At 35.8% G+C, this 60948-nt stretch overlaps 1 protein-coding gene and 1 pseudogene across 1 annotated transcript; one reads left to right on the top strand and one right to left on the bottom strand.

Annotated features, from left to right (window-relative positions):
• The first annotated feature begins 2142 nt into the window (after positions 1 to 2142).
• Positions 2143 to 24186, top strand: LOC149261804 (kinesin-like protein NACK1; annotated as a pseudogene).
• A 3846-nt stretch (positions 24187 to 28032) lies between these two features.
• Positions 28033 to 29601, bottom strand: LOC149261803 (E3 ubiquitin-protein ligase KEG-like). Its single transcript, XM_089371208.1, has 4 exons — positions 29459 to 29601; positions 29013 to 29349; positions 28696 to 28853; positions 28033 to 28324 (listed from the first exon to the last, which is right to left on the bottom strand). The coding sequence occupies exons 1-4, from the start codon at positions 29599 to 29601 to the stop codon at positions 28033 to 28035; spliced, it is 930 nt and encodes a 309-aa protein (XP_089227334.1).
• Positions 29602 to 60948: the final 31347 nt, after the last annotated feature.

Here is a 60948-nt window from a genome sequence, read left to right as displayed (position 1 = left end):
GGAAACATGGAGTATGGCAGTCTTATGCAGGGACATTATGCAGGAGCACTTGTAGAGGTGTCACTTATGGGCATCCAATGGGGAGTGCCAAGGCAGGGATGTTTTGCAGGTGGATTTGCTGATATGACATGGATATGTTTTATTTACGAGCCGATGGGGAGGTTGTGCACTCTTGTACAACAAGGCCATGAACTTGGATGGAGTTGTGAGTAGATTATGGAGCATTCCTACTGCATGGAGAGCTGAGGCATCTTTCAGAGACCTTTGGGCTGAGACTTGTATGCTTGTTGAATGTTGGTTGGGGATGACTCATGGAACTCATGATGACATGAGATTGTTGTGACTTCATATATGGTGGACTTGGAGGATCTGATGCATTGAGGAGTTGAGGTCAAAGACTTTGATGCAGAATGGGATGCATACTTTCGAGTACATGTATGGGTGTGGCTTCGAAGAGTAACTTGATGTGGGGGATCGATATGAGACACTTTGGAGTGATGGAGTTACAACAATGATGATGCCTTGGTGGCAACACTTGGGCATGGGTTGAGTCGAGACTTAACCACTTTTGACACATGGGCGCTAATTGATCTATGATCATGGGCAGCACATGGATAGATGATATAGGTGTATACTTGTTTCTATAGCAGACTTGAGGAATGGTACATTACAGATGTGAAGGAGGTTGCTTCATGGACCAGGATGTGGCACAAAGAGAGTCGGTATTTTGATGAGATGATCTCTTCTCTTTGAGGAGATGGAGATTTTGCAGATGAATGATGATGTTGGGATAGATGAGGATGATTTCATACAACACATTGACACCAAACATCATGGATAGCATGTTGCAGATGAGATGAGGGTTATTTCATGGACCTAAGCATGGCTTACACTTATATGAAGATGGATTCTTGATTGAGTTGAGGATGTGACAGAATGTTTGGAGAAACGACTGATGATGGCATAAGGATGTGCATTCTTATGGTTTGAGTGTGACAGTTGGACTGATCACCCGACTAGTTCGAGTCTGGGGGTTGACATTATACAGAGATGTGTTAGCATTATGTTGGAGTATCATAGCAGCGATTCACACGATGACGATACATGATGAGGTCGAAACGATGTTGCAGGAAGCATGTAGCTTGAGATGGAGGGGCTAGCCTTCCACGATGGAGAGAAACATGGGGAGATTGCGACGAGATGGTTGATGATCATGGATTGAGATGATTTTCCAATATATGACATACCGATGGGGTGTATGCCTTGGTATGGATATCTTGGCGACAGATGGTTGCTGAGATGAGATATTGTTGAGGACGACAATGGCTTCAAGTGGGGGAGGATGTAAGGACTTGCAGTCTGGGTCACCTTCATCATGCGAAGTGTGTGCGAGGAGCATGTGAAAAATGCAAAGTGAACGAACTAAGGACGAGTTTATAAAGCATTGGGCGAGTTGAGGGGGATGTCCCATGAGTTGGGCGGGCCGACCCTCCTCCGAGGCGAGACAACACATTGTGAACGAGTTGGTTTGGGCGTTGGGCGTAGGTCGGCCGGGTGACATAACCCGCCACCTGCCCATATATATTGGTGGTGCGTTTGTGGAGGCAAAGGCATCGATCATCATTCGATCAACACAAGTTCGATCAAGGAGTTCTGCGGTGTGCGGATGAGCCCGCACGATAGGTAGAAACTCGGGTGAGAAACTCGTGCAAAAAACTTGGGTGAGAAACTCGTGCAAAGAACTCGGGTGAGGTCATCGGGCAGGAAACTCGGGTAAGGTCGTCGAGCAGAAAACTCGGGTGACGTCGTTTGGGCAGAAAACTCGGGTGAGGTCGTTCGGGCGAACCGGGTGAGGTCATTAGGGCAGACTAGGGTGAAGTCGTTTGGCGACCTAGGTGAATTCGTTCGGGCAAGTTTGGGTGAAGTCGTTGGGCGACTCAGGTGAAGTCGTGTGGTGACTCGGTGAAGTTGTTTGGGTGAAGGCGTTTGGGTGGAATCGGGGGAGTCGTGTGAAGGTGACTTGGGTGAGTCGTGCGAAGGCGACTCGGGTGAGTCGTGCGAAGGTGACTCGGGTGAGTTGTGTGAACACGCAGGTGGATGTGTGGACGGGCGACCGGGTGAGGGCGCGCCATGCATGCCGAAATGAAGGTTGAAACCGAAGGTTGTGAACGAGAGTCGGGCAGGAGGGACTGCGTGTGGTCCACCGAACGAAGGTTGGGCAGGATAACACAATTTGGGCGTTTGCTGCACAAACGGAGAGTGAGTCGGGTGAAGACGTGCGAGGAGGTGAACGAAGGGTTGGTGAGTCGTGCAGTGACCGTGCAGAGGTGCCGACGAGATGGGCAACTGAGTTTGCTGAAAGTTGGAAATTTGGCTAAGTGTAAATTTGGGGTTTCCCAAGATTTAGCTTATACTTTGTAAAAGTGGAAAATTATATATATTGATTCGGGCAGACTCATATTGCAGGGAGTTGCCCCTCCCTTTATACTGTTATGCATTTCTATTGTATAATGTTGTTGGTGATGAATATGTATGGGTTTTCATCTATATAAAAGACAAATATAATACTTGGTAACGAAAAATAAACTAAGTACAAATGTTAGACGTAGTCCATGAACATAAGTATTGGTGAAAAAAAAGTGTTCGATGGTGCCGCACCTCACTATAGTGCAGTTGAAAGATTACCGCCAGTGTAGAGGCGTGACATTGATAGTGTTTAAATTATGCAAATTTTTTATTGTGAAGTTTATTTTCATGACAATGTGCAATTCGTCATTTCTAACAAAACCTTGAACAAGTGTGTTGTTATGCCTTGAACAAGTGCCTTTGTTATGCGTTAAACAAGATATTTTTTCTTGTGAAATATTAATCATATATTTTTTTCTTTTCTTTGCAAGATAATATGTAAATACTAGTGATATATTTTTTGCTTTAACAATGGTTGCCCAAACGGATTTATTGGAATAAGAATTAATTTTTTTTGGGTAATGTTTTATATAATATCTTTATATATTTGGTCAATAGATTATCTAAAACTTACGAGCGATTAATTACAAATCTTATTAAAAGTTTATCATAAGTTATGTAGTTTATCATAAGTTGTATAATAAATTTATATAATTGTGTAAATAACTTAAATTTATAATATATATATATATGAATTTATTTTATATATATATATATATTTATTTCTGTCTGAATTTATTAGAGAGTTATTTTTAGTGTGATTTTTAAAATTTTTTAATGTTTAATTTAATTGAAAATTTTGATTTATATTATTTAAACTGGTTTTTTGATTGTATATATAAATTTAACACTCTCAAAAAAATTCATTAAAAAAACTCATTTTTATTATCAATATTCTATGTATTGACTGGGGAGATCTCCTAATTTAGCACTCATTAGAAATTTTTGAATGAAGTTATCTATAGTGTGTCTTTTTGGAGTTTCCGGAATCCAGTGAAAATTTTGATGTGAAATCTTGATTTGTGTTAATCTGGTGAAAATTTTGATGTGAAATCTTGATTTGTGTTATTTAAACTAGTTGTTTGAGTGTATATATGGATTAAGTACCATGAAAAACCTTTAATGCATTTTTATTGTGCAACCTTTACCAATCAATATTGTTATTTCAATGAATTCCTCGCAGATTTTAGAGAAATTAAGTTGGAAAAATCCACCGAAAAATTTCCAAAAAATCACACTAAAAACAACTCTTCTTAAATTTGAACCCACCCTGCAATAAGTTTCAGTTTCAGTGAATAACTTACCTAATCCATTCAATTAATATGGCCAACAATCAAATGTGAGAAAGAGTTTTTTTCATTGATGAGTGTTGATTCCTCTCATTTTGCACAGATCTTATTCAGCACGCTACGATTATTTCCATAGTCTTTCACAGTTATTTCTAATACGCCGATTGTTTCTGCTGCAGGCTCTTGTTTCAGTGTACTCACAGCATTCAAAGGTTCAACCATGGGCCAAAAAGCAAAGAAACTTAAGCAAGGGCAGCCAAGGAATGGCTCGGATGTCGAGAATCCCAATTTAAATATATTCTCTGACGCTACGTCCAAGCTCAATAAATGGAGCAATTCATTGAACGAGATTAAAATAACAGAATATAAAACGAAATATATTCTATAAATCAAAATATTCAAAATATAATATATCTATAAATCAAAATATTGAAAATGTAAAATTTCACAAACTGCATCTCAACGGAGACGTGCATTCGAAGCACTTAAAATGAACAACCACAAAATGACACGAGGGTTTTCGTTAGGTTAAAAGTAGTTTTGGGTAACACAACCCAAGATTAATATTTTCTAATTTTCGAATAAAATAATGGTATGAAAGTTACAGGAAGTACGAACATTATTTCCACTTCACGATCTCTTCTTTTAAGGTTTTAATGCTTTAGTTTTAAAATATCATTAATGGTTTTTGAAAGTTACGATGAGCCATGAGTATAAATGCGTTTCAAAAGTAGTCTACATTCATCGAGAGGATTTTTACCTAATACTTTATGTCATCATTTACCATTAAAATAAAAATAGGATGATTATAATTCAATATAAAAATATTTATTAATGTTTTTAAAAATATTGGTATTGTAAAAATATAAATACGCAAATTAATAAAATAATTTTAGTTTCTTTAAATCATAATTTTATCATAAAATATTTTAAAAATATATATTTAGTAACATTTCATATATTTATAAAAAAATATTATTAATATTTAAAAATAAATAAATAAAATTATATTTCAAAGTATTTTTACATTAAGAGGTGCTTAGCCTAGTATGAAAGAGATATAAGAAATGTTATAATTTTTTGTCATATTATATAAAATTAAAAAATAAAATAAAATAAAAAATGAGTTAAAATAGTTAATTTACAATTTCTCTTTATTTGAGCCTAGTTTCATCTTAATTTTGGATCTATTGATCAACAACATGGATTAAATTTGTAGAGGTGTAAAGCTCTTTTACAGTGATAATTGAGCCCTCTAGGCGTTTGGTAAATCCACAATTAAAATAGATCTAAATAGATCTAAACTAATTTTAAAATAGTTTTAGGAAACAAGTCATATGTGAATTTAAATATCAACCAATCTTATCAACATTCATCATTGTTACAATACAAGATTGAAAAATGAAAATAAAAATGAATATCTAAAAGGCCCTGTGACCATTCATCTTCATCCAATTAAATCTACATGCATCCATAGTAATCCCTACTTCCAAAAGGCTAAACTTATGTGTATTCATAAAAATACCTACCCATGAAAGGTTAAATTTAAGTAGATAGAAATACCTACTTTAAGGCCATCAACTATATTTTTCCTTCTTTGAAGCATACCTCTTAAAAAATAAGCTTGAAAGTAAAATTTAATGTTGGATAGACTCTCTACATCTATTTCAAAGTAACCTAGAATCACCAAAAGTTCGAATTTTATTAGTTTATTTATCAAAATCTATAAAAAAAATACAAGATTTAAGGTCATAGACTTAATCAATTCATTAACCCACTCCCAAGATCAACATTGAATCAGAGAACATGTGTTTTTGATAAAAAAATAGTAACTCACTAGCCTCAGAAGCCTTCTATTCCTTAAGTTGCACCATCAAAATATGACATCCTCTTATTTTATTAATGGTTTTCTTTGCAGTTTTTGGAATGGTTCTCATTACTATATTGATTAGTGGTTTCAAAAATAGATAAAGTTTAATGAATAGATTAAAGAGAATTACATATATTTAATTAAAATTGATCATATTCATAGATAACCAAATGCCTTAAATAATAAGGTGAGGGAAAGTTTTAATATAACTTTAAAGACAAATTTCCACACCATACTTTAAGACCCTCTTCCATTTTTTTATTAATACGATGTAATTTTAATATTAGTTGCAACTTCCTACCACATTTGTATGGAAAATTAATTAGAAACAAATAAATGAATAATAATTTTATTCTAAATCTCAGATAAACAATACTTATTGGCCCTTGTTCACCTTTTTGCTGCAAATTTTTTGATGTCAATACTATATCACTAATTACAAATCACATAAATAATCAAATCAAAAAGAAAACTTCAAACCCACCACTAACACTGTAAGACTATTCAACTCCCTTACCTCCCATAATTGAGATTTGCAAAATCGCAATGCTCTATGGAATTCTTTCACTACATCAACTTCATTGCTTTAACCTAATATGAATTATGAATTGTTCTAATATTATTTAGGTGAAGGTTTGACCTCAATGTATTTTACTTAGTAATGTTAATCACATAAATAAATTCAATATTTTAATGCTCTATGGAATTCTTTCACTACATCAACTTCATTGCTTTAACCTAATATGAATTATAAATTGTTCTAATATTATTTAGGTGAAGGTTTGACCTCAATGTATTTTACTTAGTAATGTTAATCACATAAATAAATTCAATCTTTTATACTAATAAATTAGGCAAGTTGGATTTACCAATTAAATTTTTGTTTAAATATATTTATATATTTTGTCACTAGCTTATCCAAAACTTCCAATTAAGTAACTGCAAATCCAATTAAAAATAAAATATTATAATCAGTCCCATAATACATTTATATAATTTTGTAAACAACTCAAATTTATAATAATCTTATTATTATCATCAATATTCCATGCATCACCTACATGGATCTCCTATGGTCACCATCTCCACATCATATTGGATCGGCTGGTTAGGTTTTACACCAAAACAAAACACATGCACACCTCGATGATGCGGTTGTTAATACGAATTAGGTTTACGATAGCTTAAAGCTCCCGAAACACATGCACACCTTGATGATGCGGTTGTTAATACTAATTAGGTTTATGATAGATTAAAGCTCCCGATAATGAGACATTAGCCATTTTGGAATTTGAATCCGCCATGCAATAAGTTGCAGTAAATAGCTTACTTCGATGCAAATAATATGGCCAACTATCAAACGTGAAAGAGTTTTTTTCATTGATGAGTGTTGATTACTCCCATTTCGTACAAGGCTGGTTCAGCACGATAAGATTATTTCCATAGTCCTTCACAGTTATTTCTAATTCTCGGATTGTTTTCGCTGCAGGCCCTTATTTTTTATACTCACGACATTCTCAGGTTCAACCATGGGCTAAAAAAACATTGAAACTGAAACAAGGCCAGCCAAGGGACGGTCCGGATGTCGAGAATCCCACTTCCAATCTATTCTCTAACACTACGTCGAAGCTTAATAAATTGAGCCGTTCCTGGAACAAGATTAAAAAAACAGACCATAAAACGGATTATATTCTATAAATCAAAATTTAAAATATCCCAAAGTGCATCTCAAATTCTAAGTATTTAAAACGAACATCTACAATATCATAAGAGGGTTGTTGTTAGCTTAAAAGTATTTTTTGGCAACACAAAACTAGATTAATATTTTATAATTTTCCAATAAAGTAATGGTTTGAAAGTTACAGGGGGTACGAACCATATTTCCATTTTGACGGTCTCTTCTTTTAAGGTTTTAATGCTTTACTTTTAAAATATCACTAATGGTTTTTGGAAGTTGCGTGAGCCATGAGAATAAATGCCTTTCAAAAGTAGTCTATATTAGGATTTTTATCTCGAAGCGCAATATCTTATGTCATCGTTTACAGTTAAAATAAAAATCGGATAATCATAGATTATATATAAAAATATTTATTAATGTTTTTAAAAGTATTGGTATATAAACTCAAATTAATAATATTATTTTAATTTTTTAAATCATAATTTATGATATAATATTTTAAAAATATATATTTAATAACATTTTATATATTTAAAAGAATTTATTATTAACTTTTAAAATAAAAATAATTTTATGTATCAAAGTATTTTTACATTAACAAGTGCTCCTAATCCAATATGGAAGAGATATAAATATGTTGTAATTCCTTGTCCTAAAATGTAAACATTATGACTCAGCCAAATTATATAAAAATAAAAATAAAATTAAAAAAAAAGTAAAATAGTCTATTTACAATTTATCTTTTTTTGGACTCTAGGTTATGACAACCCATAGTATTGCTTATATATATATATATATATATATATATATATATATATATATATATAGATACACACACACACACACCAATGTAGATTCATCTTAACATTGTATCTTGTGGGCAACAACATGGATCAAACCTCTTGAGGTGTAAACTTATTTTAGAGTGAAAAGAGATTTGATGCCTCTTGGAATTGGGTAAATCCAAAATTAAAATAGATCTAGACTGATTTAAAAATAATTTCAAGAAGCAAATCAACCTATCTTATCAACTTTGTTAACAACCTGTGACTTTTGACAATTTCAAGATGATATATATATATATATATATATATATATATATATCATTGAGTCGAGAGACTCATTCTACAGGCAGTATGATGTGTACTTTCTCTTAGTCATCACACTTGAAATGTTTCTCATGTCGACCAAAATAAAATGAAAAAAAAAAATTAAATAACTATACAAAAGATTTAAATAATGTAATGTCTACTCATAAAAAAAAATTGCAAATGAAGAAATTGGATCCCTCTCGGCTCATGTTAGATTCGTATTTAAGATGGATCTATGCTAGTGTAAAAGATCTCCAATTGGTACAACACATGCTTGAAAAATAAAAAGAAGAAAGAGCATGTGAAAGGCCTTGTGACCATCCAATTAAATCTACTTACATACATAAGAATCCCTATTTTTAAAAAGTTAAATGTATGTGTATCTATAGAAATACCTACCTACCTTTGAAAGTCTAAATTTAAGTGTATGGAAATGCATACTTTAATGTCATCAACTATATTTTCCCATGCATAAGTTTTCAAAAATAAGATTGAGTAAAATTTACTATTAATAGACCCTTTACATCTATTTCAAACTGAGTTGGAATCACCACAAATTTGAATTTTATTTATTTATTTCTCAAAAATTAACAAAAAAATAACATTTAGAGCCATACACTTGATAAATTCATTATTCCAATCTCAAGATAAACATTACATTAAGTCATTGAACATGCGTTTTTTTATAAAAAATAGTAACCCATTAGCCTCACAAACCTTTCACTCTCTTTGAGTTGCAACATCAAAGTATGTCATGTTCTTATTAGTCCTTGTCGTCCTGGCATGGACTATAGTAATCGGAAACGAAGAATCTAGTATTATTTGAGTTGTTTTTAGTTCTGGCTCATTAGCTATAAACAAAGTTTTTAGAGACGTATTAATTTATCTTGTTATTTGGCCTCTTCTCGAGGACCGAAGCTGGATCGAAGCTAAAACAATTGGTTATATTTTTGTTTGTTTGATATTTTCAAACTTGTAAATACTACAACCTAAACTAATGTTAGCATTATTAGAGGACATTAAATGTTAGCTAAGCTCTCAGGAACATGCTGGTATATACCAACATATAATCATATAAGCATCCGTAGATTCCTGGCTACACCACATGGCGATTTCATCGCGCATCTATATTGCATGTGAGTGCATGATTGTGTCGTGGCCCAGGTAGGTTACCATGTGACGATGGGTTGGACATGCTTCCATTACTACGTTACTGCGGCAGGTTCACATGATCTGCGTTTCAAAAAATCTCTGCCTCTGGACAGTTGTTTCTGTAAAACCCATGGTGCAGTTCGGCTTTCCGCCACCTTCAAATCCAGATACGAGGGCCTTAAGAATACAAACAACATAGGCAAAGTAGCAACAGTTTGATCATTTGGCTTGCAAATACAGCCATGATTTTAACAACAACAGTAAGCACCACCAGCACAAGTAGCAGAGGAAGCACCACCACCTGAGTAAGCACTACCAGCACAAGTGTATGTGGTAGGGTGAGACAAACCACTGAACCCATTATGCAAAAACCATTTTCAAACAGGCGAGGATGCTACCTTGGTTGCGTGGGGAAGGAACGCTTGTGCGTACGTGCAGAATACACAAAGGAACCCATGCTGGTTTGCTGCATTTCAAAAAACCTCTGCCTCTGGACAACTGTTTCTGTAAAGCCCACGGTGCAGTTTGGCTTCTGCTGCCTTCAAATCTAGATATGAGGGCCTCAAGAATACAAATGACATAGGTAGCAGAATCAGTTTGATCATTTGGCTTGTAAATACAACCATGATTTTAACACCAACAGTAAGCACCACTAACACAAGTAGCAAAGGAAGCACCACCACCTGAGTAAGCACCACTAGCACAAGTGTATGTGGTAGGGTGATATATATGTGATAGGGTGAGACAAAGAGCTGAACCCATTATGCAAAAACCATTTTCAAACAGGCGAGGATGCTACCTTAGATGTGTGGGGAAGGAATGTTTGTGCCTGCAGAATACACGAAAGCGCCCATGCTGGTTCGGACAAACACCTTAATGCAGGGCTATTGTAACATCACACCCAACTTACCTCTCAGAGGAACAATCACCGCCTCAGGGGATCTCGTTCCCCTCTCCTACGTTGTCGGAATGGTCATCACTCGCCCCAACTCAAAAGCCCTCTCACCCGACTACGACCTGTTGGATGTTAGGAAAGCTCTCTGAAAAGTAGGCTTCAAAATTAGCTAGGATGGCTCGAATAAACTCGGGCTGGGAGATGAAATGAAATGGACCTAGACCTTCTTGCTGCTTCGACATTGCGACCTGAAGAGAGGCGAAGCCACGAAAAGATATGGCTATGGCACGAATGATAGGAAAGAAAACGTGTAACCTTACTCAGTGACATCTGTGAAAAATGCACGTGGAAATATTGCCGTAGATTGAATGCACTTTATTTAGCACTTGTCTTCTTTTATAAAATTATAGGTTATCCATAGATTATAGATCTAAATATAGATTATTAATCTGATTAGATATACATAATGCAACCACAGGATTACTACCTCCTGTATGTGCTGTAAACTTCATTTTCAACATTTTTATCTTTTCAACTACATGCTCGACATGCTCTTGATGGGATTCAGAGGGAATCATGGATGCGAATCTTTCCAAATCGTGCAATCGCTTAACTCAAGTCCAGAAGATCCTGGCTATTGAATTCAGTTCTAACCAGCCCAATAAGAACTAAGGGCTCTTAGTTTGGTAAAGTAATCCCTCATAGCAAGTAGGCCTTGAGTTGCTTGACTGGTTGTAAGGATACGTTGCATCTACTGCAGAGCTTGTCGATGGAGATTTTATGACTCACGTGGAAAGGTCTCAAGGATCCCAAGCTTTCCAATTGCCATTTCTTCACAAGGGTGAGGTGGAGCAGGAGTAGCCACAAAATGCAGATGAAATGAGAATAAGTGGAGTAGGTGAGGTGGGAGACAATGGAAGGGGAGGAGGGGTGGTGGGAGAAATAGGTGGGTGAGGAAGAGGAGAAGATATTTGTGAGTATTCGAGTGAGACCATTGAGTGAGAAGGAGATTGCCAGAAGGGATGTTTCAGACTAGGAATGCATTAATGATAAAACACTGGCCTATAAATACACCATTCCAGAACGATCTCTGTTTCCAACTGCATATTCATTTAGTAAAATTTATTTTCTTATTCTATTTCTGTTTCTAATTCTGGTTGATTTTAGTAATTGACAAGAATGTGTTTGTATGTATAAATGAAATTGCTAGGAATGCACATTGCAAATAGAGTATTTAGGATTGAAGCCTCAACAGATGAGGTGTATGAGGATGGGGGTGGCTCTTTCTACTCTCAACAGTCTCAATGGTGAGTTAATCTAAACTCTCACTTCTTTGCTCATTCTCCCTATCTGAACCCAAATCGCAAAATCTGGTAATGGTGGCATTGATATATGTGGTTGTTGCAACAACAATATTTTCATATGGGCAAACCAGTAGTGGAAAGACATATACGATGAGGGGCCTCGTAGATCGTGCCGTGATGGATATTTACAAGTATATTGACAAGGTATTGTTGGGCATGGAATCCCCCCAAGGCATGTTTGGGGCTCAAAGCCCAAGTTTTGACCCAATATTGTTGTAAAGACTCCGCAAATTGCGGGTGTGGAGCGTGAAATGTATGATAGAGTCATAGGGTTGTCTACCCTAGTTTTGTAATATAATGTCGGCCTACCCATGGTCTGTGGACCATGGGATTGTATAAATTCAACAAGGCTCTAAGTGTAAAAGAGAACGAAAGAAGAAGGAAGAATGAAGCAAGAAGATAGAGTCTAAGTGGCTAAGTGTGTCATGGGTCATAGAGTAGGAGAAGGCTCTACAGCTGAGTGTGCAGAGGCCTTGTTGTCTGCAGCTGAGTGTGTGGACCCCTGCAGTTGAGTGCGCAGGGCGGAGTCGAGTTTGCAACCAAAGAAGAAAATAATAAAGAGAAGTTTTATCATAATTTTGTACATCTATTCTTGGATTAATGCATGCTTGTTATAAATTGCAAATACATTGTTTATTTACTACGTGCACCTATATGAATGATTTATATTGCTAGGTATAACTTAACGCATACAAATATTCTAAGATAATCAAGTAACAATGGAATACTAGTAAGGACTTTGGTAATAACAGTGTTCAGGCCCTAAGTAGGGCTCCGCAAAGGCAACATCGCAGGCTGCGAGGTAAGTTAAAGCACGCATAGTGATGTGCGCACAGGGTCGAACTGCAGACCTCTTAAACTCATTAGACATCTCCAGGGTGTAGAAAATTGGTTCTAGCATCCTCCCATACTACTTCAAGTGAGACCTCAGCCCACGCTTCTTGGACTGTTTCCGAAAGGGCCAGTAGTACTGGGATTTGTTTGGTTAAATCACCTTGAAGTTGGGTCAGGCCCCTATAAGCCAACAAATGGTTCTGTTTACGGGACTGGGATCTGCATAATAGATGTTTGATGTCGTGTCTTTGGAATTCGACAAAGAAAGAAATTGAAGGGTAGTTGGACAGAAAGATTCACAAGTTCACGGTGCAGGAAAATAGGAATCCGCGAGTATTAAGGGAACAGTGGTTAGAGCGCTCCTTATATACGAAAATCCATGAAATTTTCTTTACATCCTTCCCCTCTGAGTTGTACGAGTGGATCGCGAAGCTATCAGATATTCAAGGAAGGTTTAGGTTCAACAAACCTATTGTGTGGACCCCAAAGTTGGTGTGCAGACTAGAAGCATCAGGAGATAAGATTGTGCGTGCTATAGACCATTGGCTTGATTGAATTATAGGAGGGTTTATCATCGAATTCGCGGTAGACACGTCAGTCCGCTACAACGAGGCAGAACGATGCTTCCTCAAAGGACCGCGACGTAAGTACATTAAATCTTTGAACACTTGGATTAAAATGCTACTTTGTGAAAAACGGGTTATGTGAATAAATTGATGTTTGGGACTACGCGAAGTGGGAGGATCGACAAGAAAAAAAGTAGAGAAGAATTAGAGACTAGTCCCTTCATTTTACTTCCACGAGAAAGCGAGGAAGAGCTCATGAAAGTTTCACCAAGAACTGCAATTAGTTTGACAAGGCAGTGAATTCCGCGCATACCACCCCCACCTACACCACAACCAGTTTCACCATCTTCACCTCCATCTTCACCCACACCACCTCTGCCACCACCATAGTTCAATATGGTGAGTGCAACAAAGTTGTTGGTATTCAAAGGAGTAGGGAATGAAGATTCAGACCAATTTTGGTTCGTAGTAAAAGCTGTATGGGAAGTGCAAGGAGTCACGGATGATAATATCAAGAAAGCAACACTGGTTAGTGCCTTGTAAGATTGCACATTGACATGGTACATTAAGCATTCCATTGACAATCGAAATGCGGGGATCGTGGATATCCAAGCTGCGCTAAACATGGAATTTAGCAGACCAAAATTAGAGACACAGTTGATTATCGGGTTTAAAGAAATCGTGATGCTTCCAGGTGAGACCCCCTGGGGGCTGGATCAAAGATTGAAGTGTATAATTCATGAAGCAAACATGACCTTGACGGATGGGAAACACCACACATGGTTTGTAGCATCGCTAACCCCACATCTAAGGAACGCGCTATCACAACAGAAGTTGTCAACTCAGGCCGAGGCCTTGGAGATCACAATGAGACTACACAAGACCCCGATACAAGATGCTAATTTACGAGTCCAACAGATCCACGCGTAGTTGAAAAACTTGTGCCTTGAGATGCAGATCTTGAAACAAGATAAGACATTTCACCCAGAAGCGCATGTGGAGGTATGGTGCATAAGTGCAAAGGCCAGGGGCATGGCAAGGACCATTGTCTAGTCCTCATGAACTACCTAGCAAGATGAGGGCCAATGCCATTGAGATCGGAGGCACAAGCTGGGCGAAGCGCAATGACTACATTAAGGTACGCGATGTGTCAGATAGGAGGGAAACATGCTACAGAAAACCGTCATCTATTACAAAAGTATACAAAGACGTCCCAACCATTATTTTGTAATTTATACAAGTCAGTAGGCCATGATGAGTGTACCTGTAGAAGTTATGAACTGATGATGGATCAGACTCCTAACTATAGGGTTCAGACCGAAACATGAGCCCTCAAACAAAATGCAGGGATGGCACGCACTGGGTTTCAGGGGCGTGGATGATGTCGAGGTGGAATGGGACTAGGAAGGGGTCGCGGACATCTAATCTATTACAACTGCAGAGGATCGGGCACTATGCCCGTGTTTGTACACATTCGACGAGAGCTTCATGTTTATATTGTATCCAGTTTGATCATGAGATAGAGGACTGCCCCACACTGATAGTGAGGTTGCACAATAAAGGAACACTCTAGCCTTCCCCAACTCAGAACTTACAAATGATGAGGTCTGAGCCTCGCGAGGAGGACCCGAATGTAAACATCGTGCTCCGAAGTGGTATCACAATAGGAGAAGACAAAGGCAAGCAACTCGAAGAGAGTTCCTGGGTTCACAAGGCACCAACAAAGGAACCATAGTTTGATTTGGAGCATGCAAAGGAGACATTTATGGAAGCTAAGAAGAGCTTCATGGAGGCCTCCACTTCAGCTAGTAAAGATGAACTAGAACTAGAGATGGACCCTTCAATGCTCACTACCTTTCTAGAGACATGCATGAAGCTACTGCGCAACAACCAAGTGGTGAAGGGGCTACAAGAACTCATCACTAGATGTGTGGGATCTGGAGAACCATGCGTAGTTCGGAAGCTATGAAAGCACGCAACGCGAATAGGAAGGGAGATGAGATTGACTGCACAAATCGGGGAATATGAAATGGATCAAGTTATTTTGGATCTGGGATCGGACACGAACGTTCTGCCAAAGCATACATGGGAGTGCATGGGCAGGCCTGCGTGACAATGGTCTCCTATTCAATTGAGAATGGCAAATGAGTGAAAGATCCTACTGATGGGAAGATTGCAGGGAATAATGGTAGATACCGAAGGTGCGAGCGCGCATGTAGATTTCAAAGTGATAGAGATTGTTGATGAAAACAATCATTATCTCACACTACTAGGAATAGATTAGGCCACTGATATGAATGGAGTGATAAACCTAAAGAAGCGCAATATGATTTTTGAGAAAAATTCACTGCGCATAGTGGTACCTTTAGACCCCATGGAAGGATCGCGCTACACAAAACTGGTGTGCGACTGTGAAAACAACGATGATCTAGAATGTAACTACAAGATAACCGGTCGGGAGCAGGATTGGGTGAATTCTACAGTAGATGGCAAGTTTTCATGGGAGCGCAAAAGCTCCTGCACATTAGAATCAGACGAGGAAATAGAACGATGGTAGAATCAGTTACACAAGGTAACCACACTCAATTGCAACATGATGATAAAGTCACTACACTGTGTAGCAACAGAGGTAAGATGTCTGCCTAAATATGAAAGACTAATCGTAGTAAATTATTTCCTGAACAAATTTGAAAGAGAAGTACTGGAATAACAACATTTTGATGCTCTTAAATGGGCACTACACACTACGCCTGCAAGATGGTGGGGTATGCATCAAAGAAGTTTTGAGAACTGGCGCGATTGCAGAAGAATGATGCTCATATGGATTGGAAATCCTCAGATGCGGATGAAATCCGTATATGATGGAAAAAACAGCCTTTGTGCCCACCTCTCCACATGGGTACAGGCGTATGGTATGCAACCTGCACGAACACACTCCGTCTTCGCGATAGGAAATGGGACCAATAAGCAGGAGCATGCAAGACAAGGGCATGAACGATGAAGTATGATAAGACCAAGTGTGCCAAGGATTATCCACATGAAAGCCTTTGACAAAGTGTGTGAAGTATTGAACGTGGTCCACCACGTGAGACGCACTAACTAGGACCTGCGCGTAGTAGCAGTTCTAAGGGCTTATAGGACCATGTGCAAAACCCTGACCGTGCGAGCACTTCTGAAGCTGACGTATGAAGCAGAGGCTGTAATCCCTATGGAGCATGCGAAGCCTAATCCGCGCATAGCAGCACCCGTAGATATGACGATTCATGAAGCCTAGAAGGAAGGAATCACACAGCCGCCAGAAATAGAACACGTTGACCTTAAGGAAGAACTCCGACAAGGAAATTTTAGACTCTGCGAACTTGAAAAAGAAAGGGTATAAATAAGGAAGAGAAGCGCGTTTATGGACATGGAGGTCAAGAAGCTGGAGGATGAGATAAAGGAAGTGTTTCTCATTGAAGAACCAAGGGTTTACATGCAAGGTGTGTACAATCATACTAACAATTTTGAGAACTATCGCTGTGAACTGGTTAGTCTGCTGCCTTGGATGGGGCCGCATATCCCCAAGTGTAGTGACCAGGGTAGCACATTTCAAGTGGTGTAGTGCGCGATGTCGACCACAACAACAAAAGGTGGGGATTCCCCACGAACCTTGGTGGAGTATAGAATGAAGCGCCACACAGGTGGTGCGACCACCTGACTAGCCATGGGAAGGACAGTCTTAGCGCTCCATGCAGTTGGAAGGGAGCGCAGGACTATAAACTATTCTGCCCAGGAGCTGCGCGATATTGGGGATGTGGACAGAAGCAGAGCATCATAGGGTCTGGGACCATGCACGGGTGGCTATTCTGTTGCGCACAATGGCCAAAAAGTAACAATTAAAGTCATTGTTCACAATGCGATGTGTGACTTGAGGCCAAATGGAGCGGGCGTTAGGCATTTAAGATGTGATTTATGGGCAAGATTTGGGAAAATCTGCCGCCAAGAAAGAATTAATGGACTGGAATTGGGGGGAACGGTCGAATTCAAATTCAAAAGACGCTACAAAACAAAAAGGGATGGCTAGCAGACAACACTTGGTTGTTTGAGAATTCAGCAATTAAGCAGAGTCCTGACCATTGTGAGCCAAGCGTTGATTGAGCCCCTGAATTCACGAGTGCCAGAATATAGTCCAGACACTATGACAAATACTAAGGACATTTTGGGAATAGAAGAGGTGACCACCGGTGAGTCTGCGCAGGCCGTAACTATGGAAGAGGTTGCAGAAGGCATCGGGGTTGTGGCAGAAATCACTAAATCACCGCGTATGCCAAGGCCCAAGAAGGATAAACAAGCAATGGCCCCTGTACGCGTGTCCCTAAGGAACCCACTGCGTAGCAAACTATCGATGGCAGAGAAGGGGAAAGTTGTCATGATAGAAATAGATGAGGAAGAAGAAGATTTGCAGGCCCTTATCATTGCAGAGGAAGAAGATGAAGGCATGGAGGAGGATATTCAACCTACACACTCTGCAACAAAGCTGCCCGCGTATGTCCCTCCGTGGAAAGGGAAGACCATAGTGCCAAAGGACCTGGATGAAACCAAGAGTTCACTCTAGACCCCGCTCCTCCCAGACGGCATTGTGTTTGAAGGAATGCACCTAGGCCATGTGCCAACCATGAAGTTTGAAGATTGGGGCCTCGCTGATCATGAGAAGTTCCCTCACCTGGAGACTGGGAACCTCATGAAGCAGAACGTTACAGGGGTGGTGACAACATTAGAGCCATGGAAGTGGCTGTGCAGTGTGGAAAAGGCTAGGCTACTGAACTTCTTATGGGTGCCGCATTTCCACCACACACCAATCACCATTTTTGTCATCAGGAATCTTCTCTGCCTAGTGCATGATGGGTATCTATGGCTGGAGGAGCCTATCCCCATTATAGCAGAGCTAATTCATCGCATTTCCCAACTCCCATGCAAAGGAAAGGACCCTGCAACCATAACTGAAGGAAAGGGCAGTGATTTAGCCCTTGCGGAGGCCATGAAAACAAAGTATAAGCTAGAAAAGAAGAAGAGGGGCTATTCCATCTCCAACATCAAGGACAAATCAATCTGCATAGCCACCCAAATCCTCGCAGGAAAAGTTATGTGGAAGTGCCGCACTGACAAGGTACCACTGCCGGTGGTCGCACTAGCTTAGTAGTGCATGGAGGGGGTCTAGTTCAACTGATCCGAATTCCTCTGCGAGGAATTCCTGAAAAATTGTCGTGAAGCCCAGGAGTAGGGTAAAACCTTCCACTATGTGTGGTTGTTGGTATCCACAGTGCTCATAACGGGGGAACTGCCAGAGGATAGTCAATTCCCTAGCATTGACAAAGAATTACTGAAGGCTGTGAAGTATGCTTCGCTCTGGGCCACGAAGAATGTGAAAAGGATACGCAACACCAAAATCTTTTGGGTGCTCATGGATACGAACGTCCGGATGTGTATCCACTGAAAGTCACGCTTGTCACCCATGGTGTACAATAGTTTGTAGAGTTTTGCAGAATTTAAGGTTGATATGCAAAACATATTTATCAAGGTGCATAACGATCCGACAAAGCAGTGGATGAAGCTACCTTTTGTAGCCACTAACGATGCCATTTTTACTGTCTTGGAGACATGGCCTCTGGAATGGCGCACCCCAAATCTTGCAGAACTTGAGAGGGCAGAAACACAGAAGAAGAAGGACGATGCCAAGCTATGCGTCACACAATTGGCCAAGAAAAGGCAGAAGGAAACAATAACAGATGAGGTAAGGGCAACGTGGGAAGTAGCATAGAAATCTACCGAGCAGAAAAAGGTCGCAGAAGCAACAGCGGCAGCACAAGCGATAGAGGAAGCAACTGCGAAGGCAGACGAAGGCCAAGCAACATCCTCACAGGGGCAGGAGGTAGAGGAAGCAGAAACAGCAGAAGGGAGCATGGACCTAGGGACCACATCCACACACGATAGAGCATGTAGGACCGAAGAAGAAGGTCAAGGCCTTGAAATTGGCCACTGACCCGATCACCTTAACCAAAGGTGATCTGCATGACATCGCCGAGACGATTCACGATTTAACAAATGAGGCCCCTCATGATTTTATGCAGGAGCACCAGACTGTGTTGGGGGCCCTCAGAGTGCAGCTACAGGAGTTACAGGTGTGTCCCCCTCAGGTGGGTACCTTCTCCACCCACCTCGCAGCAAGATCCTCAGGAGCAGAACAGATGCTGCACGCACAAATGGAAAACACAATAGTGTTGCCGAAAGGGGCCCTAGTAGCAGTTAACGAGACTGATAGATTTTTGGTTAACATGATGAAAGGCCTTGGCCTTAATCTAGTTGCCATTCCATGTGAGACACTGTATTTGCTACAGGATGGGATAACAACAGAGCTGCATGCTAGGGAGAGCCATGCGATCCAAGTTCTCAGCGAGAAAAAGATAAACATTGAATAGCTTAGCTTGCAGCACGATGAATTAGTGTCACAGAATCAACATTTGGTGCAGGTGGTAGACGACGCTTCCAAATGCATCCCAGAGTTGGCCATCCCAGCAGATCTACCAGTAGAGGTGTGGATCCACAGGTTAGCAACCAGAGTCCACGAGGCTAGGGAGGAAGTGACCAAGGTTCAGCTGGAGTTGAATCTTCAGATCGTCGAGCTGCAGTCAAAGGCACATCCATCCACTCACCCGAAAGTCAGAGAATAGTGCGCTAGCGCTACTACAACGGGATTGGAGGAAATTGGAGGTGCAGTGCAAGACTGGACCAACATGTTGGAGGAAGCACTTGAGGTTCTCAGGACTCTGCAGGAGGACCCCAACATCCAGCACTTGGAAATAAAAGTGCGAGAACTCTAGTAGAAATATGACAGTTTTTGAGGAACTGCACAGACAATAGTCCTCACCCAGAGGCTTGCGAGGATGTAACAAGCTAAGGCAGTGAAGGAACAGGTGGATGCGGCATGACACAAGGAGGCAGTTCTTAAAACATGCTTCAAGTCATGGATCAACGAGGCCTTCACTATCACAGAGAACATTGAAGGAAAGCTCGTGCATATACAAGGGATGCACACATTAATGTAGAGAAGCACCCTAGAATCATAGGTCTCGGAACAACAGATGTAGCAGATTCAGCAAGCAACAGCTTAGTGCGCTGCTGACTTCAACACTATTCAAGAACAGTTGGAGGGACTCTGCGCCAAGATCGTCATGTCGACAGAGTGACTCGAGGGTGAGTCACGATGTTTGTTTTGGGGGCCTGTTAGGCATGGAATCCCCCCAAGGCATGTTTTGGGTCTCAAAGCCTAAGTTTTGACCCAATATTGTTTTAAAAACTCCGCGAATTGCAAGCGTGGAGCGCGAAATGTATGATAGAGTCACAGGGTTTGTCCGCCCTAGTTTTGTAATGTAATGTCGTCCTACCCATTGTCCGCGGACCATGGGATTGTATAAATAGAGGAGGCTCTAAGTGTAAAAGAGAACAAAGGAAGAAGGAAGAATGAAGAAAGAAGATAGAATCTAAGTGGCTAAGTGTGTCTTGGGTCATACAATAGGAGAAGGCTCTGCAGCTGAGTGCGCAGAGGCCTAGTAGTCCGTAGTTGAGTGCGTGGACCCCTGCAACTGAGTGCACAGGGCGAAGTCGAGTCTGTAACCAAAGAGGAAAATAATAAAGACAAGTTTTATCATAATTCTATACATCTGTTCTTGGATTAATGCATGCTTGTTATAAATTGCAAATACACTGTTTATTTACTACATGCACCTGTATGAATGATTTATATTACTAAGTATAACTTAACGCGTACAAATAGGCTAAGATAATCAACTAACAGTGGAATACTAGTAAGTACTTGGGTAATAATAGCATTCGGGCCCCGAATAGGGCTGCGTGAAGGTAGCATCGCAGGATGCGAGGTAAGGGAAAGTGCGTGTAGCAACGTGTGCGCAGGGTCAAACCGCAGACCTCTTGAACTCATCAGACATCTCCAGGGTGCGGAAAACTAGTTCTAGCACCCTCCCATACTACTTCGAGTGAGACCTCAGCCCGCACTCCGTGGACTATTGCTGAAAGTGCCACTAGTACGGGGGTTTGTTTAACTAAATCACCTTCGAACATGTTTCAGGCCCCTATAAGCGAACTGGTATTGGGGCTAGATTTATTTTTTGTTGTTGCTTCCTCACTGTGTTTTATTCTCCACATTGTAATGGCGAGGACAATTGATGTGATTTTGAGGCACTCAGAACGAGTATTTGTCTTGGATTTTTCTGCAATGGAAATTTATAATGAAGTGGTGAATGATCTCCTCGCTTCTTCTGAGAACAGTGGCTCTCTTTGGGTTCTGGATGATCCAGAGGTGGGCATTTGCTAGTTTCCTCAGATTTTTGGTTTCTCTCTCAACATCGCAATTTTCTTTGCCCTTGCCTCATGTTTATTGTATTATTAACAGACGGGAACAGTTGTGGAGAAATTGGTTGAAGAAAGGGTGCTGGACAAAGATCATCTGCAAAATCTTTTGAGTATATGTGAAGGTAGATCCTTCTCTTTGCTTCCCTAGATTTTAAGGCTTGTTATTATAATCATTTTTTATTCAATCAATTGGCTTAGCTTTTCTGCAGCTCAGAGATAGGTCAGGGAGACTTCGTTGAACAAAGCAAGTTCAAGATCTCATCAAATTGTTATAATGGTCAGTATTCTCTTTTTCTCACATTAAATGTTAAATTAGTTTCTGCAGATATGTGTTGGTTGTTAGATTCTCCTCTCTTCTATAGACAATTGAAAGCTCTGTTCGAGAAACATGACCAGAAGACAACACCTCGAGCTCTTTAGTCACAAGTTTGGTATGCTTACTATTCCTCTATTCGTATGAATCTTCATGTGTGTCTTAGTTTAGTAAATGAAGTTGACAATTTTGTATAGAACCTTGTTGATCTTTCAGGGAGTGAACACGCATCTCAATCTCTTTCAGTAGGAGTTAGATTGAAGGAAGGTTGCCATATTAATTGCAACTTGCTTACCCTCAGCACTGTGATCAGGAAGCTCAGGTCTATTTCTGCCCTTTCCTCTTCTGTTTTTAGTGTTTACATTCAAAATCATTCTGTATAATATTAGGTTCCAATTTCTGTAAAAAAAATTCCAGACATTAAGGATGAAGAAAACTAGCATTATCTATGTTTCTGAAAATATTATGAATTGTCGACACTATTTATGGCTTCAAACTCAGACGTTATTATGGTTTGTATTGATAAAATTTGTCAACTACTTTTGTTACAGTGGAAATAATAAAACTAGGAACAGTCACATTCCATACCGAGATTCTAAACTCACCCGAATTCTTCAACATGCATTGGGAGGCAATGCAAGGACAACAATGATATGTACATTGAGTCTTAAATGGAATACTCTCTTCTTTGCTAGCTATGCAAAGGAAGTTGCGACTAGTGATGTCAGACAAGGCATTATTGAAGCACTTGCAAAAAGAAGTGGCGAGACTTGAAGATGAATTACGAGCCCCTGGGAACTCCACTCTTGGGAAATCTGCTCCCTCTCAGTACACTGAGGCTTTGTTGAAGGAGAAATATCTCCAGATTTAGAAGGTCTTCTTACATTATTCATAAATTATTTTGTGATGTTCACCATGTTTACTCTAAACCTAGCTAATCTACACTCTTTATTTGAACTAGTCAACTCTATATCCATGTGGATAAAATTCACTGATTCTTGCTCTGATGAGGGGTTTGATGTCGCCTAATATTATAGATGGCCCAAGAGATCAAGAAGCTGACTCAACAAAGAGATGTTGCACAAAGCCAATTTGAGGACCTGCTTTGGAGCATTTCTAACAGTCAAGGGTCAAGAAGACGGGTAACTAGTTTTTTTCATCTCTTGAGCTAGATGTAAGCTGTTCTCAGCCATTTTCAAGGATGCAAAACTTATTTCTATTTCTCTTTCTTGTAGTACTCAATTAATCCCAGTCACACTCTTGCTCAGAAAATAAACTCTTATAAAGATGAATGTGCAGTGTCGGATGTATCCAGCACAGGGCATGATATGGGTTCAGATGACTTGCAATTTCCTAAACTGCATAACTCTGACAATGGAACAACAAGTCAAAAAAGAATCGAAATTTTTTATCAGCAAAGCATTCAAAAACATCAATAAGAAGCTCTTTTACAGTCAGACAAATTTCAACAATCCTCAGCCTCCACACCCGAGAAGCAACCTATTATGGAGTCCACCTCAAATCCCCTACTGTTGGTTCAAGAAATTAGAAAGTTGGAGTATCTGCAGGAGGAGCTTGGTAAGGATGCTAGAAGAAGCTTTAGCATCCCTTCAAAAAGAAGTCCAATGACTTGATATCACTCAATCAAGTAAACCCAAGAATGATACAACATCGTCTGTGAGAGAGTTTAGAGGATAAATTCAAGCATTGTGTTCAAAGGAAGAAAATTCAAGCCCATAAGAAACTGCTTTGAGAAGCCTAGTAGATACAACACTCAAGGAAGAGATTTTAACTCTGAATGGCTCAGGTGATCTCCACAAATTAACTTATATTGATGCAACAATTGCTGCATTTGAAGAGTAGCTTAAAAATGTGCAACAATCCATTGAAAATCTTGTAATTCCTCTTCCCATTGAGGTTAGATTATTGGATTTCAGTAGAGCTCCACAACTAAGAAGGAGTAGAAGTTGTATAGCTGAAATAATGACTAGCCCTCCATCATCTCCCTCTTCTTGGGTGACATATAGTTTTGGGCATAACGAAAACAATCTACCAGAAACAGCTGGTTGGAAGAGACTCGGGAGCTTGAGGAAGAATCCTTTTCATAAAAATGAGGGTAGTGAAGGCAATGCATTATCCACAGACAAAACTGAAATGCTTGAAGGAAGTGCTTCTTTTGACATACAAAATGTTAAGAATATGTTCAAGGTTGCTTGCCTTAACCAAGCTCCTTCAGATTATCCCAAACAGGATGTATTGTAAGTAACAAAGTAGCAGCTATACAGTTGAAAGATCGGGGCCTGACCCCTATCCCATTAAGCTTTAGAGGTACCACTCCCTTGAAGCAGCACCAGATTAGGGGATGGAGTCTCTAGAAGCCAGGAATACGACAGTTTTTGGAAGGTATAGCCTCTATTAACTACTACATTTGTTTACTCTTTCACCTTACAGAAATACAGTCTATGTTGTTGTCCTAGAACATGAGGTCTTTAAGTTACCTGTTACCTTTTAGAGCCACTCCTACAAAGACCAAAAAAGCAGACAGATTAGGGATGCGTTGGGATAGACTAGAAGCCAGGCTTGCCAGGTAAGACTCCAAACTGTTCTCTCTTTAGTACTTTCGAAAAGAAATCTCTGTTTGATTGGTTAAAACTTAAAAGGTTTAGTTATATCTTTTCTATCCTTAATTTCAGCACAAGATTCTTTTGAAGTGAAATCCTATTATATACAGTTTCAGCTCTTAGGTCTTTCTGCATCTTGCTTGATGTACATTGTACTAGCTGCGGCATTTCATAAGTTATATCATATTCTCTCAGTCTCTCTGAAAGCTTTAGGATGTGTTCAAATTGAATGCTCACATGAAATTTACCACAACCATCCTTTGCTAGAGTATTGTGTTTCATTTGTGGCAATGTGAGATAACTCTGGAAGAGATATCACATATATCTAATTTACTTAACATGTAAATGTCTTGGGTTTGGCTTGTTTTTCTTCCAAGAAGTGGAGTGGAAAGATTACAGAAGTTTGTTTTTTATTTTTTCATTTGTTCCAGAGTCCTTTTTAATTTGTTTTAAAGGAGGGGCCATGATGACATAATCTATATTTTATGCAGGTGATGGAGCTGGAGACAAATGGAAATGTTCATGATGACAAAAATGTTGATGACGTGACTCTCGATATATCATCCAAACTTGTAGAATATTGCACCTTCTTCTTGACAAATAGAATATTCAATAGAGTTGGAGTTATCAATTCATATAGGTTTCTTGGTAGATCTTTCACATGTATCTTATTTCTATTTATTTTACATGGTAAGTGAAATTAGTTGTTGACTTGTCTCTTCTAGCAAGTCAGACATGCACTGAAAAGTACCGATGAAGCACTTTCCAAATGAAATCTTCAAAGGTTGTTTGTGTGCACGGGGAGAAGGGGGAGAAGATTTTTATAACCATGACAATCTCAAAAATACCTATGCACATGACAACAAGCTCTATAAAAATAAGAAATCCCTATCCAAGCTTTAACATACTATTGATCTCTGTCATCTAAGTTAAGAATAGATCCCCTTCTTGCTTATCCTCTTCCTCTCTCTATCTGAGTATAAAATCTATAAGTAACTCATCATACATAGGTACAAGCCATCAATGCATAGGGACCATGGTGGTTCTCACTATGGGTTCCGCGATGAACCTTACTGGATATCTCATGATTTGGCTCTCTGTCACTCGCAGAGTTGCAAAGCCTGCCATGTGGCAGATGTACATGTATCAATGCATCGGAGGAAGCTCCATGACATTCGTGAATACTGGAATAATTGTGACTTGTGTCAAGAATTTCCCTAGAGGCAGAGGGTTAGTCATAGGGCTGCTACTCTCCCCACTTCTGTAGTGCTCACTGCTCCTACTGATGTCGATCATTAGGCCTATGGAGGCTCCGAAAGAGAAGAACGAGACTAAGAATTTTTATATTTTTCTTGTCATGGCCCTCATGTTGGCTAGTTTTCTTATGGTTTTTATTTTGCTGGAAAACTTGTTGGTTCTTCCACAGATTGTGATTCAGTTGTTTGCTGCAGTAACAATTCTGATCATCTTCTTGCCATTGTTGATAGTCATACGAAAGGTGAAGCTCAATGAACAGTGTTGATGCCATATTTTGGCTTCCCTAGATCCAACAAGACTAGAGAAAAAAGTCAAGGTTGTTGCAAAAGCAAGGATAGCACTAATCAGAGCATATCTGGTGAACCAAAGATGATTCAGGTTGATGCTCAGGAGACTTAAAAGGAGTTGGCTCCTCAGAAGCAATCTGAGAGAAGTTGGGTTGAGTTGGAGGATTCAAATCTATGCAGGGTTACCTTTGTGGGACCACTCCTTCCTGTATCGAGTGATCAAATAGTTGGGTCGACTGTTGGCTAGGGACGAGAGTGACTACACCAGCATTTGCAAAAATGACAGGTTATATGTATGTATAATTTTGTACCTAGTAGAGTAGTGCACTGAAACTGCTGGACTGCAAATTACCAATGTCAATGCTGTTCTCACCTGCATGGGAATGGTCTGAGATCTCTTATGGCAAATAAGAAACAATCCTAGCCTACTTACTTTACCTTTCTGGTGGTGTTTCTTTTCTTCAAGCCCGCTCATGGCAGGGACTTGCTGCCATGCAAATTCTCTTGTTTTATTAATAACCTTCTTTATTTTCCTAAAATCCTTCTCATTACTATATTGATTAATGGTTTCAAAAATACATAAAGTCCCAAACCTATATTAAAAAGGAATGACATATATTTAATTAAAGTTAATTATATTAATAAATAACCAAATGCCTCTCATAAAAAAAATTATTATAAAAAAATTCCGGACCATATCTTAAGACACTCTTCCTTTTTTTCTCAATACTATTTTAATACTAACTTCAACTTCCTACCACACTTATATGGAAAATGAATTAGAAACAAATGAATAAATAATAGCTTCATTATAAATCCCACATAAACAATACATATTGGACATGGTTTACCTCTTTGTTACAAATTCTTTGATGGCAATACTATATCATTAAGCACAAATCACATAAACAGTTTAACCGCTATCACTAATAATATTCCTTTAGCTTAATATAACTTATTCTAATATTATCTAGATAAATATTTGACCTTAGTGTATTTTCCTTAATAATATTAAAGAAATTAACACTCTTCCATGATTGTCTCCAAATCAAGGAATGTCACTAATTAATAACTTAGTGTCTCCAAATCAAGGAATTTCCCTAATTAATAACTTAGTCAAAGAAAAATAGATACTTCTCCATTAGAGAAATAATCATATTCTTAAACACTAAAATTGTTAGCATTTTAGCTATAACTATCCTAAAGTACTTTTCGGTTTATTCTTTTCCTATGATTATTAAAGAGAACAATAAACATGTTATAAAATTATCATGCTATAAAATTATCATGCATGGGAACTTGTGATATTTATCTTATTATGTCATTAAATGTCCATGTTAAAATTGTCTTAGAAGCAAGGACGAAGAGCTCATTTAAACTCTCTTCTTCTCAGGTGAGGTCGATTCAATTTGTAGGTATCACATCAATAATGTATTATTATTTTTAGTCCCTGCCATCTGGCAATGGCCAGGGACTATAGTAATCGAAAACCTCGATGCTAGCATTAGTTAACCTGCTTGTGAGTTGTTTCTTAATGGCGGTTGATGGTGTATATTGAAAGTTTTTTAGTACATTGTAATTTACCGTGTTATTTGGCCTCTTCCCGAGGCGGGGAGGCCAAACTATATACTATATTCATTATATTCATCAGTTTCATTTACATTTTATTTGCATTTTGAAAGTGTTAAACTAATGTTAGTATTAGTTCGAAGCATTAAATGCTATGGGAGGTACCGAATGCAATATCAAAGTTGGTTGATTGCTTGCTGTCTTCATGACACTGCCATCTGGTTACATGACACTGCCATCTGGTACTTTGACACTACCATCTGGTTATTTTGTAACACCTCGGTGGCTATATCTACTATGCAGACTCAAAGCTATATGTAGATGCCAAGACAGAAAAGGAAGAACCTATCTCTATGCAGACTATGCGAGATCTACTATGCAGACTCAAAGCTATATGTAGATGCCGAGACAGAAAAGGAAGAACCTATCTCTCTCGCCGAGACAGACTCGCCCCCCTTATCGTCTAAGGCTTTGGCAGCGGGAAGAAAGAAACTCGAAAAAAGCCGGCTCCAGCTACCTTTAGCGGCTGTGGGGATCGCTACCTGTGATCTCAGTCGGTTTGGCTGCGACTGAGCCGTCTCTTCAACCTGTGATCTCAGTCGGTTCGGCTGCGACTGAGCGGCTGTGGGGATCGCTACCTGTAATCTGTTAGTCTGCAGAAGGTGCCTATGCCATATTCAAATGCAGATTAGCCAGGCGCTCTTGACCATAACATATATCAGGTGTGTCAAACAATTTTTGTATGTAAATTCACCTGATCTAAGAGAAATAGCAATATTTCAAGGAAACTAAAAGGCAAAACAAAACAAAAATGAAATCTTACTTCTCCAAAAAATCGTTTGTTAACCAGAACTTGTACAGTGAAATGCATAAATAAAGCAAACATATTCTCTGTACAATAGGATTTTGTAAATGCCTCCATAGCTTATGCAATATGTAATGGCTCTACATACTGATTATATATCTCTGGCACACACTCTTTATTACTTAGGGAATGTGTAGAGTCTCATTTAGGAAACGAAGATAGAAATACATACGTCATTTCCTTCGAATTCAAAATGCCCATTGATTTGCATCCTCCATTTTCCAATATCACAACTGCACAATCTGTGTGCTTCTTTCCAACAGCTCTGTGTAGAACAGTCTCAGCCTCATCATCTATGGCATTAGGATCAGCCCCTGCCAACAAGAGCTCCTGTTGTCTAAAAGTTAGTTAACAGCTTCGCAAAGAAATTACTGGTCATATGAATTGACGTCATTCAGCCCAGCAAAACATAATGTTCAAAAACAATCAGCTTAAAAATTCTTATATCCTTCTATAACTATATTATTGAACAAAACTTGAAAGCCTTACCCGCATGCAGTCAGGTTGGCCATGAAATGCACAAACATGAGCAACAGAAGGGCCCAAGCCCTCTTTTAGCTTTGCATTCACATTTGCTCCTCTCTTTATCAGGGTTTTTAAACAGTCAGGTGTTCCAACAGCCAGTGCAAATACAATTGGGGGGTCTCCATCCTTGTCCAAAACCTCCACATCTGCTTCAGGATACTCCAAAATAGTTTCGACAAGCTCAGCATAACCCCTCATGCACGCCAAATGTAAGGCAGTTTGTCCTTCAGCATTGCGACCATCTAGGAGAGTACCAACTGAGTTTCCAGTCTTTCCAGATGAAGCTCTCACAAGTAAATCTCTGCAATTCATTGCTTGTCAAAGATAAAACTACAACCATATAACTGAGAAATCTATTTGAACAAAAATTCATGCAAACAACAAAAATTTTGGAGAGTAAAGAAAATCACCTAACACCTTCCACATCCCCTTCTGAGACCATACGATGAAGAACATTTTGAGTATCCTGTACAAATTCCAAGACAGATGAGGGAGATGGCTCTGTCCCAGTAGCCTCAGAATCTTTTGATGGATCACTGGCATGAGCAACCATGAAATCTATGAGCTTCTACCCACAAAAAAATTATAGATGCCAGTCTTAATCTCAGCTCAATGGCAAATAATGATAATCCTGTTGCAATTAAGTTTTTTGACAAAAAGACAAAAAGTGGTTACTCAGTACTCAAGCCGGGCATGAAAAAATAGTACAATATCCCAGTAAAACTTGGTCCATCATTAATCAGTAATCATATTTATGGCAGAAATATTTCTTCACCTGACTGATCTACTTATTTTGTTTAACATTGATGGAAAGTCATGCAGCTCATTTTCCACATTCTATGGTGAAAGTCATAATTGTTTTTAATTGTGCCATCTTAGCAGTATAGTAACTATGAAGACTGCGAGGGAAATACGGTGAAAGATCCAGGCTGCCGTGCACTGATCGATCTTGTTATGGTTCTTGACGTTAGCGGAAGCATGTCGGGAACCAAGCTGGCGCTCTTGAAACGGGCCATGGCTTTTGTGATATCAAATCTGAGCCCCGAGGACCGGTTATCCGTTGTTGTTTTCTCTTCGACTGCCAAACGAGTTTTACCCTTGAAGCGCATGAGTCCAGACGGCCAGCGTGCGGCTAACCGTGTCGTCGAGCGCCTGCTCTGCACTGGCGGCACCAATATTGCCGAGGGTTTGAGAAAAGGTGCGAAGGTGCTCGAAGATCGTCGTCAACGGAACCCGCTCGAAGATCCTTGCCATTACAATGTGGAGAATAAAACACAGTGACAAAGCAACAAAAGAAAAATCTAGCCCCAATACCTCTGCTGGTCTGTACATATGCAAATATTGTTGTTGTAACACGTGTAATACATGCGCCATGCTCTCCACATGTAATACATGCGTCTTGGTGTTCCATGCTCGCTATTACAAAACAATTAAATAAATTTTTGGGCCTACATTAATTTATTAATGTATTGTTATATCTCTTGCTTAGGTTACCGGTTATGTTTTATTTTTCATACAACATCAACATATCATTCTAATTACTTGATTTTGTTACATTTTAAACTCTACGTTTTCCCAATTGATTGACAAAATTACGTAATTCCATTCACTCGGATCTAGTGTCCTATTCTGATAATGGCACAATAATGGTAAGGATTATCTACTTTTTCTTTATTTACTCGATTTCAAATAGACTCCAATAGTTAACATTGCTATGTGCCATTCTAATTGATATTTCTAATTGTATCTCTGAAACTGGGAATGCATATTTTTACTGGACGGATATATATTTTTCCGCCATCGTCCCCCACAATCCAAATTGAGGTTCTAGCTCAATCCACATTCAAGACATGAGATCTCTCTTCGTCTTAGTATATGATATGGAGGATCGGGCTGATAGAGAATAGGCTTACTCAATCAATAAATAGGCTCACTCAATCAAGACAAGATCTGAGAAGATCTCTCTTCGTCTTCGTATATGGAGGATCAGGCTTCTAATCTAATAGGTATTGATAATAGGTATATGGAGGATTGGGCCGATATTCTAATAGGCTCAGCAGTAGAGCTTCCTTATCACACATGGCTTTCACTTATCAATAGCAATGAATTAGAACTCCTCAGAACTTATAACACTCAGGTTGCAAGAAAGAAGTATTCAATTCGATCTCTCAGTGGGCATCGATCTATCGTACTATTTGTACTTACTTCCACTAGTGTGTAAAGGCTCTATCTACTCAAGCACGGATAATCACCTACCTACTCTCGGCTGGTGGCTCTATCTACCCAAGCACAGGAATGTGTCGAATGTCACTGAATGTTTGGTGTGTGCAATGAAAGGGACTTGAACTGATCTACAGTCATTCATTAACTACTTGGGACCTTCACCCGCCTACTCTAGATTTGTTATTGAACTGTCCATCGAGGAGGAACGCAAGAGTTGTCTGACTTCAGCCAGGAGTATCGCTCCTTCCAGAAGATCACATGCGTTGAGGTCTCCAAATTCTATAGAATGCGATGCCTGTCACCAAGGTAACAGATTCTTGCAATTTTCATTAATCTACCTCCTGATCTAAGAGAAATAGCAATATTTCAAGGAAACTAAAAGGCAAAACAAAACAAAAATGAAATCTTACTTCTCCAAAAAATCATTTGTTAACCAGAACTTGTACAGTGAAATGCATAAATAAAGCAAACATATTCTCTATACAATAGGATTTTTTAAATGCCTCCATAGCTTATGCAATATGTAATGGCTCTACATACTGATTATATATCTCTGGCACACACTCTTTATTACTTAGGGAATGTGCAGAGTCTCATTTAGGAAACGAAGATAGAAATACATACGTCATTTCCTTCGAATTCAAAATGCCCATTGATTTGCATCCTCCATTTTCCAATATCACAACTACACAATCAGTGTGCTTCTTTCCAACAGCTATATGTAGAACAGTCTTAGCCTCATCATCTATGGCATTAGGATCAGCCCCTGCCAACAAGAGCTCCTGTTGTCTAAAAGTTAGTTAACAGCTTCACAAAGAAATTACTGGTCATATGAATTGATGTCATTCAGCCTAGCAAAACATAATGTTCAAAAACAATCAGCTTAAAAATTCTTATATCCTTCTATAACTATATTATTGAACAAAACTTGAAAGCCTTACCCGCATGCAGTCAGGTTGGCCATGAAATGCACAAACATGAGCAACAGAAGGGCCCAAGCCCTCTTTTAGCTTTGCATTCACATTTGCTCCTCTCTTTATCAGGGTTTTTAAACAGTCAGGTGTTCCAGCAGCCAGTGCAAATACAATTGGGGGGTCTCCATCCTTGTCCAGAACCTCCACATCTGCTTCAGGATACTCCAAAATAGTTTCGACAAGCTCAGCATAAGTTACGAGCCATTCAAGGAGAGGGGCTTTGTGCAGTGAACGAATTTGTGCTACGATGAGGTGCCACAATTATTGAAATCGCCCTACGAAGGCAGCGAAGGACCGACTCGAATAGCCTCATCGTCTGCTAGACGGAAATGTCTCGAACTCTTGTTCATATGCTCAGAATGGCACCCACAGTGTTTCATTGTTCACCTTGATTCACTGGAAGTACAAAGCACAGAGAGAGACCCTGCTATCTGGACCATGCCAAATGCTTTGGATCTTGGTAAACTGTTTAGTTATAGAAAATCAGAGAATCAAGCTTCCTCCTCTCAGGGTGATTTGCACTGCTCAAAAAGTCAAGCTAAACTGGATAAGTCAGATTGACTCGCTGGAAATATTCCTGTTTATGACAAGTATCCCAAGTTCCGTAGGCATGAGCTACATAAAAACTACAAAATGATCTGTGATGGCTTTATCTACAAGGTCATCTGCTATAAGAATAGGGTGCCTACTATTCACAGGGCAGGGACTAGCTGCCCCGCAGCCTTCCTTGTTTCTTGTTGATACAATTAAGTGTGTGGGGGCGCTTCAATATCATAGGTGTAAGAGATATTTTTATGATGATGATTTTTAAGAGGATAGTCCATTGCTAAAGATTGTGGAATATTCCTTAGTCTTGCATAACAATTCTATGGAGACTTGGTTGTAAATTTATGGGAATGACTTTGATTGATTGAATCTTCACTTCAATTTTGAAATCAGATCTAAAACTTGTTTGATGTATGTGTTGTGAGGGTTGTTAATGAAAATTAGATCTATATTTTTCTACGCATGAAATCATTAAACTAATTTCATGAAGTCTACAAAATATATAATATCGATTTATTATTTTATTTATTGTTATGGGTGTAAAATCCATGTATTAAGAACAAGATTTGACTAACAAATGGTTTGCTTGAGTTACCTTTATTCAAGGATATTTAATTACTTCTATTAAACAATCTAATCATCAACGATTTTTTATACATTGTATACTTCATATTTGAAATTCTCAACAATTTCTTTATGTTGAATTACATTTTCACCTAGCGAAGTTCTAAAAGTACTCAAATCACATGAAGATGAAAAGTATCCATGTTTGAAAATTATAGAATATATTTTTTTACTCTCATTAATAATCTAAAAAAATGCTAATCCTAGAAACACATTTAGGATGATTATGGATTAAAATCCCACTTTTATGTGAAAGTACATTTGAACAAATAGTGAATTCAATTTAGAACTTGGTAAATTATATTCTACCGAAGGATTTTTTTAATGATATTTGAGCATTACTTTTCAATAGTAATGTACTATAGGTTGGTTATGATCTTTGTGATGAGTGTCCCAATGTAGTAATACTTTCGCTCAAAATGCTTTCTTTTGGAACAAAAAATTGAGTTTTTAGCAAGTTTTATGGCTAACTAACTATTATTCAATAGTTAATGGATAAATGGTTTGTTTCTTAAGAAATCTAAGATATTGTAGCATCCCAATATCTAGAAAATGTACCAATTTTTAAATAGGAAAATGTAATAAATCTAAGATCTTGTAGCCTCCACTAGATCTCAAAGAGAAAAAAGTGTTGGAAATATTATCTTCAGTGATGTGGAAAATAGGGGATACCAAAAATGTCCAAGATAAAGATTGAAAGATGGATATTTTTAGAAATAATTTTAGTACTTTTGATGGCTGGTTTGGATACCCTATTTTTTAAGGATTTTTTAGTCTAAATATGTAGCCCAAATGGGAACATAGGATATATGGTTGAAAAATTTATTCCATATGTGTCACTCCCTCCAACCCCATAAGAATGAGGATATATGATAGGTTCTATTAGGTTATCCCAATCAAAATGTACATGTCAACCCAACCAAATTTACAAGTCGACCACATAAGTAAATGAAAAGTAATTATAACTAAAACATAGATGAGTTCACGTGAAGTTTATGCAAGCAATAATTTTAACTACATGTGTACAAAAGAGATATGAGGTGCACAAGAGGGATTGGGGAGTATTATTTGGGCTTATTAGTGTGTAAGAGGAGACTAAGGAGTCTTCTTTGTGCTTTAAGGGTGCCCCATGGATAGATTTCTATGATGTTGTGAAGTGTATTATTTTGGGGTTATGATGTTGTGAAGTGCACTAGTCTATGATTATATTCTTTCAAATGATATGATGAGGTTTGTTAGGGCATGAAAACTAAATTTGACTAGGGTTTCAAGGAATGTTTGGGGTAAGAATCAAGGAGAGGAATTGGAGCATTAAAGTTAAGGGTATGATGATGTTGTGAAATGCATGAAGTATGAAGGATGCAAGTCAAGTCATAAGCACTCCACGTATGAAACCTTAGGTTGGTCACTATATGTGTCTTACTAAGTTTGTGCTTAACCAAGGAGATTGGTATCTCCAATAGGTTGGTCTTTACACAATATCTTTTTGAGATGTTGTTCACCTAAATATTGGGTAGGTTGGTGTCTATAACAATTGTAAAAATAGGTTGTTGCTTACAAATATTTATAAAGATAAGTTTCTATGGTTTTCTCCTGGAAGGTTTTCCATGTTAAGCTATGTGCACTGTGATTTGAGTTTACATTCATTTAATATTTTGAAGTTAATGAGTGATTGAATAATTCTCATTTAAAATTAAAAAAAAATGATGTTATATTGATTCAACCCCCTCTCAATGTAAGTTCAACAATTTGTATTAGAGTAGGTTCCTTTAAAAATAATCCAATAACTAGAAGGTAGATTTCGAGATAAAACATGGTCAATCACTAAGGTTTCTCCACAAAAAAGTCCCATTATTTGACAAAACAAAAAATATAAAGAAGTATAAGGATGCATAATTATTTAATGCCTCTTGGGTTTGATATTTTACAATCATGGCTAGTAATGCAACCTTGTAAACTCCTTGAATAAATATGACTGGGAAGAATGCTAGCGAACATAATGCAAAAAGCCATGAATACTATCTTATGTAGTATATCAGAATCATAAATTTTCAATATGATGCATTTTGAATCAAAAAATTAAATTTGGGATAAATTTCAAAGCATTTATGAAGGGGATGGAAAGGTGTAGAAGAAAAAGCTACAAACCCATAGAAGATAGTTTGAGAGTTTAAAAATGAAAGACAAAGAAAATATTGTAGCCTATTTCCTCCACATGGATAAAATTTCCAACACCATTAGAGGAATTAGTGAGAAGGTTAAAGAAACAATTATTGTACAAAATATGCTAAGGTCACTCCCCTTAATATTTGATGCCAAGGTCTCTGCTATTGAAGAAATGAAGGATTTGGAGAAATTGATGATGCATCAAATGCATATGATTCTCACTACATATGAAATGAGGACAATAAAAGAAAATCCAATACATAAGGAATCATATTTCAAAGAACCAGAGAAGACAATATGACATAGATCGTATGATTATTCCAGCCATGAATCAGATACAGAAGAAGCACAATTTGTGAGAAAGCTAAAATTAGAATCTAGGAAATACAAAGGTAAGATACCTTTCAAAATTTTAAATTGTGGTAGAGTAGAACATTTTGTTACTAAATGTAGATATGAAAAAAGGGAAGACAATGATGATGAAGAATAACATAACAATAAAAGGAAACCTTATAAAAAAAAAATGAAAATATACTAAGAAGAATAGATTTTACTCTAGAGAGGATAGTAGCTCATCTTAATAAACTAATGGCTATGATTCTCATATTGATAAAGAATAATTCCTATTCATAACCATAGATTTAAATTATATTGATAAAGAAAATGAATATAATAAGAAAGAAAAATTTTATTAAGTGGAAGAAGATATTGATGGGAAAGTGAATCTTGAAGCACAACTTGTTAGTGTCTTAGCAGAAATAAATAGGCTCAAGGGAAAAATTAAAAAGGAGCAATTGCAGAAATATGAAAAGAAGTGCCATGATCTTCGTTGAAAAAAAAAATAGTTATCGTTCTAAAGACTCAATTATACGAGGAAAAATGGACAGAAGAAGTGGTGATTAGCCAACTAAAAGAAAAAGAAGAAATTTTTGAGAAGTTGGAATAGGAAATTATTTCCTTAAGAAAGGAGCCAAAGAAAACAATTGATTAGTTGAATATAAGCTTGAATTTGTGAAAGAGTGATGAAATATTAGATAATATTCTTAGTTTCCAATTTTGGGTTGTGTTATATTCTTTCCACATAGTTAACAAGGGGTTTGAGGGGCACCCATAATCCCACTTTACCCTGGAAAATTTTGGTTTTGGACCCTATGTTAGGTTGGGCGGACCCACGTATGGTTTTGTGCATAATTTTCACAAATGTTTTTTGGACGCGATGGTTTTTGGTCCATGGTATTGGATGCTTTGGCATGTATAAATATGTATTATAACATTGAAAGGAACATAATGAAAAATCAAGCTGTAGTCCTGGTTTTGGGATCCAGGGGAAAATATATGTGTATATGTGTTTTATGTATTCTGCTCTCGCATTATTTATTTTCTGTGTTTTAGAATTCATATGTAGGTAATTTCTGTATGGGGTTAAAACCTACATTTGTTATCGGAGCAGATTTGGCTTCAAGGGGACGCCTTTGTTGCTAAGGGGTTTCACTCAGACCTGTGGTAGACCTTGTTCAATGGGAGATCTGCGAGATCGATTCTAGTGGTGAAAGAAGATGGCGAGCAGTGGAAAGATAGAGATTGAGAAATTTAATGGTCAGAGTTTTGAGTTGTGGAAACTCAAGATGGAGGATCTGTTGGTGGACAAAGATCAGTGGATTGCGGTAGATCTGGGTACTAAACCAATGGGAGTGTCGGATGAAGAATGGAAGAAGTTGGATCAAAAGGCAAAGAGCACAATATGATTGTGTGTCCCAGATTCAATATTGATGAATGTATCGGGGGAAGCTACAGCAAAGGCTTTGTGGGACAAGTTAGGGACTTTGTACCAATCTAAGTCAATGGTGAATAAACTGTTCCTGCGGAAAAAGCTGTATAACTTGAGGATGAAATATGGAGACTCGGTGACAGAGCATCTGAAAGCATTTAATACTGTGGTAAGTCAGTTAGGATCTGTTGATATTAAAATTTCATATGAAGATAAGTGCATCAGTTTGTTGTGTTCTCTACCAGATTTGTGGGATATTCTGGTTATTGCAATAGGTAGCAATGCAACTTCCTTGCAGTTTGATGAAATAGTCTCAGCCTTGCTGACGGAGGAGATGAGACGAAAAAATATGGAGAGAAAAAATGGTGATGCCTTGTCTGTACAAGGACAGTCCCAGAACAGAAACAAAAATAAGTCATCGAGTGGGAGATCTAAATCTAGAGGGAGATGTAAATCTCCAGGAAAGCCTATAAAGGTGGTGTGCTAGAAATGCGGAAAGGAAGGCCACTTCAAAAGGGACTATAAATCTAAAGCTCCTGACAAAGGAAAGGGATCTGATGAGGATCCTTCTGTAGAGGTGAAAATCACCTCAGATGAAGGTGGGGATGTGTACTTGGCTTCTTCAAGTACACATGTAGATCATGAGGCATCGTTTATTGACTCATGTGCATCCTTTCACTTCACTCCCCATAGAGAGTGGTTATGTGAGTATGAGAAATGTGATGGTGGTGATGTCTTCTTGGGGGATGACAGGAAGGCTAGAATCATTGGTCGTGGAAAAGTAAAGTTGAAGCTGCAAGGTGGAAGGGTTAGAACACTTCCAGGTGTTCTACATATTCCCGCATTAGCTAGAAATCTGATTTCTGTTAGTAAGCTGGATGATGCAGGTGTAAAAACAGTGTTCGAGAAGGATACCTGTAAGATGGTTTGGGGAGCACTGGTATTGATGTGGGGAGTTCGGATTGGAACTCTATACAAGCTGCAAGGCAGCATTGTTATTGATGGGTGCAACAGTTCTGTGGTTCCTGAAAGTGGAGCAGAAAATCTGGTGGTCTTTGGAGAGAAGACATGTTGTGGCATCAAAGGCTTGGACATATTGGAGAGAAGGGCCTTCGAATACTTCATGGTAACGGTATGGTAGAAGGAATGAGTAATAGCTCTCTGGATTTTGATTTCTGTGAAAATTGTGTATATGGGAAGCAGAATTGGGTGGGTTTCCCCTCTGGTAGTAAGAGGACGAAACAGATATTAGAACTTGTGCACAGTGATGTGTTTGGACCTGTGAAGGTTCCATCACTGGGTAAGTTTGTGTACTATGTATCATTTATAGATGAATTCTCAAGGAATACATGGATAGATTTCCTTAAGAATAAATCTAAAGCCTTTGACAGGTTTAAAGAATTTAAGGATCTCGTGGAAAATCAAGCAGAGAAGAAGATAAAGGTGCAAGGACAGATAATGGTGGAGAGTTTTGCAGCAAGGAATTTGAAGAATTCTGTAAGAAGTGTGGTATAGCACGATAGAAGACTACTCGATATACACCTCAGCAAAATGGAGTTGCAGAAAGAATGAATAAGACATTGATGGAAAGGGCAAGAAGCATGCTCAGTGGTGTAGGGTTAGGACATGAATTCTGGGTAGAGGCGGTGGATACTTCATGTTACCTGGTCAACAGGTCACCTTCATCAGTGTTGGAGGATAAGACTCCACAAGAGGTATGCACTAGTAAGAAATCCTCTCTTTCACATCTGAGGGTATTTGGATGTGATGCATATGTACATGTTCCAAAGGAGAAATGAACCAAGTTGGATAGTAAATCTGAAAAGTGCATCTTTATTGGGTATGAGGATGGTTTAAAGGCGTATAAACTTTGGAACCCAGTCACACGAAAGGTTGTGTACAACCGAGATGTGGTGTTCAGAGAGGTAAAATATGTTATTAAACATGAATTCCAACCAAAGAAACCTGAGAAGAAAGAGTTTGAGCTAAAGGAGGAAGAATCAGACTCTACAACAGAGGAGGAATTAGAATATGAAGAGGCACAAACTCCGGCTGTGAGAAGATTAGTTCGAGAAAGAAGGCAGCCATAAAGGTATAGTCCATCTGCTTTCTGTTCAAATTTTGCTTTGTCTGTTACTGATGATGATCCCAAAACTGTGAAGGAAGCAGTGGATTCAGAGGATGGAAAACTCTGGAAAGAGGCCATGGTTGATGAAATGGCATCTTTGCACAAAAATGAGGCTTGGGATTTGGTGGAGTTGCCGGCTGGAAGGAAACCCATTGGCAGCAAATGGGTGTTCAAAAAGAAGACAAATGCAGAAGGAAAAGTGGAGAAATACAAGGCTCAGTTGGTAGCAAAAGGTTATTCCTAGGTGTCGGGAATTGATTTTGGTGATATTTTTCTCCTGTTGCCAAGGTAACTTCTATTAGATTACTTCTATCTATTGCTGCTACTTTTGATTTTGAGGTAGAACAGATGCATGTGAAGACAACATTTCTTCATGAGGATGTGGAAGAGGAGATCTACATTAAGAAACCTAAAGGCTTTATGGTGAAGGGTAAGAAAGAACTGGTATGTAAGTTAAAGAAGTCTCTATATGGGTTAAAACAGTCACCAAGGATGTGGTATTAGAAATTTGATACATTTATACAGGGACTTGGCTTCACCAGAAGCAAAGCAGATCACTGTGTGTATTTTAAATTAATTGGTGACCATGTTATTTATCTGGTCTTGTATGTGGATGATATGTTGTTGGTTGGAAATGACAAAGAAATTATCCAGGATTTGAAGACCCAATTGTCCTCGAAATTTGACATGAAAGATCTTGGTGCTACAAACTATATTTTGGCCATGGAAATTAAAAGAGATCAGGCAAAGAGGAAGCTCTGGTTAAACCAAAGGAAGTATGTCGAGACAATACTGCAGAGGTTTAATATGCAGGATAGTAAATCGGTGAAGGTTCTTATTCCTGTAGGAGTGAGGTTATCTGTTGTACAGTGTCCCACACAAGAAGAGGAAAAGGACATGTACCGTGTTCCATATGCAAGTGTAGTCGATAGCCTGATGTATGCAATGGTCTGTACTAGACCAGACATTGCACATGCAATGGGAGTATTGAGCAGGTTTATGTCAAAACCAGGGAAGGAGCACTAGAAAACAGTGAAGCAGGTTTTCAGGTATTTGCATGGCACTATTGATTATGATTTGTGCTACCAAGGAAGACCAAGATTGGACAGAGTGTTGGATATTCGTGGCTCTTTTGATGCAGACTAGGCTAGAGATCTGGATCAGAGAATATCTACAAGTGGGTATGTGTTTAACCTATTTGGAGGTGCAGTCAATTGGATGAGTAAAAAACAATCTGTAGTGGCACTATCAACTACAAAGGAAATATACATGGCAGCCACTCATGCAAGCAATGAAGCATTTTGGTTGCAGAGATTGTGTTCAAGTATGGGGTTAGTATAGGCAGCTACAAGGATAGACTGTGATAGCCAAAGTGCAATTTTCTTGGCAAAGAACCCTGCATATCATTTGAAGACAAAGCACATTGATGTTCAGTATCACTTTGTGAGGGATATGATAGAAGACAAAAAGGTGTTGCTGGTAAAGGTGGACACTTTGAAGAATATTGCAGATGCATTGACAAAATATGTGAGCTCTGAGAAGTTCTCTTGGTGTAGAGAGATAATGGGCATTTCAGGGCTGGGAAAATGACTAAGCTCTCTTGCGGCCCCCTGTGGAAAGAAAACAACAAGTGGGAGAATGTTGGGTTGTGTTATATTCTTTCTACATAGTTAACAAGGGGTTTAAGGGGCACTCGTAACCCCACTTTATGGGGTCTGGGGCAGAACCCCGAAAAATTTTGGTTTTCGACCCTATGTTAGGTTGGGCGGACCCACCTATGGTTTTGTGCATAATTTTCACACATGTTTTTTGGACGCAATGGTTTTCGGTCCATGGTATTGGATGCTTCGGCATGTATAAATATGTATTATAGCATTGAAAGGAACATAATGAAAAATCAAGCTGGTAGTCCCGGTTTTGGGATCCAGGGGAAAATATCTGTGTATATGTGTTTTATGTGTTCTGCTCTCGCATTATTTATTTTCTGTGTTTGAGAATTCGTATGCAGGTAATTTCTGTACAGGGTTAAAACCTACATCCAATGGTCAACCATTCATCAACACAGGTATTGGATATGATGAAAACGCTTCAGGGAGATGCAAGCATCAAAGCCATCAGAAACATAATATGAAGAAAAGCCAAAAATCTATGCTAAAATTATCAAAGGATCCACAAAAAATGAAACCGATGGTAGGTAAAGGAATGAGGACTAGAAAAAACTTGATTATTCTCATGTGAACAACAAGAATGATTTTAAGATAGTTGTTCCACCTAAAGGGCCTTCACAAATTGATACCTAATTTTTTTCTTGGCTCTTTTTTTCTTGAAATAGTTTTCCTCATAAATCAATAGGCTATATATATTATGCAAGAAGTGATCATTTGAGAGATATAATAGAGGATATTATAATATTTGAAATAATGATTATTTGAGAAAAAAAACACAAAAATTCTCATTGGTTTGTCGATAGAGACTACAAGTCATTTTATCGCCTAATTAGTTACAATATTTAATGTTATGATTGCAATAATTATGGGCGCATAGCACATGATTGTAGAAGCATCATAATAAATTATCATAAACAAAGCAGGAAAGAAGATGTTATTATTAGGCATAGAGAATAATACAAAAAGGTGTGGAAGAAGAAGCAAGAAGAACAAAAGAAGGCATAATGTGGGCTTTCAAAATATGCCCAAATAAAGGAAGTTAATGGTACACTGATAGTGGATGTTCAAAATATATTACAAGGGATTAAAACAAATTTCTCACCATAACGGAAGAAAAACGAGGTAGCATTACCTTTGGCGATAATACTTCTACAATGATAGATGAAAAAGGCATGATTAGTGTTAATGATGAATGAATAAAACATGGTTTATTAGATGTTGAAGAGTTAAAACACAATCTTCTAAGTGTTAATAAAATGTGTTATAAAGGTTATAACCTCACATTTTATTCTAAAGGATGTGAGATAAGAAAATCATATTCAAGTAGATTAGTGGAAAACTAAAACAAAACCATGAGCAATGTATATGTACTTGACGAAGTCAAAGGAAAAAAATGATGTATGGGATAAGTAGATAAAATTTGGTTATGGCATAGAAGGATGGGTACATTGAAAATTTAGTAAAACCCAGCAAGACAAAAGAAGTAAGAGATATGCCAAGGATCACAAAACATATGGACACTATTTTCAAGCCATGTTAACATGAAAGTAAGATGATATTTAGTTTCAAAATATAGGAGTACTTGATGCCACAACCATTAGAACTTGTACACATAGACCTTTGTGGGCTAGCAAGAACACAAAATTTTAAAACAGAGAGATATTTTATGTTTCTTATTGATGATTACATAAAATTACATAGGTTACATGAGCAAATAAAAATATAAAGAACCTAAGAAAGTTAAATTTTTCAAAGCCCTAGTTGAAAATGAGGTCAATTTAAAAATCAAATGCTTAATATCAGATAGAGGAGGTGAGTTTACCTCTAATAAATTTGATGAATTATGTGAGAATTATGGAATCAAGAGACATTTTTTAGTAGAAATTACTAAGAAAGTTACCAACTTAACAAGAACTTGACCAAATTCTCATTTTTTGGAGGTCACATTTAGTCCTTATTTTTATGGTCATTTTGAATAGTGGTGATGTATCATCAGCCTTTTTCCATTTCAGAGTTAATATTCCAACATCTTTCCACTTATGGAGTTAAAAGATAAATATCATGACTATGAAACTAGTGAAAAAATACGTTGAAATACAAAAGTGGTGATCCACGAGGGTTTCACTCAATGAACCTCTGACATATCACATGTGTTCATGGCATACTAAACAATACCCCTAATTTGACTTCATATCAGAAAACACCTTTAAAATCACATCATTTAATCCACTATAAACACATACCCAATACACCTTCCTAATTTAAAAAATCCCTACTTTCACAAGATATTGTAGGTATCTATTTTTTCACTAACAATTTTTATACCCCTTTATATTTTTTCACTAGCTTTGAGCTCCATTTTTTATACCTACCAACATAAAAACCCTTTACCCCCTATTATCTGCTCAATATATTGTCATTTTTTCCTCAATATATATCCCCCAATATGAACGCAAGTGATATGGTATTTCTTCCTTAGTGAAGCACCCGTGTGGTGATCCAACATCACCATTTTTCATTTTTTGGTTAATTCTAGCATTTTTTTACCATGACATTAAAAACCAAATATTATAATTACAAAGGAGATGAAAAACACTTTAAAGTCCAAAAGTGGTGATGCAAGATCACCCCTTTTTCTCAAGGGTAAAATTTCCAACATTTTTCAGCCATAAAATTAAGGTCCAAATATTATGACTTCAAAAAAACCTAAAAATCCTAAATTTCATCTATTTTTTTCAAAAAAAATAAAATTCTAAATGTTTTTCAAATTTGTTTAAACTTTCTTTTGAAGTTAAATTAGGAAGTAAATACACACTATGGTATTGACAACTGGTACCCTAAAAAATAAAAGAACATAAATTGGCTGTAAACCTAAAATACGACATTAAATGACTGCCAAGTTTAAAAGGAAATTAATGAAAGGGGATATCCTGACCCCAACATTCCAAGCTTTCTAATAACCAATCAAAATAATGAAAACACCAATATCCCAAAGAAATAACAAATAGGGGAACCTAAGACCTTGAAACCATTGACACCATGACATATAGATCATGTAAAGAAGCCTTAGGGAAGAAATGGCCCACACAGTGAGAGAAAGCCAAACAATCCATCTAGGAAAGGGATATGGGTGGAGAATTAGCTAAGAGAAACCTGTAAATTTCAAGTAGACTGCCATGAAATGGGATGGTACTACTATACGACTGATTTCTAGCTGCTTAATGGCCTTGTAAGTTACTTGAACCTGGCTCCCAGATTATAAATCGGGTGAAAACATATTACAATGGATTAAAACAAATTTCTCACCATATCAGAAGAAAAAGGAGGTAACATTACCTTTGGTAATAATATTTCTACAAGGATAGTAGAAAAAGGTGTCATTAGTCTTAATGATGAAGGAATAAAACAGTGTATTGGATGTTGAAGAGTTAAAACACAATCTTCCAAGTGTTGATGAAATGTGTGATAAAGGTTATAACCTCACATTTTATTCTAAAGGATGTGAGATAAGAAAATCATATTCAAGTAGATTAGTGGAAAATTAAAAGAAAACCATGCGCAATATATATGTCCTTGATGAAGTCAAAGGAAAAAAATGATGTATGGGATAAGTTTGATAAACATTGGTTATGGCATAGAAGGATGGGTACTTTGAAAATTTAGTAAAACTCAACAATACAGAAGAAGTAAGAGATATGCCAAGGTTCACAAAACCTATGGAAACTATTTTGAAGCCATATTAACATGGAGATAAGATGAAATTTAGTTTCAAAATATAGAGTACTCGATGTCACAACCATCAGAACTTGCACACATAGACCTTTGTGGGCCAGCAAGAGCACAAAATTTTAAAGGTGAGAGTTATTTTATGTTTCTTATTGATGATTACATAAGAATTACGTAGGTTACATTGGTAAAGAAAAATATAAAGAACTTGAGAAAGTTAATTTTTTCAAAGCCCTAGTTGAAAATCAGGTCAATTTAAAAATCAAATGCTTAATATCAAATAGAGGAGGCGAGTTTACCTCTAATAAATTTGATGAATTATGTGAGAATTATGGGATCAAGAGAACTTGACCAAGCTCTCATTTCTTTTGGAGGTCACATTTAGTCTTGATTTTTATGGTCATTTTGAAAAGTGGTTATGTATCATGAGCCTTATTTTCATTTCAGAGTTAATATTCCAACATTTTTCTACTTTTGGAATTAAAAAACTAAATATCAAGACTATGAAATGAAAGAAAAAATATCTTGAAATACAAAATTGGTGATCCACGGGGTACTCACTCAATGAACCTCTCACATATCACATGTGTTAGTGGCATACTAAATAATACCCCTAATTTGACTACATATTAGAAAATACATGTAAAATCACATAATTTAATCTTTTATCAATACATACACAATACACATTCCCAATTTAAAAGACTCCTACTTTCATAAGATTTTTTAGCTATCTATTTGTTCATTAACATTTTTTATACCCTTTATTTTTTTCAGTAACTTGGAGCTCCATTTTTTATACCTACCAATATAAAAACCCTTTACCCCCTATTACATGCTCAATATATTGTGTTTGTTTTTCCTCATTATTTATCCCCCAATATGAGTGCACTTGATATGGTATTTCTCCCTAAGTGAAGCCCCCGTGTGGTGATCCAACATCACCATTTTTTCATTTTAGGGTTAATTCTCAAATTTTTTTGACAGAAACAAAATATTATGATTACAAATTGCATGAAAAACATGTCGAAATGCAAAAGTGGTGATGTAAAATCATCCTTTCTTTTCAAGGGTAAAATTTCCAACATTTTTCAACCATGAAATTAAAGACCAAATATGATGACTTTGAAAAACTCTAAAAATCCTAAATTTCATCTATTTTTTTCAAATGTTTTTCAAATATGTTTAATTTTTTTTTGATGTTAAAATTAGGAATTCAATACACATTATGGTCTTGACCACTGGTACCATAAAAATAAAATAAAATAGATCGACTCTAAACCTAAAATATGGCATTAAATGATTTTTTTTTTTAATAATTTATTGATTTTTAATAATTTACGTTAAAAGATTATACTAAGAAACTATTGTAATCTTTCTATTCCTAAAAAAATTTAAAGAACAACATTTTTTTCCAATGGGGAAAGAAATTTTTTTAAGAAAAAACAACCTTAAAATACCAAAAAATGAAAGGAAAAAAAAGAATAAAAAGAAAACTAAATTTTACTTTTAAAAACCTAAGAAAATACCCAAAAACCACAACATTGAAAATAATAACCAAGAAAGTAAAAAGGAAAAAAAAATTAAAAATTAAAATAAAATACAAAATTAGAAAATAAGATAATTATCCTTGCTAGGGGTGAGAAACGAGGCAAGTACAAAATCATGTGGGAATGGTAATCACCCACGTAGTAGTCTTAATGCAAAAACTTGTAGAGGAGCAGGTGTCAGTAGGTTTCATGACGAACATTCGTGATGTTGGTCTAGGCAATTAGTGGTAATAGTAGGGAAATGGAATTTGGTGCAAATAATGTAGGTGTAGGTTCTAACTCTATGACTGAGCTCCTTAGAGCCCCAAGTTGTTTCACTTGTAAGTATGTGCCATTCATAACAACCCAAAGGTCTGAGAAGGAAAGAGTGCAAGAGCTTGTTATCGTCTGGTTTATAATTTGGGGCCCACGTTCAAATAATTTAAAAGGTCGTTAAGAGGATGGAAATTATTCATATGGTAGTACCATCCCATTTCAAGGTAGGCGACTTGAACTTTACAGGTTTCTCTCAGGTAATTCTCCACCCACATCCCTTTCCCAGATGGATTGTTTTGCTTTCTCTAGCTGTGCAGTCCATTTCTTTAGTAAGGCAACTTTACATGATATATATGTCATGGTGTTAATGGTTACGAGGGGTTAGCTTCCCTTATTTGTTATTTCTTTGGGAGGTTTGTGTTGTCCTTATTTTGGTTGGTTGTTAGAATGCTTGGAATGTTGAGGTTAGGATATCCCCTTTCATTAATTTCATTTGCAACCTGCCAATAATGTTTAGCCTATGGTGTTGGATCTCACTACTGTTGATAAACATAGGTGGGGTCAAGTGGGAGAATTGTTCTATTTATAGTTGGTGGGATTTGTTCCCCTGGGTTAGAGTAGATTTATTTGTGATAGAATCATGTAGAGGAAGTGTGAGTGTCCTTGTGAAGGGGATGGCCAGTGGGGAAGGGGAGATACAATTATAAGGGATCAACCGACCATTGAAGGTGAGTTGGACTTGCCACATGGAGGCTCACCTGAATGAGTTTACTTACCACCCCCTTTCGACTCCATAGAAACCCAGATCCGCCTTGTCCAAGACTCAATGGACCAACAAGCGTGATTCCGCCACACCAATCACGATGAAATTATCAGTTTTTTTACTAACATTATGTACAACCAAGGATGTATTGTGGATCGAAAAGCATAATTGTGTCACAATCAATAGTGGATGAAAGACAAAATGGATGGTTTTAAAAGGTAGATGGCCCATATGGAATTAGATATTCATGATGTCTTCCATCATCGGGCTAATGGAGGTAATGTTACTTAAGTCCCTAATGATGATAATATGTAATGAAGCGGGTGAGATACATTCCATTTTTTGCTAATTTTCGTGTCTACTTTGCCCTTGGTTTTCGAGATACTATTAATTCTTTTTTGTGTGTACTTAGTGGCCAACAAATACAATAGGAGTGAGGCCTTACTTTCATGGCACCTACTCTACTCATGATGTACTATTTTCTTCAATTAATAGAAAAATGTTGAGTTACAAAAGAAAAAGATAATTAACAAATATACAACTTATAAAAAGGAAAAAAACCTAAAAACTAATAATTGAAATTGAAATAAAATATATATTTAAAGAATAAGATAATTAAAAAAATACAACTTATAGAAATCAAAATAGTAATTTAGGAAAATATTAGAATGTTTTATTACTATTTTTAAAAAATTGTCCATAAAACATTATGAAAATAGTAAATTTTTTTTTTTTATAAAATCATTAAAAAAATAAACAAATGAAAAGGAAAACAACACACACACACACATATATTTACAAAGTATTTGGGGGTAAAGTCGCGCTTGTTGTAGTTACAAAGCAAGTGGGGGTAAGGAAAATTTTAAGGATGCAATTTTTTCCTAAAATTTCGAAAATTTGGAAAATATTACTGGTTCTTATAATGCAAATTACAAAATGTTAAGTGATTCACTTTGTAAAAGAATTTAGTTTTACAATGATTTTATATACTCTCTATAAATATTTTGTTGTTTTTAATGTAAAATAATTTTATCCTATAAAATTTGGGAAAACCATTTTTAGGAGAAATGGAAAATAGTAAATATTTTTTTGGAAAAGCATGAACAAATAATTCATTTGCGAATATTAACCCGTAAAATATTGCCAAAAATTTTCCACCAAATTCCAGTCGAAAACTCCAAAACATATAATAAGTAAACAATGCCTATATATATACATTTCGTAATTTCTTAATTGTCTAAAATCATGCTTTTTTCTATGTTTTTTATATATTTTTTGTTATGTATTTTTTTTTCTAATTTTTATTTATTGAATGGTTTTTTTATTACTTTTATGATTTTCAAAGATAATTTTTTTTTAATCGCATTAAAATTTTGGATTTTAATAAAAAAAAAATTAGTCATTTTTCTTCATTTTTTCTTAAATTTTTTTGTTTAAAAGAAGAGTTTTTTCTTTTTCTTTTTTGGATAAATTATTATACCTACTGAAGGCAAGTATATTTTAATTGGTTTGGGTCAAAATGATTTGATTCTTAATTAATTTGCAAATTTTTAGAGACTATTTCCAAAATTTATTAAAGTTTTGGTAAAATTAGATATTAAACTTGTTCTTTTAGAAATTGAAATTTAATTTTTTAATTTTTTAAATTTTAATTTCTTCTTTTTGATTGGTGGATGACTAATTTTATGTGGTTTAAAATCAAAATTTATCAAAAATTAAAAATAAGAAAAAAGAACTTTAATCCCCAAGTGACCTCATAAATGAATTATCGCAAAAAATTTCCAAATTTATGGATTTTCCATAGTTAATATTTTCTTTTCAAAAGAAAAACAATTGCCATTACGTTTTGGGTTTTTACTAACCATGGCCTATTTAAAAAACAAAAGCAACAATGCTACATATTACACTGATTTTTCCCTTGTTGATTTTGAATTTAAAATCCTGATGCAATATAAAAATTAAAACTTAAGTCAACACTACAATAAACAATAAAAATTAAAAAAAATTTAACATAAAAATTCTACCATAGACTTTTTATGTGATGTTGAATTGGGATGACTATAAATTTAAAGTTAAATAAATAGTTTGTTACCATATATATATATATATATATATATATATATATATATATATATATATATATATATATATACATATATATGACATTGTAATTTGTCCTCTTTATTTTGTTTCATAAGCTAAGGATGGAATAAAATGTGCACATGCACCTTTCAATAAACTCTTAACTTTTGTAGTAAACAATAATTTTGGGGTTAATATTTCATCCAAAATTATCTATGCACCTATCTCTATTTTGTTCCAATGTTATGTAGTCTATTAATTACTTTTGTTACTTCCCTTCATCATATTTAAATGTGTTTCATTATTAGATTTATGAATTTGTTCAAGCATTCAATAATTGTTATTGATTACTTGTTTCATAAGAGGCAGGTACTAATTACACTTGTTATTTATTTATTTTTAAAATTTTCATTATGCATTTTTATACTTTCTTAAGGCAAAGTATATTGTAATCAGTTTGGGTCAAAATGATTTGACTCTTAATTAATTTGCAAACTTTTAGAAACTATTTCCAAAGTTTATTAAAGTTTTTGTAAAATTAAATATTAATTTTCTTTTGTAAATTAAAAATTATATTTTGAATTTTTAAAATTTGAATTGTGATTTTTTTTATAAATTGTTTAAGAAAATTAAAAATAAAGAGAAAAACCTCTAAATGACATGTGTCCACATAAATTAATTAAAAAAAATCCAAATTTACGGATTTTTCCATAATGACTAGTTTACTTTCCAAAAACAAATAGTTGACATTACGTTTCTAGCTTTTACTAATCATAGAAACTAGTTTATTTAGAAAAATAAAAGTAGCATCCTTACATATTATACTGTTTTTTTCATTGTTGATTTTTTTTCATTATTTTTCCTTGCTGATTTTTATTATTGCATAGATTTGGTTAAATCTTACCTATATTTTATATTTTCAAAATTCAATTTTCAATCGTGATGCAATATAAAAAAAAAAAAAAAAAAATTAAGCCAACACTACAATAAATAAAAATTTCTCTTCTTCTTTCATAATTTTAATCATAATTTAAAAATATAAAATATAAAAAATACTTTTGAGGAATATTTTGCACTCACACTTCAGCCCTTGCGTAACTAAATTTTTTATTTCTTAATATAGTAGACATTGTAATTTTTTATATTAGACATTTTATTACATATGAATTATTTGCCACATGATTAAGATGATACACGATACTTCATATCAATTTCATTTTTTTCAACATAGAAATTATACCGTAGATTATTTAATTGTCGTTGAATTAGGATGAGTATAAATTTAAAGTTAAATAAATAGTTTGTTACAATAATTAGCTTTATATATATATATATATATATATATATATAGATATATATATATATATATATATATATATATATATATATATATATATATATATATTTCTCCTTCTTATTTATTCCAATAAGCTAAAGATGGAATAAAATGTGTAGAAACACAGAGTCAATAAACTCTTAGATTTTGTAATAAGTGATGATGTTGGGGCTAATGTTTCATCCAAAATTATCTAGGCACCTATCTCTATTTTGTTCCAAGGTTATGTAGTCCATTAATTACTTCCATTACTTCACTTTGTCTAATCCAATTGTGTTTCATTATTAGATTATGAATTTGTTCATGCATTCAATAATTTCTATCAATTATTTTTTGCATCAGAGGTAGGTAGTAAGCAGCAATGCTACATATTACACTTGTTTAACTTGATTTTTCTTTAAAAAACTAAATTGTTATTTTTTAATTACATTTTTTGGTGTTATGTTGTTTTTTTCTTGTTTTTTTGCAAATGGTGTTTTTTATGATTTTTTATACAATAATGATGATTTTATAGACGATAGTTTAAAAAATATTGCAATTTCAGTGCCCAATTGAAAAAGGGTAAAGTTTTCTTATGCTAAGATTTCAAATGAGTCATAATTTTAACATTCAAAAGAGTAAATTACTCTTTGTAACACCACTCTCTAATTTAGGCAGTTATTTTTAAGCATTTTTGAGTCATGATATTGGTATTCAATGTCACGCCATTCAAAAATGTTTGAAGGGTGATGTTGTATCAACACTTTCACATTTCAATATGTTTTTCATGTTTTTTGTAGTTATGATATTCGATATTTAATACCATAGTTGAAAAATGTTTGAATTTTCACCCTAAAGGAATGGGTGATGTTGCATCATTAATTTTTCATTTATAGATGTTTTTTAACATCTTTTTTAGTCACAATATTTTGTTTTCAATGTGATGGATGGAAAATGTTGGAATTTTAATTTTAAGGAAATGAGCAATGCAATGTCACCACTTTGAAGTTTGAGGTTATAATTCTCGTTATGTTGGTAACTTTGCTGACTCCACAACAAAATGAAGTTGTAGTAAGGGAGAAAAAACTATATGGGAAATGGCTAAAACAATATTGAATCAAGAAAAACTACTATAAATCTTTTAGAGAAAAGCAGTTAGCATAAGAATCTACATTTTGAATAGGGCACAAATTAGAGTGAGCAACAACAAGAAACTGTATGAATCATGGAAAAGTAGACTTGTTACAATCAAATACTTCAAATTATTTAGGAGAGAGTGCTATATGAAAACAAATGAAGATAATTTAGGAATTTTTGATTCTAAAATAAATGAAGGTATATTTCTTGGTTATGTATCTAGAAGCAAACCCTACAAATGTTACAAGAAAAAATGTGCAAGGTTGTATAAAGTATTGATGTAAGAGTGGATGAAGAAAAACATAAAAAAGCAAAGTCACAAATAAATTAAGATGTAGGGAATACATTCTATAAGGAATGAGAATAGGAAGAAGAAAAGAAAAAAAAAATGAAATAGAACTCTAATATCTAAAGGCACAATCCAGATTTGTCCAAAACTATCATCTAAAAATCATATTTTTGGTGATATAGATATAGGATTTTATACTAGAAGAGGATTGGTAAGTACACCAAAAGAAGCCAAATTTTCTTTTATATTCAATACATAGCCCATAAAATTTACAAAATCTAGTGAAGATAAGAATTAGGCTAATCCTATGGAATAAGAACTTGATCAGATAGAGAAGAATAGGAGCTTGTTCCTAGACCAAAAGACAAGAATGTGATGAGCACCAACAATATCTTCAAAAACAAGTTGAATGAAGATGAAGAAGTAGTAAGAAATTAAAAAAAGCTAGTTTGTAGAGGATATGCTCAAGTTTAGGGTATTGGATTTGAATAAACCTTTGCTCCAACTGCATGATTAAAAGCAATTAAAATGATTTTATCATTTACATGTTTCAAGAACTTAAAATCCTATCAAATGGATGTCAATTCAACCTTTCTAAATGGAAATCTAGAAGAAGAACTATATGCAAGATATTTTGAAGGATTTTAATTGTGACAAAATTAATAATAATGTATTTATACTAAAGAAAGAACTATGTGGACTAAAGCATGCTCCCAGAGATTCATATTTAGGACTTCACAAATACTTGCAACAATAAGGCTTCAAAAGAGGAGTCATAGACAACAATCTTTACATCAAAAGAAAAACTAAAAATTTTGTAATTAGTGTGTTTTATGTGCATGATATCAATTTGGAAGTATTGCTAATAAATGAGCCAAAAGCTTGCAGACAAATTGCAAAATGAATTTGAGATGTCTATGGTTTTATCCACAAACTTTCATGGATATTCCACTAGACAATTTGTCACAACATATATGAGAAAATTATATTAAAAGTTACGAAATATACACTATAAGGGTTAAGTTATTCTTGTATTTTTATATTTTTTAATTAATATGTTATGATTATCCATGAAATAGATGGAAAATATAGAAAAGATAAATAAAACTAACAAACAACAATTAACACAATATATGGTTTGGGAAACGCTTAAAAGGGAAAACCTAGCTAGAAAGTGAGGTTATTTTTCTCTCTCTTTATTTGAGTGGAAATATATGCAAGTATAAAGGAGTGAGACTTGTGGAATGTGGGCTTATATACTACACAAACCCTCTTTATTTTCTTTTTCTATATCCAATATTATATACTATTTATCTCTAGAACAAAATGCACTTTAATATAATGGAAGTCATTTTCATGTTAGTGGCTCAATTATAACAATCTCAATATCCTACTAGCTGTTAAGTTCGACCCCTTCAACTCATAAATAGATTTAAAATATTGAATATTATAGAACATTCTTCATCATGATCACATGGCTAGCACCTTTTCGATGAATAATTGGTGCTAGCATGACATCCTCTCAAATCATGGTGGTAAAAATAGTAAGCTCAACTTTTGAGTGGCATAAATTTTGCATAATAACTTTACTTGAGGTCTTTCTTACATAATTCAAAATCTATATGAGCATAGAATAGTGCTATGGGATGAAACAATTAATAAGCAAAAATTTACCCCCAAAAAATGTTGTTTTGTGCCTCAACTATTTCCAAAACGTTTGAAACCCCAATTCACCAAAATGGGATCCATTGGTAAAATGGTCCTGTGAGACGATTCCTTCAATTTTTCCCACTTTGAAACCATCAACATGGATGAAAAAAATATAATGATCCAATATGGATCATACCTCCCCATTTATAGAGGTTTTTGGTCTCAAAAATCATTTACTAAATGAGATGATAATTTTTCTCCTCTACCTTCATCCTATAGTACCATTTAGCCTTGCTTGGAAGGTATCCTTTCAACCTAATTTGCCAAATATTAGGATTTTCCCTGTCTTATAGTTCTATAAATCTGTTGAAAATTATATTATACTAATATTTTGGATCCAAATCCTCTATACAAGGCAGGACCTGCTCCTCCTTTGAATCTAGCATAGAAGGCTCATGGATTTTCAAATTTTCTACATTCACCACTAACTAAATGCACATGTATTAGGCTAGACCAAGTCTGTAGGAATTATCTCCTACAATCTCTAGTATCTCAAAGGGACCATATCATTTATCCTTGACTTTCTTATTAGGACCTTATAACCTCTCCTTGTTTAATTGTAATCATACTTTGTCTCCCGCCTTTAATGGCATCTCTATTATGTGATGATCATGCTTGGTCTTGTAATTTTCTGGAAACTTTTGTAATGTCCCCGATACCTACAAATGGATTTTCCTGATCTTATATAAAAAAAATTGTATTCTTAAGTCATTCCTTATAACATCCTCCCTAATTTCTCCTTGATATCTACATGTCATAACCAAAGGTAAAGGTGGAAAATATTCGAATCAAGTTTCAAATGGGGACCTTCCAATATAAGTGTAGGTTACTCTATTATAAGAGTATTGCATGTATACCTAGTTTGAATCCCAATTTTTCAGATGATTCTACGTATAACCCCTTAAATCCTACACCAAAGTACTATGACTACCTATTCTTACACATATATATGTGTATGGAATGTTGTAGGCCTCTTCAACTTTGTGTCCATATTCTTCCACAATATATCCCAAAATGCTCTAAGAAATATTTTGCTTTGTCTAAGACAATTCTCCTTGGTATCCCAAAGTGCACCTAGACCTATCCAAAGAACAAGTTTGAATCTCCTTTCCCAGTGATGGTATTTTTATAGGTCATTTGAACACACATCTTACTGAACCTATCAACTACCATGAACAATAGTCCTGTCCCTTCCTCATTGTTCGTAAACCTCCCATTAAATCTACGAAAATGCTTTCCAAAGGATGAATGGGTATAGGCAATCAAATGGTATAAACCATGTTTCTTGTTACTAGGCTTATTGATACAACAAAGAATGCATCCTCTTATGAACCTAGCTACCTCCTTTTGCATATTCATCTAGTACAAATACCTTTATACGTTGGTCATTATCTTCACTACATCAAAATTCCCTACGACCTTAGAGGTGTGACCCTCTCTAATCGGCTGTGATTGATCACCTTTAGCGTTATCAACCAATTTCCCACATTTGAGTCAATTGTAATTATCTTTATATTGTTGACCCCTTTACGCAACTTATACCCTTATTTTTAACCTAGTTAGATCACAGAAGTTGGTTAGCCTCATTCAATCTGCTTACCTCCCCTTGTTCTCAATGTACATTGATAATTGGGAACCCATATTCTCCCTTTACAACCAACATCCTTCGATATTTTTCTAGAACTGCTTATTCCCAAGGACATCAAATTAATAGATTATATTTATGACTTGCAATAAGTTTCTTAACTTGTCTTCTGCATAAGAGTCAAGATTCGTTTTCGTAGGGAGGCCTAAAGGCCTATATATACTTTTCATTTCAAAGGGGAAGGAAATTTAATGTCTAAGGTCCAGTGCCCATATTATAGTCAAATATCTATGTTATTGTGGGAAGTTAGAGGAGACTAAGGTTGCAGGTTGAAGAGGTGGCTCATCTCATGTGTTGAGGCACATATTCATGTATGCCATTTTTTCTATAATGAAATATTGGTTCCCTTTCCATTATATTATTGGTGTTCTCTTTCTTTTGATATGTTTTTCTTGTCATTTATGTTCTTTATATATCATCAATGATTGTTGTGCTAACATAATTGCAACAAGAATTTTGGGATAGTTGTGTTAGTTGTTTTATGCAGGTACCCAAGTTGATACTTGGGAGCTAGCAAGATTTGGTGACCCTCAAGCTAGTTGCATCAACTTTCTGTTATCTCTTGGATCAAAGGGTATTGCCTATGTCTTTCCTCTATATCATATTATTATCTACATAGATAAGGATTGCTTGAATCACATGTTATCACACACATTTGTTTGGTGATCCCCAGGTAAGGATCATGAAGAAATAACTCCTTATGGTTTTGAAATTTCAACTAAAATAGAACTCGAAACTCCACTAGGGAGTTAACCCTAGTTTTGTTCAAATATCTTCTTCTCCTTGTAATTTTGGTTTTCAATTGATTCCTTCTTATTATCTATTTCTTTACAACCTAATTTGAGTCTATATTAGCCTCCTTGGCTTTGGATCTATTGATATCTCATATTATTTTTCCTTTTTAAGGCATTTTTTGTCATAGAAGCTAGTTCATAACTATTGGAAATAATTCAGCCTCAGGGATCTTGATTTACCATTATTAATCTGCATTCCCAAATGCTATTTAGCCTTGTTTAATCTATCTCTATTCCTTTAAATTGATTTTTTGAGGGATTTTCCCTTAGAACTTCTCTTGATTTTTTAGGTCTGTCTTTTTTACTAGCTATTGTAGTCTATATATGTTGTAGATTTAGTTTAGAGTTGTTAATTTGGATTGGATTTTCTTTGTTTTTCTTTTAAGTGTTTCTTTTGAAACCATTATGCTTGGCTTCGAGGGGTTCTCCCTTAGATGTTATTGTTATCTTTTGGATCTATATTCTTAATAGTTTTTATAGTTCAAATCTCTTTCATATCAACTTCAAAACTTTTGGTTTGAATTGGATCTGATCACTTTATCATTTTTTGGTGTTTTCATTGAAGGGTTTTACTTGAGTATGCTTGCTTTTAGTGGCTTTCTTGTTTTGTTGTGTTGTGGTTGTGCAAATCTAGACCCAAGAGGCTTGGTTGAGTGTTTTGGATATTCTCATCTATTATGCTCAAAAGATTCTCTTTATTTTCCATTCCTTTCTCATTTTCTCCTTGAATTAGGGATAGGTTGTTTGACCATTGAGGATCATTATTTATGCTTTATTTTTCTATTCATTGAGCTACAACCATGACACTTGTTTTGCACTACCTTTTTCTATTCATCATCTCTTTTTTTTATTGTTTTTGTGTGATGTTTTGTTTTACAAAGCCAAGTTTTAGATTTTGAGTGCTTGGTGTTCTTGCTTGGTTTCTCTTTTGCGTTCTTCTTCAGTGATTTTCTTTGATATTTTTTTGTGAATGAAATTCACCCTAGGGTAGTCAATGAATTAAGAATTTTAGGAAAGTAAGAGCTCAAAAGTGCAAAAGGTGAATATTTAGCAGTAAGTATGCAAGAGTTTTAGGAAAGATTCAAGCAACAATTGTAGGAAAACAATAACATGTACAAATAATGAGTAGATATGGAAAGGAGACAACTAGATTTTGAGGTTGATGACCTAGTAATGACATATTTGAGGAAGAAAATGTTTCTTTTGGGAATATATAAAAAACTTAAGCTCAAGAAAATTGGTCCATGTAAAAATTTGAGGAAATTTTCTTCCAATTCCTATGAGTTATAACTTCCTCAGGACATTGGAATATCACCAATTTTCAATGTGGAAAAGATATACCCCTTCAAGGAACTAGATAATGTTTTAACAGATACACATATAAGTGATGAATTTCATACTAGTAAGTGGAAGAAGAAACTATCCAAAGTAGCTAAGAAGGAAATTGAAGCAATCTTGGGTCATAAAGTAGTCAAGAAAAGTTAGAGGTAAGGATTATATTCAGTTTCTAGTTAAATGGAAGAAGCGACCAATTGAATATGCGACATGGATGATTGAAGAAAATATCATAAATTATGGCATAAGTGTTGAGGAGCTCAAGATTTTTTTTTCTTCCCTAGGAGTCTAATGAAAGAGGATACACAAGTCAAACTCACCTTCAACCTCCTTAGGTCAAATCCCATTTACTAAGGGAGTTGGTTCACTAACTTGTTTTCAAGGGAAGTTGGGTTCCTTAAGTCATTTGAATTTGTAATAATTAAGTTAGATATAGTATAAATGAATTTGACTTTGCTAATAGGTTAAGTCAAGTGTCATTTTACTTCTATATTTAAGTGATAAACTACATAAATTTTGGATTTGGTTAAAGAAATTAAGAATTAGTTATGGATTGTTTTATTTGAACGAGAGCTTTATTAAAATAATTCTTCTATGTAAGAATCCAAGTTTATAGAGGAGTTGGATTGGAGAGATAGAGATATTTGTAAAGGGACTATGAATGATTGTAAATGAGTATATTCCATTTCAATCAAAATCAAGTATTTAGTATCAGTTTCCTCATGTGTTTGTTACATATTGTGCATGTACATGGTTTACCTTGTTGCATGTTGACATATAGAGAATAGAGTTGAGGCAAAGCTCAATAGCTATATAAAATAACCCACAATTCCACGCTTAGTTGATTTAAAAGTTTTATTATTTATATTGATAGGGACAAGAAATTTCCCCATCAAACACATTTATGTCTATGTCTCAACCATTAACCATCAGACTATTGGAATAGTTTAAACATTGTCAATCAATTTTTAGGAGCATTCTGATAAAACCGCATTAACTAACAAAAACGATGATAGAAAAATTTCCATCAATTGTTATATTTTCTATCTCCACCGCCTCACCAGGAAGCAAAAGTAGTTGTGAAACCTAGCGATGCGTAGTGAGTGGGTTCACTTAATTATTGGAGCCAATAAATGAAAACAGTTTGTCAATATTTCCTATCTATTGTTGAGTTGCCATTGCTAAGTGCTCAACCACTCCAATTTTATCACCGAAGGCCTCTAAGCACTTATCATTGACATCCCATTGGCACAATTTCATCAATTAATGACAATAATATCCATACTTTTGTTCATTATTTTATGCCCTGTCTCTCAAAAGATTAAGATATCGATGAGTTTGAATAATTATTGTTCCAGGATAGGCTGGTGGTCCAATAACTAGTAACCCTTAGTGCGTTTTTACTTTGGCACTTGTATATATCACCAAATCACATGGGCCATTATGCTAAGCACTTAACACAGTTTGGTGTTTGTTTGTGTATTGTTCCAAATGCACATTTAAAGGGGCATCAAGGTTGTTGTAAGAATAAGTAGGCATCAACTATTCTTAAAGACGGAATTTATATAAAATAATGGTATCTTGAAAATGAGATAGGTCAATAAAATAAGAATAAGGGGAAAAATGGTTGAAGGTGGATACCCTGAAATGCACACGAATGGGTGTAGCTAGGGATAAGAATGGCATATGAAGCATAATGAAGAAATGGTTGCATGTGAAAAAAATGGATAAGATTTATCATCATTATGGAAGGTAGGAATTCCATATTTAGTTCATGTTATCAGTTGTAAGAAGTGGTGGTTAACAACATACTTGACAATACATTAAGTGCCTTAGTAAATGAATATTCCCAATAGGTGGATCAACTAGAAATAATTTGTGGAACCATAGATATATATAAATTTTAGATTCTATATCATTTGGAACATTGGATAGTTGGAAGACTGGAAATTCAACAATTATGCAAAAATTAGGAGCAAAAAAGAATCAGCAATGTAGCAGAGCAAATGTGAAAAAAAAAAGGTATGGGATCAAAGAGGTGAAGAAGATACAATAATATCATTAAACATATCATGGAAAGAGGTCCATTTGTTGGAATTGTAGTGTTGGCATTGAAGTCAACATGCACTTAGTATTGTTTGTCTTATCAAGATGTCAACCTGATTGTATCTCACTCTTTGTGATTAGCAGAAGAGTTGTAGGAGGATGCAAAGGTACCTAACAAGATGAAGGCTTATGATCATGTCTTAATACTTGTATATAAATATTGATTAGTTTTGAAGGATTTTTCATGACTATCAGAGACTTGAGATGGGTTTGTGGAGGCTCTACAGGTCTAGGAGGTGATTGAAGAGGTTGATGAAAGGGTTCTAGAAAGTTGAAGTTGAACAAATGGATGAAAGGAGACTTGGAAAGGCCACGACAAGGGTAATGTAGGTAGCATGAAGTAAAATTTCAATATAAAATTGGTGACTAGTGTACTGGGGTGTGTTATAATGCAGTTCCTGAAGGGAGGACCTGTGTTACACTCTGTAAGTGGTTTCTCCTAGATTTTTTTTGCACTCAAGACATTTCCAAGGGCTTATACTTTGGTTTTTCACTTGGTTATTGTTAAAAGAGTCCAAGGAAGCATTCTAGAAAATGATTAAAGTTGTATAGATATCCCATTTAATGAATATCATGGAGGACTATGTCAAGGAGAATAAATGTTCAACTACTAAATCAATTAATGAGTGTATGAACATAGAGTTGTTGAGTTGAGGACTCCTTTGTAATTATTTTCTTTATCGCTCCAATAAATTATATATTGGATAATTCCTTGAGGATTTATGATTGGTTATGTTATTGGTTGAGTGAGTGTTTGAGAAGAGAAAAGTATGCAAGTGAAGCAGACTATGCGTATTTTCTGAAGACTTGCAGAGATAGATCAGATCTTGCAAAAGGTATCAGAGGCATATCTTAGCCAACATTCTATGCAAAGGGAAAGGAGATGAATTAATAATTTTAGTGTTTAGTAGTTTCTTATGCATTCATATGAATATTGTTAGTGGGAAGTGTTAGTTTTTTGGACAAAAATATATTTTGTAGAGGATTGATGTGTTTTTGTTGAGCTATGAAGTTCTCCTTGGAGTCTAGATTGAAAGTGAATGAAAGTGTCGCTCTAAGAATCTGAGGATGTGGTGGCCTCCATTGAGTAACATCTG

Source organism: Pinus tabuliformis, chromosome 6 (assembly GCF_031772625.1).
Source record: "Pinus tabuliformis cultivar Carrire ecotype Pingquan chromosome 6, CPIR1, whole genome shotgun sequence".
NCBI classification, from domain to species: Eukaryota; Viridiplantae; Streptophyta; class Pinopsida; order Pinales; family Pinaceae; genus Pinus; species Pinus tabuliformis.
This window is presented reverse-complemented; position numbering and strand designations above follow the sequence as displayed.

Coding starts and splice junctions, on each gene's coding strand:
- LOC149261803 (XM_089371208.1), bottom strand. CDS start 29,601: ATGGTTGCTCATGCCAGTGATCCATCAAAAGATTCTGAGGCTACTGGG. Junction 28,854..29,012: donor GCCAACCTGACTGCATGCGG/GTAAGGCTTTCA, acceptor TTTAGACAACAG/GAGCTCTTGTTGGCAGGGGC. Junction 28,325..28,695: donor TTGAATTCGAAGGAAATGAC/GTATGTATTTCT, acceptor AATATGGCATAG/GCACCTTCTGCAGACTAACA.